This window comes from Anabrus simplex, chromosome 5 (assembly GCF_040414725.1).
Source record: "Anabrus simplex isolate iqAnaSimp1 chromosome 5, ASM4041472v1, whole genome shotgun sequence".
NCBI classification, from domain to species: Eukaryota; Metazoa; Arthropoda; class Insecta; order Orthoptera; family Tettigoniidae; genus Anabrus; species Anabrus simplex.
The window spans coordinates 404,027,733-404,099,821 of record NC_090269.1 but is presented as its reverse complement, the minus strand read 5'-3'; the positions used below and the strand labels follow the sequence as shown (position 1 = coordinate 404,099,821).

General features: G+C 38.5%; 1 protein-coding gene across 1 annotated transcript; it reads left to right on the top strand.

Annotated features, from left to right (window-relative positions):
• Window positions 1–37,257: 37,257 nt before the first annotated feature.
• LOC137501061 (zinc finger protein 883-like) lies at window positions 37,258–61,577 on the top strand. The gene is made up of 3 exons (XM_068227955.1): window positions 37,258–37,404; window positions 53,105–53,172; window positions 59,796–61,577. Exons 1-3 carry the CDS (start codon window positions 37,267–37,269, stop codon window positions 60,724–60,726), a joined length of 1,137 nt encoding a protein of 378 aa, XP_068084056.1. The 5' UTR covers window positions 37,258–37,266; the 3' UTR covers window positions 60,727–61,577.
• Window positions 61,578–72,089: the final 10,512 nt, after the last annotated feature.

Genomic DNA, 72,089 nt, shown 5'->3' with positions numbered 1-72,089 from the left:
TTAATCCATTATTCACAAATCTTGCAATAGTTGAGTGATTTGTATTGTCTCGCTCTTTACAGTAAATCAAACACGGTTTTGAGGCGCTGTCAGGTTGTAGTTCCCTACTACAAAATTTGTAATAGATCTACCCTTAGCATCTGTTGTTTCATCAACAGCAACCCATATGAAAGAATTTCCTATACGCTGTCTTATGTTGTGCATTACCTGTCGTAGCAGACTTGAAGATAATTCTTGCGTAGTGCTGATTGGTTAGGAACATTTTGCTTGCAGTATTTTCCAGAAAAGATGTCAATTCAGACACTTCGAGTTCATACCATGGAATATTGGTTGCAATCATTGCACTGCATAAGTCTTTATAAAAAGGGTTACTTGAAGGTGAAGGCTGCATCTGTGTTAAAAAGTATTTGTTTATTTTGTAGACCTAAATGTTGGTTTTCTTCTATGCAGAGCATTTCGTGCCTGTTGCTCAAGCTGGGATTTCATGGAACATGCGATATATTTGTTGCATGCTTGGCAAATCACTACTTTGCCATCAGTTGCAAAGGACACGTCAACTGCAATCCATGATTTTATCTTTGAAGCGAGGTCGCTACTGGTGCCATATTGGCTCTAGAGGAAACTGACGTTCATGAACTATGTTTTTCGGCTGTTCAAAAGAAACTAAAACCTAATTGAGACATTGGAAAGGAAGACAGCTCTAAGAATACATTTGGTAATTCCTAAGTACACAACAAAGAGGACACAGAAATGCGTTTAGAAAAATATTCCTGGAAACTCCAACATGAAAGTGGCTAGTTGTAAAGCAATTAACTCTATACAGGATTAAAGATTTAAGATTGGCACATGTAAAGTAACAGTTTTCCTGCAGCTATTTGGAACTGTTTAAAAAACCTATTTCGCACATATCATCCTCTCAAATACCTATCACTCATAATCACCTTAATCCCCCTGTTGAGAGGACAGACAACTTTCCCACATTAAGTGTGGAACGTCATTTCAACAATTTAGTTCATATGAAACAGGAAAACACTAAAATGTGTAATTTTATGTAGTATCACTAAGGATACGTAGAATACCCACAAATATAAAAAATATGTAAAATGAATTTCGGTAATAATAATCCTAACATAGCATTTTGTGAACATATGACTTTTCCCAGCACATACAAAATATGTAATTACATAGAAATCCCTATTCTAATAATTACTATAATAAATAATAATATATTTCATGTGTGAAAGAGATAGTTATGAGTTTAATTTATTTTGAATATTACCATAATTTACTACTACTACTACTACTACTACTACTACTACAACAACAATATTTTACCCATACAACCCGCGCCATTGCCCCATAGAACTATACGACAGAATCATTACCCCCAAGACCGGGCTACCATCATACAGCACCATACGCCGAGGCGTTGAATGGTATAGGACCTTTACAGTCTGGAGTCAAATGCCACCTCATCTAGAAAGCGAAGAAAAGTAAACTTCAAATTGATTGGCGAACAAAAGCTCTTTCGACCGTGCAAGGATTAACTGCAGTTCCTCTGTTACATATAATCAAACCTCCGGCCTCCCCGGCCCACGGTGTATTCACGGCATAATACCTAAATACAACAGTAAACTAACTTAAAGGCATAAATGAACGGAGGAAATCTAGGATGCATTTCTACGGCAAATGATAAACAAAGAAACGTTTAAAAACCTATTCAATATACCTTGATAAACCCAAATACAATTCAACGTAACCAGAAATAAGACTACAATAAAATATAATGTACAATGTCTGATGGACTAAATACAAATTCGGAGATATAACTCAGTTCATTGAGAATTTGAGAAATTCTTTATATTTAAAATTTTTTATCATGTTGATCGTTTCTAGTACTTAGGACATGATGACGTATAAACCTTGATCACTTAAACATTATTAATTTGAAATTTTTTTTAAGTACAGGAATATCTCTGTAAATACGACGGTTCTCGTCTAACACACAATCTATGCTAAAATCGGAGATAACTTTGCATGGTTGCCTAAATAATTAACTACACTCCTAATTAATAAACAAAGATAATAAGCTAACGTTATTAGACAATATCACAATCGACTATAAAATGAAATAGATGTTGGGTCCAGAATTGAACCCACATCGCAATGAACCCGATGACAAAATTACGGGACAAAACCCATTCTCGAATTCTATATCAAAGATGAAAAAAATGAAATGGGGTATGGCTTTTAGTGCCGGGAGTGTCTGAGGACATGTTTGGCTCTCCAGATGCAAGTCTTTCGATTTGACACCCTTAGGCGACCTGCACGTCATGATGACGATAAAATTATGATGAAGACGACACATACACCCAGTTTCTGTGCAAGAGAAATTAACCAATGGTGGTTAAAATTCCAAACCCTGCCGAGAATTGAACCCGCGGCCCCTGTGACCGAAGGCTATCACTCTAACCATTTAACCATGGAACCGGACATATCAAAAGAGAAATGACCCTCAAAGAACACATTGAACAACAAAAGTTATGTACACACACTACAAATAGAAGGGTAAACAATAAACCCCTGCGACTGGCTGTGTTTTATGAAACTAACAAAAAATATGTGTGTGACGGATAATCCAGGGTTTACCTTGGACTTCAAACCAGTGGTCTCTAGGATGCCACTGACAAATGGGTCTCTGTAATCTCTATCTGAATTATTTATGAAATCAACAAACAATATAATACTGACGTTTCAGTTATTCAATTCTTTTAGAGAAAAATCATTAAAGCGTTAAAAGGGAAATTTTCTAAATGCGATCGTATACTTGTGAACCCTCAGATTCTCATTCTTAATGCACAGTCTTGGAACAATACTCTTGGCGGAATCCCTTCTTACAAGGGAGCGCGCACCCTTTTAAAACAATAAATCACACTTCGCAGACCCACACCTTGTAATGGCTGACTGGAGATCCTGAATTTCAAACACACTAAAAGTAAGACAACAGTCTCCCTGAGAAAAACATCGTGGTAAATATATATCATTTTAACAATATTCTCATATCATATTCAAAAGCCTCATTGGATTAGTAATTCTCTGCCCACTTACAACTCTACAACACACATCAAGCCAATATTCATCTTTTTTGTATCATATCCATACACATGGAATATCTGGGTTCACATCTAGTCGAACTCACAGAAAAATAAGCCTATGGTTTTCCTACAAATGTAAACTCAGACAAAAAATCACAAATGGAACTAAACGTACCGGTATCCATTACATTATTCTAATTTTAAAGAAAAGCCTATACTTATAGCAGGGCCGGCTTTTCAGGTGAAGTAGGTGAAGTGCCAATTCGCCACTTACTTTTACCACAATGAATTACTAAAATTTATTTTTCTTATGACATTTGTGGGTTTTACGGAAAGAAGATATTTTGCATGTTTTATTGTACGGCGTTTGGAGCATCAAGAGCTCGCATCACTTGATGAGAACCAGGGGGACTCACGAAAGCGCAGGCTGTCGGCCACAGTACGGCGCGTGAGACTGAGTGAAGACGAGAGATTCCGCAGCTGCCTCTACCTCCCAAGTGCTCCCTCCTAGCGCTTGGCCTTGGCGGTTGCCATGACAACCGTGACGTCACCCGCGTACTTTCAACACAGCAGAATGTGCAAGTGAAGTTGTCGGAGGATCGGAATGTTTCGTCTTCCGTGCGTCATCCTGTGTGAAGTACGAGTACTTACGCATCGTGCATCATTCGTATTGTTGTGCTGTTTTATTTAAACATGTATTCTATTTATGACATAGTGTGTATTTTATTATAAACACCATTTTCACGTTGGAGAAACGAAGATCAGAATGAAGTTCTACGTTTTGATCGCCCTACTGAATCACTGCAGATTTGTGCTACAAAAGAAGTGAAACATTCCGGTAAATCTTACAATCTTAGTTTCAAACGATTTTGGTTTAAGGAATTTGCATAGTTGTGCTCCTCTCCAGCTCTACAGAAGTTGTTTTGTAGGGCCTGCTTGCCTTTTATCAATAAAAATAGCGTTTGGAATAAAGAAGGATTTTCAGCCCTTTTGAACATAACACGTTCTTCACATAAGCACTCAGACTCTGCAGAACATATAATATGGCAGCTAGATTCGAAGACATTGGAAACAAACCAAATACGATCTCTGATGTCCTGAAGGAAAATGCCAGACTGTATATTGTAACTGTACAGTTCAATAAAAATGTACATTTAAATAGGCTTTTCCTTCAGTTGGTAATTGATGCAGTGTTCTATTTAAGTAAGCAAGCACTAGCTTTTCGTGGTCATGACGAAACATTAAATTCAATAAATCGTGGTCACGTGCTGGACCCTCCGCCAGTCACAAGTACGAGGTACGAGTACAAAACAACCAAAAACAACACGTAATTCCTCTGTGGTGTAGTGGTTAGTGTGATTAGCTGCCACCCCGGAGGCCCGGGTTCGATTCCCGACTCTGCCACGAAATTTGAAAAGTGGTACGAGGTCAGCTGAGTAGAAGTGGGCTCGATTTCCACCTCAGCCATCCTGGAAGTGGTTTTCCGTGGTTTCCCACTTCTCCTCAAACAAATGCCGGGATGGTACCTAACTTAAGGGCACTGCCGCTTCCTTCCCTCGTCCTTGCCTATCAATTCCCATCCCTGTTCAGCATAGTAGGTGAGGCCGCCTGGGCGAGGTACTGATTATTCTCCCCAGTTGTATCCCCGACCCAATGTTTCACGCTCCAGGACACTTCCCTTGGGGCGGAAGAGGTGGGATCCCTCGCTGAGTCCGAGGGAAAAATCAACCCTGGAGGGTAAGCAAATAAAGAAGTTCCTAAATCTGTCGCGTGAAACCGAACGGGTTATAGCTCTTCATGGAGCTGGCGTGGATCACAGGTTCGAATCTTCATCTGGTCCTCTTGAGCACCTTCGTAATTCAAGGGTCTTCATTACTGGAACAAGTCTAATGATGTTGAATTAAGTTACGTCATTAACTAATACAATTTTCGAAACTTTAACACAGTTCCCGCGATTGAATTTTTGGCAAAATAGTTGTCAGATTAGTTAAATTTTCAAACACTTTCAGTGCTTTAACTTTCTCTGTAACTTGGAACTAGTTTTTTTATATACAGCCGTATAAAGATGAGGCCAGGGCACCAGCGGACTGTGTGGTCTGCCTTCAATACTTCCTCAACATGGCGGGCCCTTATATAATTTTACCCCTGCACGAACAATTGACGGCGAACAGTCCCTACCACATTTTGCATATCAGTGGTTCTACGAGTTATGTAATATCGGCAATGTGCTCACATGTGTGACTCAGACTTTTAAGTAATTTTGTTATATGCGGGAAACACATTGATGGGCGGTTTATCTGAAATTTAATATCAAAACGATGTCATTTTGGGGATCCCCCGTCCGAAGCCTGCGTTCTTAGTAGCACGGGTACGCTACTGGTGCTTATATAATCTTCAGGTGGCGTATTTTTCCACACGTTCAAATTTTATAAACGTAATAAGTGAATAAATACTACTACCACACCGTTATTATTTTCGTTACGAAAAAATGTACTCTGGTTGGCCATGCTGGTGGTTGAGGTAAATGTAGAAAATCTGATTTACAGGAAGAGTGAAAAAGCGAATATGGGATGTACCAGTGTGTCACGTACAAGTCGTTGTCAGAACATGTATGAACCAGAGAAATGGCACACTACTTCACGCCAATGTTCAGGAAGGCTCTTCTAGCCTACTTAGGTAAGCAGCACCGTTAGCTTACGCTGTACTCAACAGTACTGCCATCCATCGAAAAAGAGTGGCAACAGAAGAGACAAGCAACATTACAGCCAATAAGAGTCAATGTAATCTTAGTGTTGATCATTTTTATGTGTTATCGATACTGTACGCCTTCACAGTTAGTTTTCTTCCGACTCTTTGATGTCTGGGCGTACAATGTGAAGTAGGTCCTCCTCCCTCCTTTCATGAATCTCTCGTGTTTTATTCTTCAAATGATTGTTCCTTCACGTTTTTTCTCATTTTCATAATCATCTTCACAATTTTCCTTGTCGACATAGCGTGACGACCACGCAAACATTAACGGTCGAACCACCACCAATTATAGTTAATATAATGGAACAATATTTAAATGTTAGCGATGCTCTTGGGGTTGATGTGGACAAAGCTACAAATGCTTAAATTCTTTAATATTTTTTCTATCACAGCCAGTACAGTAAAGCTGTATGACATGAACTGTATTCCATACAACTTCTGTTATGGAGTATTTATCGATAGGACCACTAATATCATACATATCTTAGAATTATTATTATTATTATTTTACAAGGTGCTTTACGTCGTCCAATACATATAATTCTTATGGCGACAATGGGTTAGGAAAGGGTTGAGAGTGAAAACGATGCAATCATGGCCTTAATTAAAGGAGAGACGTATCGTTTACCTGATGTGAAAATGGGAAACCACGGAAAACCATCTTCAGGATTGCTGAGAGTGAAATTTTTCACTAGATTTGATCCAACCGTTGTCTTGTGTCTTGTCGTTGATATGGATTAAGCAACAGTATAAAATCATGAATAACTCTGCTTCATAGCTGGTATGGTAAAATACACCATTGCAGTCTAGCATTTTCGTGTACATTAATCAAAGGTAGGTGGAGAAGTGACGATGCACCTGTAACCCAGACCTTGGTCTACAGTCATTTCCCTTTTATCCCGTACCGTACTGGAATCCTACAAATTTTATTTTTTTTAACTATGGGTTTTCTCCTTGATGCGTGGGAGTTGGATGATCTGGGGTTATTGTTATTAAGGATGGTGGTGTGTGGGCATTGTTGAGTGGAAATGATAGGGAATATACTCATTGGAAAGAACGACCTTTCTTTTGATCTGTTGCGCCGTTTGAGATATGTAAATACTGGCGCCAGTTGAAAGGTATTGTACTTAATTGAGTAATCCCGCCGAATGTTTAAATATGGTTCTCTGTGAGCTGATGCTCACAGAATAAATCATACCAAAAACTCGGTCTGGAGTGATTGTGTGTGTATATGTTCTTTATCCATTTTTAATTTGAATTCATTTCCTTTCCCTCTACCTTTGTTTCATGATTTGAATAACCCTTATTTCCTGTATTTTGAATTTTATTCCTTATAGATTTAGTCTCTTACTATTATTGTCAAGAGGCTCATTTCCATTTCAAGGCTGTTTGCATTTAGGCCTTTCCTAGTCGCGATCTACGCCTCAACCTTCGTTTTGTATCTTATTGGTACTGGGTTTGCTTCCGCAATGCAAGCGAGTGTGGCTCAGAACCTAGGTGCATTTTCTACCTGTTTACCGGCACTCATTTTTCAGTGGGTTAGTTAAAGCCCATGGTTGATGTGCCATTACAGTTTTATATACACACCCTGGGAGAGAAGAGAAAATTGTATTCTATCAACATTTGAGGGATCCATTTTGGTGAACTTTTGAGCCAAAATTATGGACATTTAAGTTAATCCTTTAAGTAGGTATAGCATTAGTATTTAAATCAATTTAGTGCTTAACCATTCCTAAAATATTGGAGAAAATAGATACAATTTTCAGCAGCTCTAGAATTGTTTATATCCTACTAAGTGCCAGTATTACGAGTTTCGTTTTTGAACTCCATCATCTCCATCCAATGTTCTGCTTGAATGTGGTGGGTACACAGAGTGCAGACAATCTGATAAGCGTGTCGATGGATAGCTGCCTATGCTCCTGGAGCCTTGAAATGTTGTCCCAGCCACAAGACGTGCAGCAGCTGGAGCAGAAGCATAAGCAGGGAAAGACTGTGGCACCTTCTTGCTTTGCTTTTCCTGCTAACAGTTCCAACAACTTCATATTGGGTTGTCAGGATGGTTCTGTATATTCATGTCAGTGTTATAAATAATTCATTAAATAAATTTTGGTGATTGCCTTTTCAAACATATGTACAATGATTTATTTAAATATTGTATATTCTAGAGAATATAACACCAAGTATGGACGGGAAAACTTTGGAGGTTTAAGACTTAATAACATATAACTGAAGGCCAGTGGATCAAGTTAAATATTCTGCTCTAATTTCCGACTGAGCAGGGAACACCAATATTTTCGTAGAACTATTTTTACTCATACGTGCCTCCTCAATGCAGCTTTGAGAAATAATATTTAAGACCATTATTTTTTTACTTTCGCCTTTGGTTGTGGCCCCATACACAACCATTTACTCAGCTTATGGGAGATAGGGTCACCCTCTCTATTCTTCCACTTACGTAATTCCTGTCTGGCGAGTCCACGTCGCGGGGGTGGGCACCCTACACTTCAGTAGGCCGGAGTGATAGGATAGCTGAGTTCAGTCGGGGATCCAGTCCTGTGGGGTATAACACTGAACCCATATCCAGGGATACGGGTGAAGACCTCACCGGCAGTGAAGGCGAAAGTGAAAATCACTGGGTACGGCGGATCTGGCGGAAGAGGCAATATCTGATCCCTGAGATCTGATTCAGGACCTGCTGCCTTGCAGTTTGATAGGGGACTATTAAAGGCTAAGGGAGATAACCCTGGGAGAAAAATCTTCGGAAATGATAGGCCCAGCAAGTCAGCTTCTGAATAATTTGGAATTGCTTTCAAAACTAAACAAGGCCTCGGATGGAAATATTGTAACCAACAGAATAATGACTCTAGTTCCCTCATTGGGTCGGTTCAATACCTGATGCTCCATCACAACCAGAGAGGAGAACACACAAATCTCGATATGAGACTATAATCAAAATTGCCACATTCTGACACTAACTGGCAAAACAGAGGAATGTGTAGACTTAATGAAAACAAGGAACATAAACATACTGGGTCTCAGCAAAACCAAGTGAAAGGGAAAAGGATCAAAGGAACTCAGAGACGGATATCATCTATTTTGGTCAGGTGGAGATCAAGCAAAAAATGGAGTTGTTGTTGTTATGGATCATCAAATGAAAGATCATGTAGTAGAAGTAAAATATGTTTCTGATTGGATTCTTTACATAATGCTGAAATTGGATTCTTCCCAGAACATCAACATCAGTCAGTGCTATGCACCACAGACTGGTTGTGAAGATGAAGAAAAAGAACATTTTGAAGAAGACATAGAGGAAAGAATAAGAGAAGATGGAACGAATATCATAGGGGATATGAATGCTCAAGCAGGAACTGTGAGAGACGGATATGAAAGTATTCTAGGAGCACATGGATGGGGTCCGCGAAACCCAGAAGGAACTAGACTACTTGATCTCTCCCTGAGGAACAACCTTATAATAGGGAACTCATGGTATCAAAAACAAAAAAGCCATAAGGTCACTAGATATGGATGGGATGCAAAAAGTGAATCTCTTATAGAATACTTTTTGATCAAGAAAAAGTACAAAATAGACTGTTAGATGTAAAAGTGATTCCTAATGTCTCCCTGGAAAGTGATCATAGACTCCTCATTGGATACTTCAACAAGTTAAAAGAAGTAAGAACCACACAGGTAAAGAAACTCAAGACTTGGAAGCTGAAGAACAATGATAGAACAAGAGAGTTCCAAGAAAACATCAAAACAGTAATACCAAAGACAGATGAAAGAACTGTTGAGGAGGAGTGGAAGGATCTGAAAGAAAATCTAGTAATGGTAACTGAGAAGGTATGTTCGAACCAGTGGCACAAGAAGATGGAAGGATACTCCATGGCGGAAAGACAGAACATGAACTGCTGTCCTGAACAGGAACAACATGTGTTCAGAAAATATTTCAAGGACCGGATTGATCATAATAAGAAACTATACAGGGTTGCTAAAAAACAAGAAAAGAAAGTTGTTACAGAAGAACGAGAGAAGTGGTTGAACAAGTGGAGTGATGAATTGAAAGAGGATGTTAATGGTAATAAGAAAATGTTATATGGGATGATGAAAAACAGAAAAGAGATAAAGAACACTTCAAATACCTAGAGATGATAATGAAAATCTGATCACTGAAGATGAGAAGATCAAAGAGAATTGGAGGACTTACTTTGATGAACTGCTAAATGTGAATTGCATGTAGCCCACACATAAAGACAGTACCAGTACTACCTCCTGCAAGTCTCCCTCTGACAACGGGTTAGACTTAACATGGAGTGATGTGGAATGTGCCTGGAAATACATCAAAATTGGAAAATCAGCTGGTGCTGATGAACTTAATGGAGAAATGATCAAGGCTTTGGGCATTTCTGGAAAACATTGGATCTACAAACTCTCAGTTTACAATATTACCAAAATTAATTAGGATCAACCTATTCAATACAAATGAGTTTCCAAAGTTAGGATTTACATCTTATTTCCTTAAAATATGAAGTGCCATGTTTCGCCACTCCAGCCAGCAAATTCCTACACGGCAACATTCAGTTGTAAACTTTTTATCACTCCTTCAACAAAATTATGGAGATCGCGAACCCACTTCGTAAATAACGAGATTAATGGATTAATGGATCCAACAACTTTATCACCTACACAGCGCCATACTACAGTTCAATATCGCAAGTTTTCAACAAGAAAATTGCAATGTCATCTTAAGTAGCTACTAAGGTCCAGTTAACCTTCTCTTCAACATGTAAATCAAGTTGCTTTTAGCCGAATTTCACTCGAACTTTGATACGGCAACTTTAGCCATAGACTTTCTTATTATTATGTGGATAAGGACTAGTTTGTCTATTTTACAAAATATTTTAAATTACTAGTGTAATATTATACCAACAACAATCTTTTCTTCGTAAACAATTTAAATGAAGTTTCAATTGTAAATTATTATTTAAGAAATAACAATTTCTCACATTGTATAATACCCATTTCCAATCTTATATTCTCATTTCATATTTTTCACCATGACAATCAGGATCCTGATTTTTGTCTTTGAGGTATGAGTGTAAAAAGGCTGATGATGCCCTTATAAGGGGTGAAATATGTCCCTTCATATTTTAGTGTAATAAGAAGTAAATCCTAACTTTGGAAACTCATTTGTATTGAATAGGTTGATCCTAATAAATTTTGGTAATATCTTAAACAGATGTACATTTCAATACGGACCAAACATGAGATTTGTAACATGTAATCTACAGACTCTTACGTAAGATCTGGAAAGAAGGGGACATACCAGTCGATTGGAAAACAGGCATCATAATTCCAATTTTCAAGAAAGGAGATAAAAAGAAATGTTCCAACTATAGAGGCATCACTTTAACATCTCAAGTTGGAAAACTTTATGAAAGAATTATAGAGCGTAAAATCACCCCTTATTGAAGAGAACCTCTTCAAAGAACAGTATGGATTCAGGAAGGGGAGATCAACAACTGATTTAATCTTTACAGTCCGTCAGTTAATGGAAAAACACTACGAACACAACCAAGATTTGTGGTTAACCTTTCTGGATATCAAGAATGCATTTGATGCTGTGAACAGAGAGAAGGTGTGGGAAACACTGAAGAAAATTGGAATACTGGATGACATGATACACCGGATCAAGAATTTATATGAAGATAGCCGAAGTAAAGTCAAAATACCTGTAGGAATGACTGAAACCTTTGATATAAAATCTGGGTTAAGACAGGGTGGTGTTCTGTCTCCTCTTCTTTTCATCACTGTGATGAACGAGATTCAGAGAAAAGTTCACCAAACCATTGGAGGTAAGAAAATGGAAGTTATCTTGTTCGCAGATGATATATGCTTGTGGGGAGACTCTAAAGAAGACCTTCAAGGACAAATAAACTCCTGGACAGAAGCTGCTAAAGAATATGGACTTATCTTCAGCCAAGAAAAAAGTGAGGTTATGGTCATGAAGAGATACGGACAACCAATGGGACACACTGAAATGGAGGGGAAACAGCTACAGATGAACCATCAATTCAAATATCTTGGAAGTGTTATCTCTGATACTGGTTCTATAGACAAGGAAATTGCCCACAGAATTCAGGCAGGTAGCAACTTTTACAAAATAGTTAAAGACATAATATGGAACAAGAAAATACCACCGAGCTCGATAACTGCAGTCAATTAAATGCGGCCAGTATCCAGTATTCGGGAGAAAGTAGGTTCGAACCCCACTGTCGGCAGCCCTGTAAATGATTTTCCATGGTTTCCCATTTTCACACCAGGAAAATGCTGGGGCTGTACCTTAATTAAGGCCATGGCCGCTTCCTTCCCACTCCTAGCCCTTCACTGTCCCCCACCGTCGCCATAGGACCTATCTGTGTCGGAGCGACGTAAAGAAGGAAAGAAAAAAAACTCAATAAAATGTAAGAGAGTCATATATGAAACCTATTACGTACCAATCCTGACCTATGGTTGTGAAACATGGACCATGAGAAATAAGGATGTTAGTAGAATCCAGGCAGCAGAAATGAAATTTGTCCTAGCATGATCGGTAAAACATGGAGGGACAGAGTCCATAATGAGGAAATCCGCAAGCAGGCTCAAGTTGCAAGACTGCAAGACAAAATAACAGTAAAGCGACCGAGATGGTATGGACATATGCAACGCATGGGAGATAACAGATTACCAAAACAATATATGATCTAAAACTTGAAGACAAAAGACCAAGAGGGCGACCAAGACTCAGGTACAAGGTCATGATGAAGATTGACATTCAACAGCGAGGACATACTTTGGAAAACATCGAAGAAGGAGAGAAGTTCAGGGACCGCAACTGGTGGAGAACCCTCATTCGCCGACCCATCGCTTAAGATGGAACGACGTGGGATATATATGTATGTATATTTTACTTTCAGGAAAAACTGTTCTTAGTCACTTTTTATGTGTTAATCTTGAATATGATGCTTCAAATTGTCTTTCAGCATTCTGTTCATTTTAAAGAGCTAGATTCTCAGTGTAACAAATTAATTACTTTCTTTTATACACATTATGGTGCTAGTGGCAAGGACTTAATTACTTGAATTTAGTTAAATATACTATTGCTCTGACAGCTTTCACCTACTATTTTGCCTGCTCTCGTGCTTAAACCCAAAACCTACTGTACTGAGAGAGTCTGTTTGGACAACTACTCTATGCTCTGCTACCTGGAAGAGTTGTGATTCTTATAAGTTTAATCTGAGTGGAACATCACAAATTCAGTGGGAGCAGTACTTACGTGTAAGAAAGTGATGTGAAATGTGTAAGCTAGCTATGCCTTACAATTCCATGTTTTATATTAACTGAAGTAAAATCTAGTAATGAAAGCATTGTCTCCCTCAATAGACACCACCCAGCATCAGAGATTTCTTAACTTTTATAAATGAGCTACACATTTATTTATCTGCTGATAGTTATTATTTTGACTTTTTTAAATGGAGATTATCATGGACTAAATTATACCTGTTACAATTCAGCTAGAAGTTGTAGATTTTTCTTCTATCTACAATTGGTTTTACGTTGCACTGATACAGATAGGTCTTATGACGACTATGTGATAGGAAAGGGCTAGGAACTGGAAGGAAGGGGCTGTGGCCTTAATTAAGGCACAGCCCCAGACTTTGCCTGGTGTGAAAATCAGAAACCACAGAAAACCATCTTCAGGATTGCCAACAGTGGGGTTCGAATCTACTATCTCCTAAATGCAAGCTCACAGATGCGCACCCCGAAATGCACGGCAACCTCGCTCGGTAAAAGGTGATCGATTGATAAAGCAATCGACTCCTTCCGTTCAGTACTACATTTTGACATAGAATTTTATATCCAACTCCATAAGGAATTTTAAAACGCCCAAACTCCTGAATTAGTATAATCGTAAATTGAAATAATTGATTAATGAAACATATTTGCTCCAACCTGCAGAAATTCTTGCAGTATCTATATAAAAGTTTGGGTAATAATATTCCTTCATCGTTGCATTTCAATGAAGCTACATCAGATACTGATGAGAGCATTGTCTAACTTTTTGCTGCACACTTTTCATCTGTCTATTATGCGTAATTTTTTAAGTCAATTTTTCCGTTATAAACACCAGTAAGGCAGAAATTTACAAAAAAACTAATATTTCTTGAATTAAAGAAAGTTGTTGGACCTGATGGTGTTTCAGCTTGTCTACTCAAGAACTGATCATCTATTTTATATGAAGTACTCTTTCATCTGCTCAATTTATAATTAAACAATGATGATTTCCCAGAAGAATGGAAAGAGGAATTCATTAGCCCAGTATTCAAAAATGGTGATAAAACTGACATAATACAATATAGACCAATCAAAATTTCTTCCCAAATTTCCATAATGTTTGACTCGATAATTCTTGACAAGATCACACATTACATGTAATAAAATTCATTCTTGGGACCGTATTAAAAATATTTGCATTAAATAACACTTGTATATTTTAATATTCATCCACCTATTCAATACAATCTAATTTTAAGACATTAGGACATTATCCTTATTAAAATTGTTGACATGAAATTAGTATATTAAATGGTACATGTTTCGCTCATCAATAGTGGGCGTCATCAGCCATATTTTCCACCTTAGAATAGATCAGATACCTGATTGGAATAATCTATGAATGCTGTTAAAAACTGTGTTGTATATTTTATACGTCTGGCGTCTGGGTGTCGTGCAGAAAGGCTATGGCTACAGGTCGCGGGATGTCATTCACGTAGGTCAAACTGATCAGTATATTTTATGCAACATAGTTTTTAACAGAATTCAGAGATTATTCCAATTAGTTACCTGATCTATTCTAAGGTGGAAAATATGGCTGATGATGCCCACTATTGATGGGCAAAACATGTACCATTTAATATACTAATTTCATGTCAACTGTACTGTATTGAATAGGTGGTTGAATATTAAAATATACAAGTGTTATTTAATGTAAGATCACACATCTCGTTAGAAATACTCATGTTCATAAAAAAACAGAACATCTTGAACGACTAGAGATAAGAAGTTCATATTCACAGGACATGTTCATTAGTATGTTCTGCCGAAACAATTAGCATTTGCCACCTAGGTTCAGCATGCGTCTTGTTGCATAGTAGGTACTGGGTCCTCCATGGGCACTGATAACTAGTTCCATGTGTGATGGCATCGATGCGTATAAGGCGCGAATGGCGTCCTGTGGTATAGCCATTCATGCTGCATTCACCTGGTTCCACAGTTCATCTTTGGTGGTTGGCATTGAATCACGGCACTGCACCCATCGTTTCACAACATTCCGCACATTTTCGATTGGCAACAAGTCTGGTGATCGGGCGGGCCAGGGCAATAGTCTGACATCCTGTGACAACAAGAAGGCATGTGTTTTTGCAACAACATGTGGTCGCGCATTGTCCTGCTGAAATATGGCGTCTGGGGTGTCGTGCAGAAAGGCTATGGCTACAGGTCGCGGGATGTCATTCACGTAGGTCAAACTGGACAGTGCCCTGGATACGCACCAACTGTAATTTGTGGTTGTACCCAATAGCACTCCACACCATAAAGCCTTGAGTTGGCACTGTATGTCTTGTGCGAATGCAGTCAATGTGATGACTCTCCCCCCGTCTCCAGCGAACCAAAATGCGACCATCATTTTTAACAAACAGAACCTGGATTCATCGAAAAACACTATCTGCTGCTGTTCTTGTCCCCAGTGACGTCATTCCATACACCATTGCAGTCTAGCATGTTCGTGCACATTAGTCAAAGGAGGACTTCATACTTGTATGCTAATTCTCGAGCAGCCTTTTTACTTAAGCCATAGTTCATTTTGGCAGATGCCTGCAAATAGTCAACTGAAGGTCTCTCCTCCTCTTCAGAAAAAAACTTTCTTGGTATCATAGTGAACATTATATGAAAATGCCCGGTTGATCCAGAGTTCTGTACAGCTTTAAATGCTTGTGTAGAGCACCCAATTTCACACCATAAACTTTGCATGCTTCACGCAAGGAAATACGGTTGCTTGGTGATGCCGTAACAGCAGCCACTGCTGCATTCATTGAATCTGCATCAATGGGACCTCTCTTCCCATTTTACTCCTCAGCATTATTACTGGAATAGAAGGAATCTGTAACAATAATTAACCATTACTATACGTAAGCTACGATAATTCAATCTGTTATATCCACATAAAGCAGAATCATATTCATTATCTCGTGTACCTTTGAACAGTGTTTGTGTTCAAAGGTACAATATGCACTAGTGTTCACAGGTACAAGATGTGGTATTAGTGAGTAAAAGGCATGCTACTGACGTTTAGGTTAAGTTAATCTTGAAAAATATTGCTCCAGCATACTCACCAACAGAGATAATGAGACTGTGCTTGTATAATTTGAGTATCTCAGATACATTTAGACTTATAAAATGAAAACTTGGCTGACTACATATACGTTGACAAGACCAAAAAACTCACAAGATTAATTACAAAGAAAACAAGCCATGGAAACTCACTTAACAAGCATAGATGCTTTATCTACAGTATTATCAGCTTAATGAACTAATGCAACTGGTAGCCACTAGATGTCTCTGTAATTCTCACAAAGCATATGTGTTCAAAGGTATTTTATACATTGTTTCATAGGTACAACTAGCTCCTTTTGTCGATCTCACTTGTTCGGATTATTTATTTTGCACTTTTCGCTGATGTATAGATCTATCTTCGAAGTGAATTATATTAAGTGTATATAGCTATAGACAAGGAACATCGCACTGATTATTAATTTGCGACAAGCGCTGGGCTATTCACTGTTTCACGTTTGATTTCGAAGTGGTTGGTATGTTTTTAAATGATCATGTTCAGTTGTTAGGTAGCCTATTGTTTGTGTCGTGTATATCGCGTTATCTTGGGCAGTTGTATTTCATGAACTGTGCTATTTCCGGAAGATTTGCTTCAAGTAATTGTGGTTTATTTCATTTTACACTGTGACCAAGCCTTTAACACACCGGTACTGCTGATAAAGCTTGGCAGTCTTCTAGATCTCAAAAAAGGAATATTATCATTCAATATCCGATCAGGAATCAGGTAAACTGTATTGTTCAGAAATATACTTGATCCACAAGAAAAACTGCAAATAACTATAGTTTTTCAGCCTACTGTATACTATCTATATACACTAAATATTATCCAGGAGCCATTTTTAATACAGGACTCTGTGAGGGTGAACACTGTTTAACAGATACAGAGAAAGCAAATCTATTTAGTAGGGAATTCAGAGATTCAGTAGACCGGGCGACTTGGCCTTTCGTTTGGAGGCGCGCGGCTGTGAGCTTGCATCCGGGAGATAGTGGGTTTGAATCCCACTGTCGGCAGCCCTGAAGATGGTTTTCCGTGGTTTCCCATTTTCACACCTGGCAAATTCTGGGGCTGTACCCTAATTAAGGCCACGGCCGCTTCCTTCCAACTCCTAGGCCTTTCCTATCCCATCGTCGCCATGAGACCTATCTGCGTCGGTGCGAATACTATCTGCGCACTTTTTAGTGATAGATTTACACCCTAGTGCTGAAGTGGTCGACTTCGGTTAACTTCGAGATTCGTATTGGCAACCTTTGAAACACAAACTAAGAATTGCTTATCATCAATGTGCGACATCTGGCGTACACTTTAAGAACTCGTACTGTTGTTGTTTACACAGCAAAGCCAAACTATAGAATTCATGCTAGGAACACGTTTCGCAACGGGAAATGTTATATAGTATTATATATTGTGTGTGTGACACAGTTGTTTGCTTAAAATAATAAAGGTTTATAAAATTCATATCGATCGATCATATTATCGATTCAATTCAGATTTCATTTCCATTCAGTTGGCAGTGTTAACGGAACCCTTCTTACTTCTCCAACGAGTACAAAAATCTATCACTAAAAAGTGCACATACTATAAAGCCCTTAGCAAAAAACAAACAAAAACAAAAAAAAAAAAAAAAAAAGGAAAAGAAGAACGAGATTCAATAGAAGATTGTCAGGAGTTGATAACCGTAACAGAAGATAGAGAGGGAGAGACACATAGGGAAACAAGAAGCTTCTCATTCACAAATGAAGATATTTTCAGAGAAAACCAACTGCTTCAGCGAGGAAAAGCAGCAGGAAGTGATCAAATTACCGGAGACGTATTAAAGACAATGGGGTGGTACATAGTGCCTTATTTAAAATTTCTCTTTGACTATGTCATAAATAATAGTGTTATACCAAAGTAATGGAAGGAATCTGTAATAATACCAATTTATATACAAAAGGGTGATAATAGGAAACCAGAGAACTACAGACCAATCAGCCTGACCAGTATAGTTTGTAAAATATTGGAGAGTTTAATAGCAAAGTACATCAGAGGGATATATGATGATAATAATTGGTTCATGAGGAGCCAGTATGGATTTAGAAATAAATTTTCTTGTGAGGCACAACTTGTGGGATTTCAGCAGGACATGTCAGATCAGTTGGATTCAGAGGCCGGTTAGATTGCATAGCCATAGATCTTTACAAAGCCTTTGATAGAGTGGAACATGGAATATTATTAAAGAAATTGGAGGGAATAGGATTGGACATACGGGTTATATGTTGGATAAGAACATTTCTAAATTTCAGGGTTCAGAAAGTCAAAGTAGGAAATAATATACCACAGGAAGGGAAAGTTTGGAAGGGAATTGCACAGGGTAGTATAATTGGTCCGTTACTTTTCTTAATATATGCAAATGATTTAGGGAACAATATAACATCAAAAATAAGATTGTATGCAGATGACATAGTTGTTTATAGGGAAATAAATAACATTGAGCATTGTTCAGAATTACAAAGATACCTTGAGAGTACTGAACAACGGGTTGAAGAAAATAATATGAAGGTTAATGGAGGCAAATCAACTGTTACAACATTTACAAACAGGAGCTTTAAAACTGAAATTTAATATACTTTGGATGAGGTAGTTATCCCAAAAGATGGCAAGTGCAAATACTTAGGTGTGAGATTTGAAAGTAATTTGCACTGGAAGGGTCATGTTGATGACATTCTTGGGAAAGCATACAGATCATTACATGTCATAATGAGGCTACTTAAAGGATGCAACAAAGAATTAAAAGGAAAAAGTTACTTAAGTATGGTTTGTCCATTATTGCAATATGCAAACAGTGTTTGGGATCCTCACCAAGAATACCTAATAAAAGAAATAGATAGTGTGCAGAAGAAAGCACCAAGATTTGTAACAGGGGATTTTAGGAGAAAAAGTAGTTTATCAGAAATGTTAGAGGAACTTGGGTGGGAAACTTTATGCAAGAGAAGGGAGAAAATTAGACTTATAGGATTATATAGAGCCTGTACAGGAGAAGAAGCATGGGGAGAAATCCGTGAGAGGCTTCAGTTGGCAAATAATTATATCGGCAGAACTGACCACAAGTGTAAAATTAGAAGGAATTTCAGCAGAAGCGATTGGGGTAAATTTTCATTCATTGGGAAGGGCGTGAAGGAGCGGAACAGTTTACCAGGTGTAGTGTTTGATCCTTTTCCAAAATCTGTATAGATATTCAAGAAGAGAATGAACAGCAACAGAGAAAATAAATGAAATGTTAGAGGGCATTTGACCAGTACAGGTTATTGTAAATAAAAAATGTGTGAATAAATTAATTCCATCCCCTGGTCTATGGAGTTTGGACAGCCGAAGTAGGGGACTGCCTGTAGGGGTGAAGCACATTGGGGACTACGAGGGCCCTGGGACCGCTACGGTAGCTGTGAAGGCCCTTCAGGAACTCTGAAATTTGGTGGCAAAAGGGGCTCTGGTTAAGACGCAGCAGTTCATTATGGTACTTAAGTTCCAAAATGGGTAAAAAAATAAATAAGTAAATAAATGCAATGTCAATTTTAATCTTATACCAGTTGTACAGTATTATTTGAAGTAATTCCACTTACTGTATTTTGAGTTGACTATGTTTGTAAGTACAGGAGATATTATAAGTGGAATTTTGTAAACAATATAAATTTATTAACAATGAGCTGTGTGTTTAATAGAAAAAATTGTACCGGGCGAGTTGGCCGTGCGCGTAGAGGCGCACGGCTGTGAGCTTGCATCCGGGAGATAGTAGGTTCGAATCCCACTGTCGGCAGCCCTGAAAATGGTTTTCTGTGGTTTCCCATTTTCACACCAGGCTGTACCTTAATTAAGGCCACGGCCGCTTCCTTCCAACTCCTAGGCCTTTCCTATGCCATCGTCGCCATAAGACCTATCTGTGTCGGTGCGACGTAAAGCCCCTAGCAAAAATATTGTATTCTAGGAAAATTTTCTTCTTCTCTTGGTTATTTTAAAATTTAGTGCTTGACAATAAGGTATTTTAGTGTACAATTTGCCACTGAGGTAGACACCTCGTTTGCAAATAAACAGATTTTGTTTGATTTTTTGATTGATTTGAAGCAGTACGTGTCTCTGCGGGTAAAAGAGCTGAGGGAAGATGAGGAACAGGGAACTGTCGCTCAGAGTTGTGGAAGGAGGAGGAAAGGAAAAGAAGGAAAAGGAAATGTAGAATAGAGGATAGGAAAAGACAGGTGGAACATGGTCATGGGAGGAAGAATAGGGAGTACGAGGTAGCTTCTGCTGCTGTCAGGGAAGATAGGGCTGACCAGGAGGGGAGGGGATCTAATGAGGTGGGTAGGTTTGAGGCTCTGGTTATGGGGGATTCCACTGTTAGACATGTAGGGAAAGTGTGTGGAGGAAAAGGAACCATTGTAGAGTGTTATCCAGGAATTAGGTTAAGACAGATGTTGAGAAAAGTAGAAGAGAAGGAGGAGGGAAAGGAGAAGGTGGTAGTTTTTTCACATTGATACAAACAATGTAAGTCAAGGAGGTATAAGTACCAACATAGTTGGTGATGTGTAGTAACTGGTAAATGCAGCATGAGTAAAGTTTAAGGAAGCGGAGATTATTATCAGTGTAATACTGTGTAGGAGGGATACTGACTGAAATGTGATTGGGGATTTAAATAAGACTAGAGAGTGGGTATGTGGAAAACTGAGAGTGAGATTTCTAGATCTTAATTGGTGGGTAGGAGATAGGAATCTGTGCTCAGATGGCCTTCACTTAAACCACAGTGATACGTATAAGTTAGGAAATTTGTTTAGAAGGGTCGGTATATTCAGGGAAATGGGTACAGGGATCTGGAGTCAAGTACAGATGACATAATAATGTTAGTGTTGAACTGTAGAAGTATTGGAAGGAAAGGAATAGAATGAAATAATTTAATAGATATAGATATACCATATACTTAGCAGATATTGTATTAGGAGTAGAATCATGGCTTAGAAATTATATAATAAATGCAGGAATTTTCTCACGGAACTGGAGTGTGTATCATAGAGATAGGATGAGACTGGTAGGAAGGGGAGTATTTATTCCTGTGAAAGAAGAATTTGTAAATTACAAAAAAGTTAAAGATGACAAACATGAAATTTTAGGTTTAAGGCTCATCTCTAAAGATAATGGGCAACTTGATGTCTTTGGAGTGCACAGACTGGGAAAGGTTAGCACTGACGCTGATTCTGAATTATTTGATAAGATAATCTGTTATGTGGGAAACGATATGGAAAGGAACATGATTTTAGCAGGTGATCTCAATGTATGAAATGTCAATTGGGAAAGAAATGCGAACGACAGGAAGCTTGACCACCAAATGGCAAATAAGTTAACAAGGAAAGGACAGCTTATTCATAAAGTGATGGAACCAACTAGAGAGAAGGATATTCTGGATGAAGTGCTGCAAAAATCTATAGAGAAACTGAAGTAATAGATGTTATTAGTGATCACAAAGCTGGTTTTGACATAGTTAAAAATAAATGTGATAGAAAGGAAAGTCTTAAAAGTGGGACTATTAGGCAGTACCATATGGCTGATAAAACAGGCATGAAGGAGTTTCTAAAAAGTAACTATGATTGGTGGAAAATGGTAAATTAAAATGTGAAGATACTCTGGGATGGGTTTAAGCACTTGTTAAGAAATGTGAAAACAGGTTTGTTCTTTTAAAAAGGTGGTAAGAATTGACAAGGACCCACTATATTGTAACAGGGAAATAAGCAGACTAAGAAGGAGATGCAGGTTGGAAAGGAATAGAGATAGAAATAGCTGTGAAATTAAGGAGAAATAGAAGGAACTTACTAGGCAATTGAATCTAGCAAAGAGGTCAGCTAAGGATAACATGATGGAGAGCATAATTGGCAGTCATACAAATTTTAGTGAAAAATGGAAATGTATATATAGCTGCTTTAAGTCAGAAAGAGTTTCCATGAAGGGCATTCCAGGAATCATTAATAAACTAGGGGATTGTATATGCAAGTATCTTCAGAAGACAGAAGTATTCAGTCAGCAGTATGTAAATATTGTTGGTTACAGGGATAATGTCCAAATAGAGGAATTCACTAACACTAATGAAATATTAAAATTTACCTATTACAACAACATCATCATTTACAATAAGATACAAAAGTTGAAAACTAGAAAAGCAGCTGGAATTAATAATGTTATTTTGCTTTACGTCCCACTAACTACTTTTTAAGGTCTTCGGAGACGCCGAGGTGCCGGAATTTAGTCCCGCAGGAGTTCTTTTACGTGCCAGTAAATCTACCGACACGGGGCTGTCGTATTTGAGCACCTTCAAATACCACCGGACTGAGCCAGGATCGAACCTGCCAAGTTGGGGTTAGAAGGCCAGCGCCTTAACCGTCTGAGCCACTCAGCCCGGCTTCAGCTGGAATTAATAAGATTTCTGGGGATATACTGAAGACAATGGGTTGGGATATAGTACCATATCTGAAGTACTTAGGCCTATTCGATTATTGTTTGTATTAAGTAGCTGTACCAATTGAATGGAAAGTTGCTATAGTAGCCTCTGTATATAAAGGAAAGGGTGATGTATGTATGTATGTATGTATGTATGTATGTATGTATGTATGTATGTATGTATGTATGTATGTATGTATGTATGTGTGTATGTATGTATGTATGTATGTATGTATGTATGTATGTATGTTCAGTCCATCAGCGATGCTGCTGGTGGGATCCTCAACAGTTCTGCCATCAGCTGTCATAGATGGCCTGGGCATCACTGAAGAGGCGTACTAGGGAAATGAGGAGTGAGGTAGTTTCCCGTTGCTTTCCTCACCGAGCCAGAGTTGCTATTACATATCAGTCTGCCAAGCGCACTGAAATGCATAAACCAACCGACCCTATGAGCAACATTTTCACACTAGTCATAGCAGGGACTGGCTGCATAAGGATTGGCATTACTCGCATCGCTCATACCTCAGTCACTTTCATATTGTCAAAGCCAAGGATACAGTCAGCAGTATGTAAATATTGTTGATTACAGGGATAATGTCCAAATAGAGGAGTTCACTAACACCAATGAAATATTAAAATTTACCTATTACAACAACATCATGTACAATAAGATACAAAAGTTGAAAACTAGAAAAGCAGCTGGAATTAATAAGATTTCTGGGGATATACTTAAGACAATGAGTTGGGATATAGTACCATATCTGAAGTACTTAGGCCTATTCGATTATTGTTTGCATTAAGTAGCTATACCAATTGAATGGAGAGTTGCTATAGTAGCCTCTGTATATAAAGGAAAGGGTGATATATATAAAGCTGAAAATTAGATGCCAGGCACTTGGATATGCATTGTATGTAAGCTTTAGAAAAGCATCCTTTCTGATATAATAGACGATTTTGTGAAATAACAGGTTCATTAGAAGGCAGTTTGTGTTTAGGAAAGGTTATTCCATTGAAGCTCAACTTATGGGATTCCAGCAAGATAGAGGAGATATCTTGTATTCAGGAGGTCAAATAGACTGTATCACAATTGACCTCTCGAATGCATTAGATCGTGGGAGACTACTGGCAAAAATGAGTGCAATTATTCTAGACAAAAGAGTGATTGAATGGGAGTATATATTTCCAGAAAATGAAACTCAAAAAGTTAGAGTAGGTGAAGCTTTATCTGACCTCGTAATAATTAAGAGGGGTATTCCTCACTGCTATATTATATGAGTATTATATGAGCTAAATTAAATGAGTAAAGAAGTGGAATCACCAGGCGAGTTGGCCATGCAGTTAGGGGCGCGCGGCTGTGAGCCTGCATCTGGGAGATAGTGGGTTCCAATCCCACTTTCGGAAGCCCTGAAGATGGTTTTCCGTGGTTTCCCATTTTCACACTAGGCAAATGCTGGGGTTGTACCTTAATTAAATCCATGGCTGCTTCCAACTCCTATGGTGCAATGTAAAGCCACTAGCAAAAAGAAATGAAGTGGAATCAGTGAAAAGTTTTTTTTTTTTGTGGATGATGTTATTCTGTATAGAGTCATACATAAGTTACAAGATTGTGAGCATCTGGAAAATGACCTTGATAATGTAGTGCGTTGGACAGTAGGCAGTGTTATGATGATAATCCGGATTAAAAGTCAGGTTATGAGATTCACAAATAGGAAATGTCCCCTGAGTTTTAATTACTGTATTGATTGGGTGAGAGTTCATTTGGGGGATTATTGTAAGCACTGAGGTGTTAATACAAGGAAAGATCTTCATTGGGGTAATCACATAAATGGGATTGTAAATAAAGGGTACAGATCTCTGCACATGATTGTGAAGGTATTTAGGGGTTATGGTAAAGATGTAAAGGAGAAGGATGTAAGTCTCTGGTATGGGTTCTAGTGTATGGGACCCTCACCAGAATTACTTGGTTCAAGAACTGGAAAAAATCCAAAGAAGAGCAGTTTGATTTGTTCTGGGCGATTTCCACCAAGAGTAGCGTTACAAAAATGTAGCAAATTTTGGGCTGGGAAGACTTGAGAGAAAGGAGATGAGCTGTTTGACTAAATAGTATGTTCCAAGCTGTCAGTGGAGAGATGGCATGGAATGACATTAGTATCAAATAAGTTTGAGTGGAGTTTTTGAAAGTAGGAAAGATCACATTATGAACATAAAGCAGGAATTTAAGAGGACAAATTGGAGCAAATATTCAGTTATAGGGGAGTTAGGGATTGGAATAACTTACCGAACAAGATGTTTAATAAATTTCTAAATTTCTTTGGGATCATTTAAGAAAAAGCCAGGAAAACTACAGATAGGGAATCTTCCAGCTTAGTGACTGCCCTAAATGCAGATCAGTAGTGATTGATTGATTGATTGATTGATTGATTGATTGATTGATTGATTGATTGATTGATTGATTGATTGATTGATTGATTGATTGAGGTTGGTTTGTATTTCTGATGGGGTAATTCGGGTGGAAACTGTAGTTACGCTATTTGTTGCTGTGACTGGGTGGTCTGTTGCTGTTCCATTCTTGTTGAGGGTCCCAGAGAAATTATTCACCTATGTCTCTATCTGTATCTCTCTTGCCTTGGTAGCTTGTCTCTTTCTTCAAGCTAAGAAGAGTTCTGTTCTTGCTACTTGTGCTGTTTCCCTAGCTACGGCTTGAATGTGCTCAGCTCTTTTATTCTTAAGTAACAGTTTATTTTCTTTCCTCCTCTTTGCATATTCTTCCATGTCTGTTCTATCATTTGTGCACTTTTCTCAATACAAAGCATCCATTGTTACTTTTTGAGTAATGTAGCACTTGGTATCAAACCATTTTTGTGCATGTCTATTTCTTCTGGTGCTGAATACTTTCCTGATCAACTGCCTGGCACCCTGCACTGCATCATCTAATATATCCTGAGAGATGAAAGCTTGTGCTTCTTTGATACTTGTTATGTCCTTTAATTTTGTCAGGTCTGAATTTCTGGAAGGACATGACTCTGGAGATGGTTTCACTAATGCTGCCTGTGGTGCTATTTCTACCTCTATGTACACAGGGATGTGTTTTTGATTGGTGGATGCTCCTGAGGCCCACATGCCTTCTTGTTTTAATATGTGTATTTCTCTTCGCCTGTATGAAACACTTGATCGATTGTCCTTGCCTTGTATGAAATGGATTAGAAAAGTATTTTTGTTTAACTAGCGAGGACTGTTATTCCTCCAGAATTTCCAAAACATGTCAGTATTTGTACTTGTCAGTTCTGCTGTTGATGTCTCCAACTAATATTTTATTATTTTGATTTGCTGTGGGACTGTTTGTCCTTAGAAGAATGTTTATTACAACTTCCATTGCCGTATCTGGAGAGTTGTATATTCCTATTATTGGGAGCCTTGTTGTGGGAACTATTAAGGTGTTTAACTCTGCTCTGTACTCCAGTATGCTTCCTGCTGTTGGTTTGAGGAAGCAAGACACTCTGCCAGCTGGTCTGCCTCCTGTGGTATTTGCCTATGCATGTACTCCATAAAAACCTGGTAGGTCTGCAGGTCTTGCAGAAAAGACTTTGTCATGATTCTTACGTCATAGTTCATTGTCAGATCCGACGGTGTAAATTGTAATACATGTTTGAGTCCTTCCATGTTCCATAAGAAAAGTTTCAGAGTTTGGTTATTTTGAAGTCAGGTCCTTTGTTGTTTCTTTGGTCTTGAAAAAGAAATTGATGAGAAACAGTTTTGGCAAAAATTCCAATCTGTTTTGGTGAGATGATTTAAAGGAATGCCAACCTTAAATGCTTCCTTAGATCTCAATGCGTTGAGCTATTCGCAAACTACTCCCTCAGTTATGTTGTTACGTAAAAGAAAAGTTTGAAGTGCCTCTTTGGTTGTGCCATGCTTTACCCTGCCTACTTACAACCAAGCTGTCTTGCCTGCTGATTGTAAGTCAACATCGTTATCTTGTTTTGTACCAATAAATTAATCGGGTCTTGTCTTTGACTGTGTCATCTCCTTAGTGTGCAGTATGACAACACTCCTCCTTTTTGATCACCTACTTCCTGTGCCGCTGACTCTTCCTCCGTAATGTATGCCCCTCTTCTCAACATAACGTGCATCTCCATTTATCTCTGTTTGGAGCACATAATTATTATCTGGAATTCTTGGTGCTGCTCTTTTTTGTTGGATTCTAACATCACCTGAATGGCTATTTGTGAGTACATCATCTTCTTTTGTATTAGTACCTCCCTTCTTGCACTTTGAATCTCCAGATTTTCGGGTGTAGGCTTCTGCATAACCTGTGGTTTTGAATGACTTGATTCCCCCTTGTGATTCTCTGTATGACTTTTAACCACCTGTGAGAAAATCCAATTTGTTATTCATTTCAGCTTGTATAAGTTCTATTTCTCTTCGCAGAGTTTTGCCTGCTTTATTTATCAGAAAGTCTTGCTCATATTTATAGCATAGTCATAAAAGCTTCGACTTCCTTGTATGCAACACTTTCAGAGCATTCAGTAGTCTTTGTAATTCAGTGCAATTCAGTTGGTGTCATTTGTGGCATAAACTATCACATTTTGCAGCATTCTCATCTTACACTTGTTACTTATATATGGGGCAGTAATCCTTCTCGCCCTGAGAGGAGACATGAATGTCATATAATTTCTGTGACGGTATGGCAGCAGCGTATTTGCCAACATGCGTGAGAAGGTTTATGTCCTATTTGTCACTAATTAATGTTCTCTAGCACTCATGTAGTTCACATCAATACTCAACATCAGTTAGCTTACATTTATATTGCTCTACTACGGAAAGATCGCACGAATTTCACTACAATTATTCCAATCACTATATACGCTGTTACATTTTATTCATGGCCACCTATCTGAAATTCATGTCCACTTATTACAAATTGTGTTTGTAGAAGTAATCAACTGCATTTTGATTATGTGCACACACAATTAAAAATGAACTCATAACGTTATCACTCTTAACATGCACTATTCGATATATAATATAAACACTTATCAGCCATATACAGCAACAAATTTCTATTCACTTTATAGCAATCAGGATGCTTCTGTGTCCATTAACTTACACAAAACTATCTAAACCATTGTTATATAACTTAACCTCACTTTCGCTGCATGAATGTCGTAGCGATATGTTTATTTGACACGAAATACACTGTTCATCTTAGTTGTCTGGTAACAGGAAATTTTTATTTCAGATATTTTCATCGTCTTCTGAATTATAAAACATAAATAACCTGTGTTGATAAAAACCAATATGTATCATAAATGAAATGATAGTTGCATTGTGTAAGAAGGCATCTTCTGTGTATAGACCCGTACATTCTTATTTTGTAGACCGGATATAACCAGTAGATCCTTCTTGAGCTTGTGTAAGTATGATATATTAGAGGAGATTATTACATATTGTGTTTGTAGAAGTAATAAACTGCATTTTGATTATGTGCACACACAATATTTATAGTTCTGAGTATGCCACAGTTTTTACATACTTGCAACTATTCACTTTTTATGGATTCCAGAAATGTGTATATGTGAATATTGCTAACAGAATGAATATTCATTTTATGACATAATTAAGAGAGAGAATGTGTAATGCTGCAACCTTATTGATAAAACTGCTGATAAGGAAATGGCAGTTTTCAAAATGTTTCCTTCAATGTAATATGTTTGATCAACAAAGAATATCCTTAAACTGCTCCTGCATTCAACATACAATATTATGTGCTAGATCTAACAGAAGCTGTGAACACATAGGAGGACGAGGTGTCGGCAGAAGTATTTCTACTAAGTTTGAGTAAGAAACGGGGTTATTAAAATATATAGGATATGAGGTTCAGATGCAGTTGTCATTTACAGCCAGGATTATGCACATAAGTTGTACCTAAATGTATAGGTTCTCCACACTTACTATCAGAATTTTAGAAAATACATTTTCCTTGTGCCCTTTAGCTTGTATAATAGTAATATAGATGAGGACATGAAGGGGTAAGTTTTAAATCTCAAGTAAAAGAAATTAAAACTTTTTTCATTTGCATTTAGATTATTAAAGACCCAGTATTTCTTGACATTTTAAACCTGTCACTCAAGATAAGTTAAAATTTGTATCTTCTCTAAACTTTTTAACAGGCAAATGAACAACTCATCACCGAGGCAGTAAAGAGTGTATTGGTAATTTAGCACTTCAGAAGGTTAATAGAGTAATCAGTGATAGCCTTTACAAGGAAAACTTTCTGAAGAAAAGAAATTTGCTTATTCGAAAGACTTTTTAAAGACACTAAATGTGATTTTCTAAATTGGAAGCCTTGCTTTTTGTGTTGACTTAAGTATCCTTTGATGTATGTTCCATTGTTTTGTAAGTTGTATCCTGTGTTTGAGAGACAAAAACACTTCTGTTATTTTCCATTAAGTGTGGTACCAGGCACTTTATAGAGGTGAAATATGGGTGTAGGAGAAATGAAAATTAATTCCTTGGCATTTTTTTTCTGAAGATGTTGAATGTCAGGTGTGTAGGCTAGGAGAATGATTTGGAAGAGGTTGATCCTCAGAAGTAAAAGACACCCACAATTAGTTTAGCTAATATTGAGGTGAAGTACATGGATATAGAGGACAAAATGTAACAAAGAGAGTAGAGTATGTGTACAATGTTGCACAGAATATGCTGATACAGATGGGTGCAACAAATCAGTCTTTAGATGGAGTTGTTGTGGGCAATAAGGAAATGGCATAGTCGATGGCTTTTCCCAATAGTGCTGCAAATCACTTCCAGCCAGTTGATATGGCATGTGTACATCCCTGATTTTCAGTTTCCATGTAAATCTGTGGGTCCTGTGGTTAAGAGCACAATATCAACAGACATCTAAGACTACTTCTACTACTTCTTCACATACATGTGGCTAGTAGACCACAGTAAACACCATCTTACATCGCTACAATATTCTGTTGCATTAATGTCAAGTCATAGCAGAAACAGGAATATTGGACAGGAAATAATAATAATAATAATAATAATAACAACTAATATTGATCATTTAGGCATATTTCATTTTACTGTTAGAAAATATTGGTACAACAATTACGTTGCATACACATATACATCTTCATTATAGGCTGATTTGCCTTTCAGTGTTCAGTCTGCAAGCCATTGTGAATCCAATAAAATGTCATTGCCGGGACAAAACCTATGTGATAATATTTTTGGAGATATACAGACCCGCAGCATATACATTATGAAGAGCGAGAATGCCTTGACAATATTCACACAATATTCCACCTTAGATGACAGAACCTTACCGGCCAAAGTTCTAAACTGAAATATTTCACATAGGAGGTTTTGTCCCGGCAGCGACGAAATGCCTCCAAACCTGTAAATGTAACTACGTAGCTCTGTGGCCTATTTTAGTTTCATAGCTCTTATCCGTAAATCAGTAGAAGTTGAGTCTCACTATACTTGCCTTGGTCTCCCTCTACATGTCTTGTGCTCCATGACCTAGTCCATTGTTCTCCTAGGTAACCTGTCCTCCTGCATTTGCCTCACATGACCCCACAACTGAAGCCAGTTTATGCATACCAATTGATCCAACATATACATTCCTTACCTAGCCTTTATCTCATTCCATGTACCCTCCTACCATTTTACTTACCTCTTTGTGTCAGTGATCATTCTCGCTGCACTCATGTCTATTAGTTCTGAATTAAGAATATGATATCCTGAATCCATCCAGCTATCACTCTCGTAAAGCAAAGTTAGTCTGAAAACAGATCGGTGCAAAGATTTTTTCACCCGGAAGCTGACTTCTTTCTAACAGAATACTGTTGATCACAACTGCAAGCTTACTGCATTAGCCTTGCTGCACCTTGATTCAGTCTTACATTATTACCATCCTGGGAGAATTCACTCCCTTAATACTTGAAAAGATTTACTTGTTTCAGCTTTGTATTCCTAACCTGACATTCATTTTTCACACAGGTTTCTACCTGCTGACATCACTTTAGTCTTGGAAAGGTTGATTTTCTTATCATGCTCATTGCACCTATGAAGGCCTGTCAACCATTATGGATTTTCCATAATTTATGTGGATTTCATGATAATATTATGGTATTGTGGTTAAGGGCATATTTTTTTTTTACTTTCCTTATGGAAAATTATAAACATTTAATTGTAAATGAAGCGCTGGGTGACATTGTGACATTACGATGCACAAAGTGCTTATACGTATTCCCGTCATGCCTCGCTCTGGTCATCTTTGTTTTTACCTTTCGCGGCTTCGCATCATGGTGCCATATTCTTTCAGTCAGTTAGCACGCATGATTGTGGTCCCGGCTTTTTTATTCCAATCTCTGTTGCTCCATAAAGTCTCCGAACGATTTAATATTCATGGCAGTCTTCTGACCCTTCTTGCTGGCTTCTTACCGTTGGCAGAGAGTGGTAATATCAGGCACTTCATCCTCATGGTTATCAGTCACCTCGGGTGTCCCACAAGGCAGTACTCTTACCCCCTTGCTGTTTTCTTTGTTTATGGACGATCTGCCATCGAACTCAACGAAACAGTGGATACCCTACTCTTTGCTGACGACTGTAAGATATTTAGGGAGATCAGGAATCCAGCAGATGTAGCTCTGCTTCAGTCCTCACTTAATGCCCTCTCGAACTGGTGCCATACTTGGAAACTTATCCCCAATCCACAAAAATGCAGTCACATGACCATAACACTACGTAAACCTCCTCTACCGACATCATATTATCTACTCGACAAGCCCATCACCGTAGTTACGCAACAGCATGACCTAGGTGTAATATTCAATACAAAATTACAATTTAAGACCCACATAGAAACATATACAACCAAGGCTATGAAATTACTAGTCATTCTCTATCACTTCACAGAAATTTCTGACCCCATTGCTCTTCGTCACTTCTTTCTCACGATCATTCAACCTCTCTTAAACTACTGCTCTCTGGTTTGGACAACAGCCTCCCCCTCCAATACTAAGCAGTTAGACAGAGCAGTGTCCTTCTTTGCTGCAATTGCAAGGAACATAAACCCCAAGCTCAGAAATCTGTCGACGCAGCAGGTATTAATGGCAATTAATATGTCACTGCTGCACATCAGGCGACAGGTAGCTGACCTAAGTTTCCTCCATGGGATCTTATATGGGCATTACCACTCTGAACATCTTGTCTCGCTCTTCTCTCTCCGTGTCCCTTCCCGCTCCACCAGAACCAAAGACCTTCTCCACATTTCCCACACTCAGCACTCAATACTTCAACGATCTTTCCTAATCTGCCACCCAACACTCTTTAACAATATTAATAGGAGACAAGAGTTTGATATAGCATCAAATAAAAGCATATTCGAAAGGAGTGTAAATATTCTCTTAAGATAAGTTGATGTGAAGGGATCATACCGTCATCTTGACCCACGACGACTTGGCTATGAACATGGACATTCTCATGGTTTTCAATTTGGACAGTTGTTGTTAATAGGCTGTGTACCTGATGTTATATTTTGTTATGTTTGTTATATTTTATTATGAAAGTTTATGTTTGTTAAATAGTCTGTTGACAGTGCAAGGGAAATTTGCTCAGCGTAGCATCTTGTGCTTCGTGAATAAACAAATAAATAAAGATGCCAACATAACAGGGCATCAGAAGCAAGCCGGTGCAGTGGGCTGGACACGTGCCTAGGATGAAAGACCAGAGACTTTTAGTGGTGCATGGTCCGTTGGCCCTGATTGTGTAAAAAGAATGAATGAAAACCTACAATCTATTTTCCAGTCTTTGACTGGGTCAGGGATGTAATGAATGAACCATATATATGCTATTATTACAATGGGGTTGCCACTCCCAAAGTGATTTTTATGAATGACTGATAAATGCTATGAAATGATAATAGAGAGTGTTGCTGGAATGAAAGATTACAGGGAAAACTGGAATACCCAGAGAAAAACCTGTCCTGCCTCCACTTTGTCCAGCACAAATCTCACATTGAGTGACCGGGATTTGAACGACGATATCCAGTGGTTAGAGGCCGACGCGCTGCCGCCTGAGCCACGGAGGCTCTGTGTAAAATTAATAATAAACCAAAATACATGCTTTGAGTTTAGGTACATAACTGTAAAATCTTAGCTCTCTCTTGCTTACTAGGGGTTTCTATATATGACCACCGAACGACACCACCTTTAGTAAAAAATACCTTTCTTTCAGCTGAACCATTGTATACAAGTTTTATCCTATGACAGGCCTGTAATAAAATAACTTATGCATAATCCACTACAGGATGGGGAAAATAGGTTTGCATTTAATGTAAATTCTGTAAATTTTCATTGAAACATCATGCCGTGCTTATGTTGTTGCGAGCTTCATCAGATGTTACATTAACATGAATTTCCTGCAATTTCTGTCACTGTTCATTTCTGTGCCAATGTCAGTGTAGCCAGGAAATCTAGCACATATCATCAATGGAGAGATATTCAGCTGCTGCGGTACCCTTTTCTGTGTTCTTCCTTATCTTTAACATTGAAGCATTCCATACTGAAACTTGGCTCACGATTAACTCCCATGAACATATTGTTCTTAAACTTGGAAAAGCATTGTATAGGCAAATGCCTTTGGAGAAAATTAATTTTATGTAAGGGCAAATGATCTCAGTGACTGCTCGTATGAACCACTTCGAGAATTTTTCTTTCTTCTGTGTAACAAACAAAACATATCTGAAGAAAAGTTGTTTTTAAGCATTTCTGCAATGCTTTTGCAATAAGCAGTCAATAATTTCTTGATCAATCTTAATCTTCCTTTCATACCTCGAGTTTTTGCTGTGAAACATCTGTTTCCTTCTATGCACTACCAAGTTCCTCCATTGATTTATGAAATTCCTCCATTACTTTCCTATTGCATGTGCTAAATGTTCTGGCATTTTAGGCCTGACCCTAGTATCACTGTCACCTTTCTGACCACTGCTTGTTTTCTAAGAAGACGTTCCTAAGGATAGGTTGTTTTCAGTGTATCTTTGTATGGTCCTGCAAGTATTCAAGGTAAATGAATGTCATCTTCTCGTCTCACCTGTCAGATCCAGATTATTTGGGTGGAAATCCTGTGAGCAGATATCTGAAGCTGAAGTTTGATGCCAGTTCTGTCTTCCAGTTGCCATAGTCCACGATTCTTTTAAATTCTCTCGAGCCTGAAATGTATTGAAGCATTAAAAAAAAAAAGCAATTCAAATAAGCGTTCTTTATTCTGGCCTAATATCAAAGATCAAAGAACACCTATTTTGATGTTCGCAATCAATCTTACTAATCCTTCGTATCCAATTTTAACAGTAACTTTGACATCCCTAAAATGTTTTTTGTGCAACTTAGAACAGATGCAGAGATTACCATTTATCAATTACTAACATAACTTCCATGAAGATATTGTCCTTAAACTTGGAATAGCATTGTATAGGCTAATTTTGGAGAAAATTAATTTCATGCAAGGGCAAGTGTTGCAGTTGTATTATGATTATGATTATTATTATTATTATTATTATTATTATTATTATTATTATTATTATTATTATTATTATTATTATTATTGGTTGGTAACATGCATATCTTACAAGTATTCCTATTTTTTGACCAACATCTTCAGTTTACAGTAGATGTACTTGTCTTTAATAGTGTCTTTTTGTTGCTATAGCCTAGGTTTAAAGTTGCACTAACACATTGAAGTCTTTTGACGATGCAAGAATGGGAGAAGGCTTGGACTGGGAAGAAAATAGCCATGGAATTAATTAAGGTACTGTCTGAGCATTTGCCTGGTGAGAAAGTGGGAAACCATCTTCAGGTCTGCCGCCAGGGGAATTTGAAACCACCATCTCCCCAGTACAAGTTCACAGCTATGCAATTGTAACCTTAGTATTATCTGGAAATTGGACTCTAGGCCTTTCTTTGTTGCTTCTACCTTCCAGTTTTCCTTCAAGCAGAATGACGAAGCATGTGGCAAATTAAGCTATTTCTTGTCCAGGTTAAGGTTTCAACCAAGGTGCATGTCTCATTTACTCTTCTGAGAACATTGTCATTTGTGACTATCAGTCCTAGGTAATCTTAGGAGTAAATGCCAGCACCACATCTCAGATGCCTTGAATTTCAATTCTTCCTGTATGATTAGGCATCTTTAATTGTGAATTGAGAGCCTCCGTGGCCGAGACGGCAGCGCGTCGGCCTCTCACCACTGGATACCGTGGTTCAAATCCCGGTGATTCTATGTGAGATTTGTGCTGGACAAAGTGGAGGCGGGACAGGTTTTTCTCCGGGTACTCCGGTTTTCCCTGTCATCTTTCATTCCAGCAACACTCTCCATTATCATTTCATAGCATTTATCACTCATTAATACATCACCTTGGGAGTGGCGACCCCATTGTAATAACAGCCTATATAAGTTTCATTCATTACATCCCTGACCCGGTCAAAGACTGGAAAACAGGTTGTAGGTTTTCATTTTCAATTGTGAATTATTTGCATTGCTAATTAGACAACTACAGTCATGTTCATAAATTAAGGATAATTGCATATTGTGGTCCCACACAATGTGGCACTACACAAAACTGGCGCTAATAGCATAGGCACATAGTGAACACAAACAAAACATATCTGTAAGTCCACGGTATTGGTGATAAGTTGAGAAAACCGTCCCAAAACACATGTGCTACAAAACGCCACTGTTTCCTGCGCATGTACCCCGACATCAATATGGGATATGATCACCATGCACACGTACAGAGGCCGCACAACGAGATGGCATACTCTGGATCAGGTAGCCTTGCAGCTGCTGGGGTATAGCCTCCCATTCTTGCATCAGTGCCTGTCGGAGCTCCTGAAGTGTCCTAGGGATTTGAAGACGTGCAGCGATACGTCGACCGAGAGCATCCGAGACATGCTCGATGGGGTTTAGGTCTGGAGAACAGGCAGGCCACTCCATTCTGCGGATATATTCTGTTTCATAGTACTCCTCCACGATGGCAGCTCGATGGGGCCGTGGGTTATCACCAACCAGGAGGAAGGTGGGACCCACTGCACCCCTCAAAAGGCGGACATACTGTGTAAAATGACATCCCGATACACCTGACCTGTTACAGTTCCTCTGTCAAAGACATGGAGGGGTGTAAGTGGACCAATCATAATCCCACCCCACACCATCAAACCACTACCTCCATACAGGTCCCTTTCAAGGAGATTACGGGGTTGGTATCTGGTTCCTGGTTCATGTCAGATGAAAACCTGGCAAGAATCACTGTTTAGACTATACCTGGACTTGTCCGTGAACATAACCTGGGATCACTGTTCCAATGGCCATGTACTGTGTTCTTGACACCAGGCTTTACGGGCTCTCCTGTGAACAGGGGTCAGTGGAATGCACCTTGCAAGTCTCTGGGCGAATAAACCATGTCTGTTCATTCGTCTGTAGACTTTGTGTCTGGAGACAAGTATTCCAGTGGCTGTGGTAAGGTCCCGAGCAAGGCCACCTTCAGTACTCCGTGGCCATCTGCGGGCACTGATGGTGAGATATCGGTCTTCTTGTGGTGTTGTACACTGCGGACGTCCCATACTGTAGCACCTGGACACGTTTCCTTTCTGCCAGAATCGTTGCCATAATCTTGATATCACACTTTGTGGAATACGGAGGGCCCGTGCTACGACCTGCTGTGTTTGACCAGCCTCCAGTCGCCCTATTATTCTACCCCTCATAACGTCATCAATATGTGTTCGTTGAGCCATTTTCGCTACACAGTCACCATTAGCAAGTCTGAAAACATCTGCACACTTACTCGCTGCACCATACTCTGACATGCACCAACACAACTCTGCGTATTTGGACTGCTTCCAGTGCCACCGTGCGACGACCGCAGGTCAAATGCACCACATGGTCATGCCCCGAAGTGATTTAAAACCACAAACCGCCCACCATAGCGTTGATTCACCACGTATCACCATTATCCTTAATTTATGAGCATGAGTGTAGTTTATGTGAGCACATTTCATATTGCTTCCTTTTTTCTTAGCATATAGTAAAATTTACACCCATCACTATGCAGGTATTCGCCATTTGTCACTCTGTAGTTTGCAAGAAGATTAATTTGAATTGTGCATGGAAAACTCAAAAAACAATTCTTCACTTAATACAGTAACATACATAGTTACAGTGGGCCTCTAGTGACATATGATGGCCACAGCTTTAACTTTCCAGCTTCACAACTGCTATGTTAGGAGATTGGACTCTGCCAGTCTAATAGCTAAATCTGTGTGGCTTGGTTGGACAGTGGACTAATGACCCAAACAACAACAACAACAACAACAACAACAACAACAACAACAACAACAACAACAACAACAACAACAACAACAACAACAACAACAACAACAACAACAACAACAACAACAACAACAACAACAACAACAACAACAACAACAACAACAACAACAACAACAACAACAACAACAACAACAACAATAACAATGTGTCTGACTTATGTTTCAGGGCAAAGTCAAGGGAAGTGATTTACAAACCCAGCACCATCTGAAACTTCATATGCTTTGTGAAATGGACTTGCAAATGAGGATCAAAGAGGAACCAGTCTGTCTTGAAGAAACGGCAAGTACTTCGGTTGTAAGTATTATTCTAGATAACTTTATAATAATTAGAATTTAACCGTTAGTAGTTGGCGAAGTTTTACTGCTTACGTAACTCTACTAGTATGTGATGTTTAGGATATGTATGAGTGTATTCTAATCATAGAAGAATTGAAATTCAAGGCATTTGAGATGTGATGCTGCCATTTACTCCTAATATTACCTTTTTATTCTAATCTCATCCGGCTCCATGACTAAATGGTTAGCGTGCTGGTCTTTGGTCACAGGGGTCCCAGGTTCGATTCCTGGTAGGAGCAGGAATTTTAACCATAATCGGTTAATTCCCCTGGCATCAGGACTCGGTTATATGTCGTCTTCATCATCATTTCATCCTCATCACCACGCGCAGGTCGCCTGTGGGCGTCGAATCAAAAGACCTGCACTAGGCCTCTCCGGAGGCCACTCGCCATTAAATTAATTCTAATCCCATTTGGCAAAATATTATTTGTATGATTACATGAATAGTGGAAGTGCAGAATTGGTAGGTAAATGTCTGTTGTTGTACATCACATGTCTCAAAGCTGAATTCACAGGTCAGGTTTTGAAGAAGAGGTGGGATTCTTTTCATCTTTCTTTGTTCTGTTACTGCATTCAACACAGTTCATTGTAATCTACTGATTATGCAGCTGTTGGTTCCTTTGCTCCTCGTGTAGACAGTGAAATGTCGGTCTGAGTAGCACAGCTGGTAGATTTCGTGTTGGTATATTCCACCCCTCATCCGCCTGGTGATATTAAATTTGCTCCAATACACCAGCCTCCTATCGGCAGTTTTATTTGCATGTAAATGATGTCTTGTGGGATAAAATTCTGGTATCTTAGTGTTTTGAAAAACTATAAAACTAGTAAGTGTGATATAAAACCAGTACTAATAACAACTTGACAGGGAAAATCTATTCCAAAAGCTATATCCTGGTACTTTGTAGAAGTGATATCTCCCATCAGTTGCTAAGATATAATACGTTAAAATACGAGGGGCGTCCTATATTATTTTACTCCTTATTTTTTGTACGTCCGGGTATGGTTCACATTTCACTTTCGAACGTGGTGATGTGTAACTAGTGTTGTTCCACCGTATGGTGGCAGCAAATGCACAGGGGCCAACGAATGCACTTGTCAGCCATTTCATAACAACACTATCAGCGTAGGAGCAGACAACATGGAAAGCAACCGTCAGGGACAGCGCTATACGACCTGGTTCCTATGGAAATAAGGCGTGACCACTGCAGAAATTCATTGGCGCTTGGTGGCAGTCTGTGGAGAACATGCGCCGTCACGGAAAACAGTTTACAACTGGGTGGAAGGTTGGAAAACAGGGCGCACATCAGTGAACATGGGAACCAGTTCTGGTTGGAATGTGACAGTGTTAACACCAGCCAACAGCCAACATTGCCCGGGTCGAACAGGCCATCCAAGGAAACAAATCAATCACATTTACGGAAATGGAGGCAGTCACGGGAATTAGTCGTAACTCCCTCCAGCGATTGTGCACGGCCACTTACAGTTGAGGAAGGTGTCAACCACGTGGGTGCCTAGACTCTAGTCTGCAGACGAAAAGCAGAGGCGTGTGGACTTGTGCAGAGAACTTTTGCAGCACTATGATCAAGATCCAGCCGACTTCATGGCTTCATGCCCTGCCCCACACTACCTGAGAGACCACTGCTAACATTGATCAAATGGGATTCCTGGTGCTGCCACACCCACCATACTCTCCTGACTTGGCACCCAGTGATTATCACCTGTTCGGGAACATGAAGAAACCTCTGCGTGGTTGCCGTTTTGCAGATTTTGCAGAACTGGACACAGCTGTCAAGGCATGGGTACACAGCACTCCGAAGGAATGGTCTCAGGAAGGCCTGGAGAGACTGACGCATCAATGGCAAAAGTGCATACAGTTACAAGGAGATTATGTTGAGAAAGTGGACCTAACAACTGATGTGTGATGTACTTCATTTGGATAGAAAAAAATAAAGTGTAAAACAATATAGTATGCCCTTCATATAATGCAATAGTAAGTTTTGTCAGATGGAAAACTCACTCGCACCTTTCTTATTTTTTATTTAGCAGATAAAAGAGAAACTGTGAGTTTCACCTTTTGGTATAACCAAACGAAACACCATGGCGCAACAGCCCCAGAGGGCCATGGTCTACCAAGCGACCGCTGCTCAGCCTGAAGGCCTGCGTATTACGAGGTGTCACCTGGTCAGCACGGTGGATCCGCTCGGCCGTTATTCTTGGCCTTCTAGACCGGGGCCGCTATTTCACCGTCAGATAGCTCCTCAGTTGTAATCACGTAGGCTGAGTAGACCTCGAACCAGCCCTCAGATGCAGGTAAAAATCCCTGACCTGGCCGGGAATCGAACCCGAGTCCTCCGGGTAAGAGGCAGGCACGCTACCCCTACATCGCGGGGTGTACCATCAGATATTTATAAAGTTTGTGCTTTACTGTGCAGTCATGTTATTTTTGAAGCATATGGAAGATCAGTTTGATGAAGCTTGTGATGCTGCCTGCATTGATGTGATGTTTAAGCACTTGACATAGGGAAAGAGTTTGTAGTACTGTAGGACGTTCCCGTGCAAAGTGGGTGCATTCTGTCATGAGGTGGAGAGCTAATCGTCTTTATTTTTTTCATTGGTCACCACCTTTAAAGGTACAAACCTGTTTTAACATTCCTCAACAATTGTTTTAAACCCATCCGAGAGTCTATTTACATTTTCTTTACTGTTTTCCACTGATCATTTAAAAACTCCCACATGCCTGTCTTATCAGCCATATGGTACAGCCTAATAGTCTTACTTTTAAGACCTTCCATTCTATCACATTTACTTTTAACTATGACAAGAACAGCTTCATGATCACTAATACCATCTATAACTTCAGTTTTGTTATAGAGCTCTTCTGGTTTTACTGGCTCCACATCATGAATATTCTTTCCTCTAGTTGGTTACATCATTTTTTGATTCAGTTGTTCTTCCCAGATTAACCTATTTGCCATTTGTTGGTCCTGCTTCCTGTCATTCCCATTATCTTGCCAGTTGACATTTGGTAAATTGAGAACACCTGTTATAATCAAGTTCCTTCCCATACCTTTTCCCATATAGCTGATATTCTGACCAAATAATTCAGACTCAGCGTCTGTGTCACCCTTCCCACGTTTGTACACTTAAAAACATAAAGTTGCCTATTATCTTTAGAGATGACCCCTACACATAGAACTTCATGTTTGTCATCTTTACATTTTTCGTAACTTACAAATACTTCCTTCACCAGAATTAATACTCCCCCTTCTATTATTCTTATCCTGTCTCTGCTATAAACTCTCCAGTTTGTGAGAATCTTTCTGCATCCATTATATCATTTCTCAGCCGTGTTTCAACTCCCATTACAATATCTTCTAAGTACATATCTGTTGAATTACTTAATCAGTTACTACTGAGCTGCATTTAGGGCAGTTGTTCATGTGGCAGATTCCGTATCTGTTGTTTTCCTAGACTTTTCTTAAGTGATTGCAAAGAATTTGAAAATTTATTGAACATCACCCTTGGTAAGTTATTCCAATCCTTAACTCCCCTTCTTTTAAATGAATATTTGCCTCAATTTCTCCTTTTGAATTCCAACTTTATCTGCATATTATGATCTTTCTCACTTTTAAAGACACCACTTAAACTTATTTGTCTACTAATGGCATTCTTCACTATCTCTCCACTGACAGCTGAACAGACCACTTAAAGTCAAAGAAGTATTAATGTTTATTAAATTCCCCCTATTCAATACATAAAGAGTAATTTTAATTAAGAATTAAAACTTATGAGGTAAATTATAGGGACATGGTTTGCCCTTTTTAAGGGCATCTTCAGCCTTAATCTCAAACCTGAAAGATAATAAATCAGGATTCTGATTGCTGTTAATTGTAGTTTTTTTGAAAAATTACAAATTATAAATGTGAGGATGATGTTAAAGGTACATGCATCAAAAAATGAGCAAGAGGGATAACAGTAGTTAAAATATTCTTATAATAAAGCCTGTTTATAAAGGCTGTATTTAGGCTTTATGAAGGCTTTATTTTAAGAATATTTTAACAACTGTCATCCCTCTCGCTCATTTTTGATGCACGTACCTACAACACCATCCTCACATTTATAATTTGTAATTTTTCTTAAAAAAAACTACAATTGGAAGTAATCAGAATCATGATATTATTTTTTATGTTTGAGATAAAGGCTGAAGATGCCCTTAAAAAGGGCAAAAGATGTCCCTACAATTTACCTCATAAGTTTTAAATCTTAATTAAAATTACTCTTTATGTATCGAATAGGTGGAATTCAACAAATATTATCTTTGACTTTAATGTACAATTCAATACGGACCAAAATATGAGAATTATAACGTGTAACAGACCGCTTAGTCGAGCAGCAGGTCTTTCCAGCCTAAAGTTTGCAACTTTTTGTAACGCTACTCTTTTGTCAGAAACCTCCCAGAACTAATTGAACTGCTCTATGTACATTTTTTCGAGTTCTTGAATCAACTAATCCTGGTGAGGGTCCCATACACTGGAACTAGACTCTATTTTTGATCTTACCAGAGATGTATATGCCCTCTCCTTTATATCCTTACTACAACTTCTAAATACCCTGATAACTATATACAGAGATCTGTACCCTTTATGTACAATCATATTTATGTGATTATCCCAAAGAAGATCTTAACCTTATATTATCATCTAGGTACTTGCAATGATCCCCATTAGTAACTGTCACCCCATCAATGCAGTAATCAAAACTGAGAGGACTTTTCCTATTTGTGAAACTCACAACCTGACTTTTAGCCCGTTTATCATCATACTATTGCTTACTGTCCATCTCACAACATTATCAAGGTCATTTTGCAGTTTCTCACAATGTTGTAACTTATTTATTACTCTATACAGAATAACATCACCCGCTTAAAGCCTTGTGTCTGATTCCACTTGTTTAATCATATCATTTGTATATATAAGAAAACAGAAAAAGTCCAATAATACTGCCTTGAGGAATTCCCCTCTTAATTATTACAGGGTCAGATAAAAACTTCATCTACTTTAATTCCCTGAATTCTGTTTTTCTATGAATATAGACGCCCATTCGTTCACTCCTTTGTCCAGTCTATTTGAACTCATGTTGCCAACCGTCTCCCATGATCTAACCTATCAGATGCCTTAGATAGGTCAATCGCAATACAGTCCATTTGACCTGAATCCAAGATATCTGCTATATCTTGTTGGAATCCTACAAGTTGAGCTTCAGTGGAATAACTTTCCCTAACCCGAACTTCCTTCTATGGAACCAGTTATAAATTTTGCAAACATGTCTAATATAATCAGAAAGATTGCTTTCCGAAAGCGTACACACAATGCTGACTGGCCTGTAATTTTCAGCTTTATATCTATCACCCATTCCATTATACACAGGGGTTACCTTAGCAACTCTCCATTCATTTGGTATAGCTCATTCATGCAAACAATAATCAAAGTAGTACTACAGATATGGTACTATATCCCAACCCATTGTCTTTAATACATCACTCAAAATCTTATCAATTTCAGCTGCTTTTCTAGTCTTGAAATTTTGTATCTTATATTAAATGTTGTTATCATTGGTATATTTTATCACTTCCTTAGTATTGGTCACCTCCTCTATCAGCTGACTGAATACTTTTGCCTTTTGAAGATCCTTGCACACATACTCCCCTTGTTAATTAATGATTCCTGGAATGTCCTTCTTGGAACCTGTTTCTGCCTTAGAGTGCCTCTACATACCCTTTCATTTTTCACTAAAATTTGTGTGACTGCCAATTGTGCTTGCCATCATGTTACTCTTAGCTGACTTCTTTACTAGATTCAATTTCTTAGTAAGTTCCTTCAATTTGTCATTAGTTCCACAGCTATTTCTAACTCTATTTCTTTCCAGCCTACAACTACTTCTTAGTCTCTTTACTTCTCTGTTATAATATAGTAGATCATTGCCATTCCTTACCACCTTTAAAAGTACAAACCTGTTTTCACATTCCTCAACAGTTTCTTTAAACCCATCCCAAAGTTCGTTTACTGATTTATTTGCTGTTTTCCACTGATCCTAATTACTTTCAAAAACTCCCTCATGCCTGTTTTATCAGCCATACGATACTGCCTAATATTCCTACTTTTAAGACCTTCCTTTCTATCACATTTATTTTTGACAACGACAAAAACAGTTTCGTGATCACTAATACGATCTATTACTTCAGTTTCTGCACATAGAGCTCATCTGGTTTTTCCAGCACCAAATCCAGATTCTTCCCCCTAGTTCGTTCAATCGCTTTCCGAATCAGCTGTACTTCCCATATTATCTTATTTGCCATTTGTTGGTCTTGCTTCCTATAATTTCACTTACCTTCCCTATTGACATTTGGTATAGTGAGATCGTCTGCTACAATCACATTCCTTTCCATATCATTTCCCACATAGCTGATTATCATATCATATACAATAATACTGAATCAGCATCAACGTCACTTTTCCTTGTGTATACACTCCAAAGACATCAAGTTGCCTATTATCTTTAGAGATGAGTCTTACACTTATAATTTCATTTCTGTCTTCTTTATAATTTTCATAGTTTACCAATTCTTCTTTTACCAGAAAGAATACTCCCCCTCCAATCACTCCTATCCTATTTATACGATACACACTCCAGTTCCATGAGAAAATTTCTGCATCCATTATATCATTTCTCAGCCATGGCTCATCTCCTATTACAATATCTGGTAAGTATATATATATTAAGTTACTTTATTCTGTTTCTTTTTTTACAATACTTCTACAGTTCAACACTATCATTTTTATGTCATCACTACTTGGCTTCCAGATCCCTGTACCCTTATCACCACTCCCTGGACCACCCCATTTCCCTGAAGATACCTTTCTATAATCTTTCTAAACAATTTTCCTAACTTATACATATTGCTGCAGTTTAATTGAAGGCCATCAGAGCATAGATCCCTATCTCCTACCCACCCAATAGGAACTAGGAATCTCATTTCCATTTTCCCACTAACCCACTCCATAGTCCTATTTTAATCCCCAATCACTGTGGTACTTATACCTGCTTGCCATACTTTTTTGGTACTAGGGCACTATAACACTACATAGTTACACTATATTTTTATCCTACAACGCTCTAACAGGATGAAAACTGCTGTTAAATACTGAGTACCGAAAGGAATACATAAGAATTACAGAATTCTAAACTGCAGTTAAACCTATCCTAATTACAACAATATTGTTGTAAGAAAGTTTCTAGATATACTTCTACTACACGAATATTTCACAATAATAGAATAAGCATGCTAGTTTCTAATGAGATACTGCAATACACTACAATAATTTTTAAACTACGTTCATGCTGGGACCTTTCCCATCATCTGCCATAGCTCATGGGACCATGTGACAACGTTAATGTAACAATACCAGGTCATGAACACTTTGGGATTTTATATAACTAATCCACTCACATGTGGCGACAAATGCCCTTTACGGCATAGCGAGGTCTTCCGCTACTCTCCCGTTCAAAGCACACAAAAAAAAATATCGAGCACAAGCCTCTTGAGGGCGCATTGCGTTGGCGGCTACGAACTAGAACCATCTTACGACTACTTATAGGCCTAAAATGAACGAAAGAGGTCAGGATGCTAATTTTGACAAAAACAGGCACGAATAAAATTTTCCTAAACCTCTACTTACTCTCGTTGAACATATTTACAGTCTACGACCTTGTTGATCAAATTTAAATTACATACATTTAAATTAAATACCAGCAACGGGCAACCATGTCCGTGCTATCACCCAAGTGAACTTTAGATCCACATCTTTATGAGAGTCTTTATGTGGCCTATTGACATTACGCTGCTGAATTTAATAACAAAAAAATCACATATTCAAATTAAGCACTTGAGTGTTCACATTTACTTTCAAGCAACTCGGAGAAAATTGAGTTGCATTTCCTAAAACCTTCATTGTCTTAATTGGTTTCGATGTTAATTAACCTGATTATTTTAACTGTTGAGTACGATAAACAATATTATAACGAACCTTACTTATTTACAGTGAAAAGAAAACTATGACCTTACGGATATGAATATCCCGGGACTAATTCCCAAATTACATATTTAAAATACAAGTTACACTGGTTTACTCTGAGATTCGTCTTAGAGTGGCCGCCTACATTGAACGTGTCACGTGAAATAAATATTTACAGAATTTATACAATTATAAACAGATATGCAAATACTACTGACTTACAACCTATTCCCAAAACAATAAAATGACACAGTCACATGAACTATCAAAGGATTTTTCACGAAGTCTAAATAAAATACACCACTAATTATAAAAAAAAATCATGTTTACACTCTTATAACACCTGGAAAAGAAAAGCACATATCATCACATCTCAAACAAATAGTGGCTGCATTTTGTTTACCATCGTCCGCCGTTGGTGTGACTAACTCCTCTTATCGTGACCGAGATACGAACAGGAGACCATTAGTTCTCCCTCGTCGGGGATCCTGGAAAATCAAAACCCTATCTACTGCTTCATCAGGTATATCAATTAAATGCCCCTACATTAATTCGACCTAGCCTTTTGAGAATGTGGTAATCAAGTGAAATATAACGTTTTACTAGCATAAGAACAGAGGGTTTGAGTAGACTGCACTTCCTTGACGAAACGTCCTCGGCCTCCATTCAGCTGGCCTGCTTTTACACAAAACAAACAAGCTCCGACTTACTGGGGTCGCCTGCCATAAATACTGCCTGTCATTCGCCCTCCCAACGGGCTCTACTCTATTTAAAACCAACATTGATGCGTTTACAATGCTTATTCAATGGGTCATTTTATTCATGCAAATAAAACTGATGCATTTCTAATCATGCTCAAATCAGCTCAGGCATTATTTATCCAATAAATCTCTCATCATTTGGGCCATTATCTCACTTCATACTTTCTCAATTTTACGGAAGTCCGGAGTTCAAACATCGTGCCCCTCATCGTAGAATTACCACAATCCCGCAAGCTAGCAACCTAGAGTTTACTGCTACCTCAGATAAAAATAAAAAAATACTGATAACAGTGTACCTGACATGAATTCATACTACCTTCATTAAATCGGCATTTAATATCCAACCAGTTTAATTAATTTAAATAAAAATGAAATAACAAAATATTTAAACAATCATAAACAAAGTTTTCTTTTACAGGGTCCTAGCTAGTGTTGGTTGGGTGGCATTCGTATCTCGGCACGATGAATTAATTCTTCACTCACATCAGGATGCAGCCAAGCCTTAACCTATCATGCAGCAAATACTACTACTTTACATTAAAATCGAGTACTTTGTCTATCCCATATTTATCTTGTTCACAGGCTTTTGGCAAAGATCCTAGCGTCATCTTAACCTGACTCCTTTTGTATAGTCTTTCCAGATGAAAAGTTCCTTGCTTACCTCGACAAAATTCACTACCTTCTCCCCCCTTTTCCTCTGACGGTACTCGTAAGACAATGATAAAACCATGTACATGCCATAACTGGGAGAGAAATTCATCCTATATTCCTATTTTGCCTCCTTCCCAGATAGCCTCAAATGATTAAAATTAAAGGGAAACTACTGACAACTCTACTTTAATTATTAAGTAATAAAAACCATCCTAACCCTATTCCTACATTCTGATATACTTTCTCTACAGGGAATATTAATATCAAAAATCATAGCTTTGTACTCAACAGCCACGAACCTGCTACGCTGGTGTAGCAGGGGGAGAGGTGATACTCCCACGTGGCGCGTCCCAGGTGGCGGATAGGGGGGTCCTAACCGGCTTGCCGGCGGACTTGAGGGAAATAAAATACCTCTCGCGGACCGAACACACTACCCCCTGCGGGTGGGGGACGCACATGTAGAATACACCCGTGGTATCCCCTGCCTGTCGTAAGAGGCGACTGAAAGGGGCGACCAAGGGCTGACTGAATTAGAACCATGAAACTAATTTTGAATCGTACCATCACGCGGGGAACACCATAGGTTGCCTGTACTTGCGAGTAGTACCACTAAATTCGGTACGAAATAGGTTTGTGATTAGTAGCAGTTAAAGCCTGGCCTGGTGGATTCCAGTACCCGTGCGTCGTACCCATGTGTGCAACACCGCGGGTCTGGGCGTAGCCTGTGAGTTGTACCACTATATGAGCAGCACCGTGGGTCTGCGTTGCCTGTGATTAGTACCCACTATGTGAGGAACACCACGGGAATACCGGCGCCCGTGTTTAGTACACCTAGGTGGGGAACCTTCTCGGTTTGCGTTGACTCTGAGTTGCGCCATTGTGTGAGACACACCATAGGTCTGCGTTACTTGTACGTATTGCAATACTTGTGAGTAGTACCATCTTTTGTGGAACACCGTGAGTCTTCGCTACTTCTGATTAATACCCCAACATGACACATACCATGGTTCTATTTTCTCGCGACATGTACCATTCTGTGGGGCCTTAGACGTGGATTTTGCACCCCCTTTAGACACCAAGCATCATTGTGCTTTGTAAGTGGTTCCTTGATCGGTAATAATCTTATTTTCGATCTGTATTGAGTCGGATCCACTGGTTTTTGTTTGTTTGTTTTGTGTTTTGTTGAGTTCCTGTCCATCCATTCATTCTTCATGCCACATTTTATTTTTATTTTGGTCAGTGGATGCCTTTGCAATTTTTGTTCTTTCATTTCGTACCATTAGGGGCCGATGACCTTCGATGTTAGGCCCCTTAAAACAACAAGCATCATCATCATCATGTACTCAACAGTTCTGGTCCTTCGTCAATCGTCCGCCATTCGAGCCCATGGAGGGGCTCGCCTGAAGCTCTTACTCCATGATGCCGATGTGTGAGGTCAGTGGTTCAAGACATCCCACGATGATTCTGGAATAATCCATGGCGTTGGAGTTTGAACACTGCAATGACACTATTTACACTGTTTTCACAAATATTTCCTCCGCACGCATCACAGGCAAGTTTTCCTTTCCTCTAACCAGAATGACAGTTATGTATTAATTACCCTGGTACAGGACGCAGCTAGTCTATCTCAGTCTGACAAAGGCAATATCGAACTCGCAGTTCCGTTACTGGAATTGTCTGATACTCTGCATTACCCTGATAAGGGGTACTTGTATTTGTTATAAAGCTCTCTCTCATGCGCCTTTTCCTGCGCGCTTCAAAAATTACGCCGTTATTCAGCACGATAAATATTACTGAAATTTTGATTATGTGATTAGACACTAATTGTTCGTGCTACCTCTATTCACACGTCTGCCTTCACAAATTTTCAAGCATATATTACAATTAATAGGCTCTCTGTCTCCACTATGGGATACTAATCGAAAAGTAGCATTCTGCGTCCGATATACGGCACTTCATAGCTTCACATTTCTCGGTGCGAAATTACGTCGCTCACATACTTTCGTGTCGCGTCACGATCAAACTATAAACGCGCACATCATTCTCACACAGTTCAGGTTTTTACTAACGATTCAAACGGAAATTATATTTCTCACACTCCCGTTTACGTCAAGTTTATAGTACAAAGAGGGGGAAAATTAGACCACAAACCGACTGTGTGGTCAGGTCATAGACTCCTCGAAGACTAACCTTCAACCCTCGGATGTGCAAGCATACATGGGCTAACATAGAGTGGGGGTTGCTTGCAGGACCTCCTCCCTACCACAATTTTCAGATCTCCAGATCCACAAGACTTATGAATATCAGCGAGGCAGCAGATTGTGTGACCCTTTACTCAGAAATACAAGATGTGATGCGGAATGCAAAATGATCAGCGGTTTTATTGTAATTTATCCATCTAACGTAGGAGTGGGGCAGGGAATCCCCGTTGGCCATCTGGTTTCCCAGTTAGCGTTAGGACGCCACACAACTTACGTCATCTCATTTAGATGCAATTTCACAGATGACATAATTTTACTTTGGTTTATAATTTTGCCGGTACTCCAATATCCTTGCAATTACTCTGACATATGCTTCCTGGTTAAATTAAACTCTATTATACCGAAAAGACCTCTGAAATCACCTACTCACGTTGGCTCTACTGTGAGTTGGCATTTGTCTTCGAGGCGGAGTCAACATAAACTGTATTCTTTGTCGCCTTCTTCCTTCACACATGCTCAGTTCAGGGGTTTTCTAAGCCATCATCTGCATGCTTTAAGCGCCGGTCTGGCGAGAGATATTGTGCAACATGATGCAACCGCTAGCATCCTCACAAAGGAAGCTTCAAGTCTACTTCCTTCCCAAATATATAAATCAAAATAAATATTCACTGTGACGATACGGTCACAATACGTTTCCTAATTACAATTAATAATCACAAACAAAAATGGAAAATGCAATTAAAGTTTGAAATTCGCATGAACTACTCAAGGATTACCAACAAAGCTAAATCCATTAGTACTATTTTATCCTACTATGCTCTAAGAGAAATGAAAACTGACATTTGGTTAAATGCTGATGTATCGAAGGGGTTACCTTACTCAAAGGTACATACGAATATAGCAGGTGAGATACTATCCAATATACCATATCTACACTAAAATTCTCAACAGAAATGCGGTTATGTGATTTTCACAGCTGGTGCATTACTATTATTTTCCCTACTCCAAAGGGATGGAGATTAAAAGTGTCCTTAAGTGCCAAAACATAAGAGGTTGTATACAATAATTTCTAAAAAATCTTATGTCAAAACTATGCCAAGAACGTCAATGGCAATTATGGGGATATAGGAATTTGATTATTAACTTTTACTCGATGAATAATCGAAGGAGCAATGTACAGAGTATGCCGGGGACTTGGAACTACAAATTATCGGAATACAGTAGTCAGCTGATTCTTTTGTTTTCTGAACTACCGTATACTCTTTGTTTTCGTCGGAATGCAGTAACACTCGTCAACAATCCAAAACCTGTTGAGTAATTCTGCAGTGAAATACCGTATATTCTCTTTAACTTCTTTTTAAAATCAAATTTTACAGGTGTATCATGTTATTTAATTGAATACATTATTAACTTTGTGGTAGTTTGAACGGTTATCTATACTAAAAACCGGGTCTGTGTCTGCATGAATGTAAAAGCTGTGGGGGATACAACTTCTTATGATAATCTGTCTTTGTAAGTATTATACCAACAAACCTACAGATATTTAAATTTAAAAACATTAATATTATTACCTAAATTATTTCCTAAACCTAAATTTGAAACTGGCTTAATGTTGAAAACCTAATCTACTGAACACCATCTGAACTACTTGATATAAAATTCAAATAAATATCACTACTCCCAATTTCTACCAACAAGCACTAAACATCAGTATACACACACAACATTAACCTATTTCAGTAGTTTTTATCTACTTTATCTCTATGATAATGCAAGAGCATTCTCAGCAGGTGACCTTACACAAGTGCGTCCAACAGTGAATTTTATTAATTCTAAACCTTTCTTTACAGTACTTCTAGAGTTCAACACTAACAATTTTATGTCCACCGTACTTGACATCCAGATCTCTGTACCCTTATAACTGCTGCCTAGTTACCCCATTTCCCTGAATTTACCTCCCTGTAACACTTCTAAATGAATTTACTAACTTATATGTACCACTGCAGTTCAAGTAAAGGCCATATGAGTGTAGAGCCCTATCTCCTACCCACCCATTAGAATCTACAAATCTCACTCCCAGTTTTCCACATACTCATTCCATAGTCTTATTTAACTCCCCAATTACCCTCTGGACATTGTCATTCCTACACAGTATCCCACTGATAACGATCTCTGCTTCCTTAATCTTCTTCTGTGCTGCTGTAACCAGATTTCATACATCCCCAAATATGTTAGTACTTATTCCTGCTTGCCTTACGTTATTGGTACCAATGTTGAAGATAACCACCTTACCCTTAATCTCATTCCTCCCTTCTGTTTTTCTAAACATCTGCCCTAACCTGTTTCCTGGATAACTCTCTACTCTGGTTCCCTTTCCTCCGTACACTTTTCCCACATGACTAACATTTGGGTCACTCATAACCAGAGCCTCAACCCCACCCTCCTCATTTGATCACCACTTTTCCTGGCCTCCCTGAACTTCCCCGATGCCTGCAGAACCCACTCCCTGCTCCCCTTTCTTCCTCTCACTACCCTGTTCCAGCTCCCTTTTCTAATCCTCTACTCTACATTTCCCTTTTCTCTTGCCCCGCTCCCTCTCTGTAACACTTCCCTGAACTCGATCTTCCCTCTGCTGATCTTTCTGAAGTGACTTATACCGATTCCTCACTGATACCTCTCTTGGGCCCACTGCCTCAGGAAAACTCTTAGCCCTCATTTTGCTTTACGTTAAATCATTAGCCCACCTGTCTTCCACAACTTTATCCCTTCTTCCCCCTCTCTCTTGCCTACATACTGTGTTCTGTACATTGATTGAGAGGGACCTGTCTTCATTTCTGTCCTTCATTACAAGTCTTTTTATCGCCCTCAAACTTGCTATCCCCTCATCTTCCTCAGTTCCTACTCACACCCACAGTCCTTACATCTGCCTGTCTCAGCCATTCTTTTATCTCTTCAAAGAAATTTGCAATAATAAATGTGAAGTATATAATAGATTACTTCAGCTAGAAGGCTGATAATCCGATGTCTTATCAGTAACATATGCAGATGAATTACTCATCATCCTTTTTAATGAAAGATGGCACACCAACATAATGATCCATGCCATTTTTAATAATGGACTTGTTCCCATTGTGCTCTAAAAAAACATTGCTCTCATCCATGCTGAACAGTATTGCTAATCTTGTAAGAGTTATTTACAGTTTCTGGACATGTGCCTTTTATATACTGAAAGTAGCTTCAGGTATTGTACATAGAGGTGGAATATCTTGAAAATGACAAAAAATGGACTTGAATCCCTCGTGCTCTGAACGCCCCATTTATCAAGCACCTCCCTTGGTAAATTTTTCCATTCCCAAATTCCTCTGTTTATAAAGAAGTATTTACCCCACATTCCTCTTGAATTCCAGCTTTATGTTCATATGTTTGAAAACTCCACTCAGACTTATTCATACCAAGCCATCTCTCCATATGTTCATATCAGTACTCCTTCATCCAAAATCACAGAGAAAAAAATTGTGCTTCTTTCAAAATGTTTATACAAGCTAGTTTATAGTAGTTTAAAACTACATCACCTGAATGAAGTCTTTTAGAACTTGAATATAAATGTTGTGAATTTCACATTAACACAGTGCTCGGTCTGCTTAGGAAGAAGGAACAGTAGAAAGAGAAGACAAGGAATTGTATTGTGTGAAGGTCTGGATTTTGTCATTGTCCTTTCAAGTTGTTCTTTTTTCTGTTGCTCTCTCTTCCTGTGCTGTCCTCTCATTATGTTTATCCTATTATGTGTTCTTTTTATTCTTTGAAGATTTGATGTGAGAGTTGTTTGTTTCTTTTCATTCTTGTATTTTTACACATTGGAAGATGATGATATTTCTAGTGTGGAATAATAAAATTTATTTTATTGCCTGTTTCATGTTTGTTTATACTTTATTCTTTCCTCTTTATTTTCATTATGTTACTTTCCTTATTTATAGCATGTTGCAGATATTAAGGATGAAATAAAAATAGAAGAACTGGTCCCATATTTCAAAGAAGAAAACAAGTAAGTAGCTTAATTAGATTGTATACCCCTAATCCTACACAACATGTTCCCTAGCTCCCTCCTTGGACCAGTAGTGAGTGTCAGTGTCCGAGTTCCAAGATCACATGTTCGAGCGCAGCTGAGGTAGTTTGATTTTTATAGGGTGGATTAACACTTCCTGTTGTACGATGTTGGTATGTCAAAAAATCGTTGAAACTCAGCAGTGGATGCCTATGAGAGATTCAGGTCACTCTGGCATCTAGTGGGCCTGAAGTAAAATTTAACATTGGAATTAACAAACTGCCAGCAGATAGCATCAAATTAAGATGCCTGCACGAGTTATCTGAGGCCATTTATTATTATTATTATTATTATTATTATTATTATTATTATTATTATTACGTAATCACTACTGTGCTCATGATCGCTTGATCTCTGTAAATAGCAATTTTTGTCAATGTAATATTATTTTTTTACAAGGTCATATTTAACCTCTTAATATTTTAAAAGGCTGGATATTAGAATTGATTGAAATGTTGAGTAACTTATGAAGGGGTCATATCTATTTCTGGATATTATTTTACTGAAGATGTATGTGGAAATATGTTTCCAAAATTAGTTTATTTATAATATTTGTCAGCAATCATAGGAATGTTTGATTGTAGAATGTATAAACTTCACAGACTATTGTACTAAGCTCATAAATCAGTAAATCAAAACTTCATTGATCAGTACAGCATTTGTATGTTATTAACAAGAAACATAAGCAGCAGTATGAACCAATGCTCTAAAACATCTGTTAACACACATGGTTCTTCGAAGATGGTGATATATCTATTGTGGCATTATGAAATTGATTTTATCAGCTGTTTGTTGTTTATTTATACTTTTTTTTAACTTTTCTTATATTACTTTCCTTATTTATAGCCTGCTGCAGATATTAAGGATGAAATAGAAATAGATTAACTGGTCCCATATTTCAAAGAAGAATTGAAGTACATTAGAATCCTGGTAATCCCAACTACTCTAATCCCAAATTTTTGGTAATCTGAACTGAATCTCTGATAGAATGGGAAAAATATTAAAATCCCTTTTACAATGTATTTAATCACAGCACTGTACTGAAAATGATATCAGTATTTTACAGTATGAACTTGTATTTTATAATAAAATTTTTAATAATATTTTCCTCTTAATTATAATTTCATTTTTGTATTAGTTTCCAGTTTTCAACTTTTGTATCTTATTGTAAATGTCTTTTTTTCTCATAGGCAAATTTCAATAATTTGTTAGTGCTAATCAGCTCTTCTATCTGGGCTCCACCCTTGTAACCAACAATCTTGAATTACTGAACGTAGGTTTTTGTGGCTCATTGTATGAAAATAAATAAATAAAATTATCTGGATTAAAGCCACTTATTTATTACTTAAAACAAAGCCCATTTATTATTAAATCAAAGCCAAGCTTTCTGCAGAATACATTGGCCTTCATCAGGGCATGTGAAGTTCGGCTGCTGACAGTGATCATAGACATTCTTGAAATAACATGGATGTCATGACCATACTATCCACAGCCTCCCCACTAACTGGACTCAGGTATCATTGCACTGTGCTGTGGTGGCTGGGATTATAGTTACTGATTCACAGTCCTCTGTCGACAGTTCATGGAGTGTTTCAAGCTGTGCCAGGGAACAGGGGAGACGGCTTCAGATTCCAAATGGATGGAGACCTGTTCTCCATAAATACATGCATAACACCACCTTGGCACAGCGCAACGCACTCCAGGAACTGTTGACAGAGGGCACCAAATCAGTAACTTCACTCCCAACCACCAGAGCAGAGTACGATGATACCTGAGTGCAGTTAGTGGGGAGGCCATGGATAGTATGGTCATGACTTCCACATTATTTCAAGAATGTCTATAATCACTGTCAGAAGCAGAACTTCACATCCCCTGATGAAGGCTAATGTAATTTGGCAGAAAGCTCGGCTTTGTTTTATTGATAAATAGGCTTTGATTTTAGTAATAAATTAGTGGCTTTAAACCAGATAACTTTATTTATTTGTTTTAATCTTAAACTACTGCTGACTGAATATTTCTTCCTTCTGTAGATCCTTGCATACACATTCCCATTGTTCATTAATGATTCCTGGAATGTCCTTCTTGGAACCTGTTTCTGTCTTAAGGTACCAATACATACCTTTCCATTTTTTACTAAAATTTGAATGACTGCCAGTTATGCTTGCCATCATGTTATCATTAGCTGACTTCTTTGCTAGATTAATTTACCTAGTAAGTTCCATCAATTTCTCCTTACTTCCTCAGCCATTTCAAACTCTATTTCTTTCCAACCTGCACCTCCTTCTTAGATTCTTTAATTCTCTGTTATAATATTTGCCGCCTGTGGGTGGGGGCGGTAGGATAACACCCACGCTATCTCCTGCCTGTCGTAAGAGGCAACTAAAAGGGGCCTCAGGGGCTCTGAACTTTGGAGCGTGGGTTGGCGACCACGGGGCTCTTTGCTGAGTCCTGGCATTGCTTCCACTTACTTGTGCCAGGCTCCTCACTTTCATCTATCCTCTCTGACCTCTCTTGTGTAATATTAAAAACTTCATAATTGGTCCGTATTGAAAAGAGATTAACACACATTAAAGGAAAATATAAAAGATCTACCTTGTATCAATACAAAATATGTTGTCAATATAAAATTACAACATTTTTATTGGGTACCAGTTTCGATGTCCCCGGACACCATCTTCAGCCGCAACAGGTAGAGAGAACAAAGATATATACCCTACTATACAAAATACAAACGGTTAATAATGAGATGGCATAAAATGAAAGAAATTATACAATGTGGTGCACAAGAAATATTTTACACGAAATATACAAGTTAAAACTTGATGGTCAGACAATGCAATGAAAATTTTATGCACTAGTTTAAAAAGTCTTGGTGCTATGCGATGTCTGAAAGTTTTTAAGTGCAGCATAAAAATAAAAATATTTTGACAGGTAAAAGTTGACATAAAATGTTCCTCTGTGAATAAACTGTTGTAGTCATTGTCTTCTGTAGAAAAATTGTGACTTGGTAGTGGCCGTTGTCTTAGTTTTATAAGATAAACATTGAATCATAAGGTGGTATAGCAAGTGGATCAAGTTACAGTGTTGACAGAAGTAAGACCAGAAACTTCTCGATCCAATGCGGACCTGAAGTGTAAGAAATTTTGAATTAAAATATGTTAATGGAAAAGAGGGCATTATGTTGAAAAAATTTTACAGTACAAGACTCACTCTGATCGGAGTGTTATTACGGAGAGCGGAGAGGAACTGAAGGCTAAGGTTTACAGGGAGCATGACACAGTATTAAGGGAGGGGGAGGGGCGGGTGAGAGGGGCAATGGAAGGGGCGGAGTCAGGCGGACGTGGTAGGGAAGGATAGCGTGATAATTTGTTACGTAAAATCTGATAAAACCAACTGTTTTCAGGGAGTTTGACACTGTTAAATACTGATATGAGGACATCAAATAAATTCTGGGCTTTTCGGAAATGTCATTGAGATTCAGATTCGGATTAAAATATTGGTCCAAATGTATGTAGCAGATCTCCGTAGTGTCTAGCAAAGGGCCTTTACTCAACGTGTCCAAAATTGTTCAGTCGTTATCTATTCCATTAAATTTATATGTTGACCTACTGTGGAAAACCTGTTGTATTTGACAGCATTAAGGTGTTCCACGTATCTAATCTAAAAGTTCCTACCTGTTTGTCAAATATAGGTACTGCGGCAGTCGTTACATTTAAACCTGTAGACACCTGATTTCATGAAAGGGTTGGATTTATTAATTAAATATGAATTGTGCAAAATATGCATGTTGCTGTTGTCAGTACGGAAGGCGATGTTAACGTTATGCTTCTTGAAAATATTGGTAACACCGTAAATGTTGCGGTTGAAGGTAAATGTCGAAAACAGTTTAGGTTTGGGTTTGTCTTTTATTAAATTAGAGTTTGAGCGGTATCTGAATTTGTTAATAATACGCTCGATAAAATTCTTGCTGTAACCGTTAAACTTAGCTATCGCACGTATGATGTTAAGTTCCTTATTCAAATCTGCTTTCGACATTGGGACCTTGAACGCACGATCAACTAGACTATTATAAGTAGCACACTTATGAGAGTGGGGGTGTATTGAGTCCTGTTTTATTGTTGATGCGGTGTGGGTGGGTTTCCTGTAAATTTTGTATTTGAATGAAGAAGGGAGCCTCGTGATGGTTAAATCTAAAAAGTTTATGGAACCATTTGGTTTCAGATTCTGTTGTGAATTTAATATGAGGATGTATGTTGTTCAGGTTTGTAAGGGTGTTTAGTGCATCAGTACAACGTTCTTGAGCATAATGCCATTGACAATAACGAAAAGTTCAATAATATCAAGTTCTGGACTAGATTTGTAGATGATACTTTTGTTATCATTGATGAACGTTTCCTATCTGTTGTTTTCCTAGTCTTTTCTTAAATAATTGTAAAGAATTTGTAAATTTATTGAACATCACTGGTGGTAAATTATTTAAATCCCTAACCCCCCTTCCTATAAACAAATATTTGCCCCAATTTATCCTCTTGAATTCCTACTTTATTTTCATATTGTGATATATCCTACCTTTAAAAACACCACTCAAACTTTTTCATCTACCGTCATTCCACGCCATCTTTCCTGTGACAATTTGGAGCATACCACTTACTCAAGCAACTCGTCTCCTTTCTCCCAAGTCTTCCCAGCTCAATCTTTGCAACATTTTTGCTGCTCATATTTTCTTTCGATTTTTTCTTGCGTTTTACCAATACACTTCCAAATACCTTTGCAAGGATCCCAGTTTTCATTGGTAATTATTTTACAATTTTTCCCTTTTACTTCTTTCAAAACATTCAAGTTTTCCACATTGTGAACTGCTTCTTTAAAAATTTGTTTTCTTTCCGTAGTTAGTCGTAATGAATACAGTGAGCACAACCCTCATCCACTTCGTGTGTGGAGTTATCCATGGATGTTTGCTCTATATCTGTGCACAGCTTCTTTGGGCTTATATTTTTAAGGCAGCTGAACAATTTTTCTTGCTTTAAGTCGGAAAGGCGAATTCCAAATACTTGTATTTTGTTGTTTTACATGATCCATTTGTTTCAGAGATGGGATAGCACTTGACGTCAGTATTTAACTTAGAAGTAATTGTAACAGATTATTTTGCAGTCATCTTCACAATCAGAGTTAGAAGTTTTTTTTTTTGAATTCATATGAATTTTTACAATTAACCGGGTCCAATCATTTACATTTAGTCAACCAGTTTTGCAAGTCACACAATCCTTCTGAAACCTGGAGTAAATCATGTCTAGTCCCAGATTTTTGCCCTTCAAGAATAATTTTTACACATGACTACCACACAACTCATCCTACCTTTTGGAACAAATCAATGACAGCAATACTTGTACGCAAAACTCACTCACAGTTAATACTACATAAATATCTTAAAACACAATATTACTCAACACTTCATGCAGAACTGGTGATGAACAGAAGAGAACAGAGGAATATAGTGTAAAACAAAGGCTAAAGGTTCAATACGGTTTGTTGTAACGTTAAAAAAGCTTCATTCATATTCTTCAAGGTGCGCCTGCACTACCGCCCTGTAGTAAGTTAGCACAGTCAGCAGAAGAGGAGCAGCGTTAGTGACTTGCTGCTTAATCGGTTGATCAGATGGTATGTAGATCTCTGATGGATCTTCATTGTGTTGCTTTTTATGTGGCTTTTTACAGTTGGGGAATAATTTCTTGTTTTCAAGCTCCTGTCAGAAGATTTCCATTTTCTTCGGATTTTGTTATCAGTATTGATAGTATATCCGTGCACTGGTGAGTCTCCTTTTTTCCACATCTGACGAAGATCATTTAGAGAAATTCACTATTGGCATTCAAAGGAAGCTTGATAACATTTGTTAAATATTATATATTTTCATAACGTTGTGGCTTAAAAGGCACATTGTCAGTAAAGCTTGTATCTTGAAATGTTGTAAATGAAATTTTGTGATTAAACATGACGTCAGTAAATTGCTTGAGATTACCAGTTTTACAGATGGTTTGAGTATTTGTTCAATATTTGTGTTGTTGAGAGTTTAAATGTTATTTTGTTGGTATTGGGGAACTCAACTTTCTCTGTAAAGTGAACCGATGTGTCAGAATTTGAAGGCCTGAGTACGTCACCATGGGTAACAGGAGATTGAAATCTCCCTGGGGTCGAGACATCTGCGTCGACATTCATCATCGTAATTGAACTAGTAAAGTTATTTTCTAGAGGTGAGGGCGACAATCTTTGCAGTTTGCACAAAATATTATTTGAGAGGGTTTGTTATTTTTCCAGAACAGCCAAATATAAAATATCATGTTTTTATTTAGGCTATATCTTTATCAATACCTCTTACTTACTGTGGAGAAGAACCATAGTCATGTGTATTGTCTGATTGTATACTTGGCCGACTAGCTGCTTTTAACGTCTGTTACTATGGAGTAAGGCTGTTTTGATTATTTTTCTCGCGAAGTTACATTATAATTGGATGAGAAACATTTCAGTCCTTATATCCTATTTTTGAATGTATTTGTTCTGTATTTTAGTGTGGAGGATGTTGCAGTATTGACCAGATGTCGAACGGATGCATGTGATCATTCCTGCAAAATATTGAGGACAGCATGTGACCAGACATGCCATTTGCGAGCTGGTAATGTATTCAACTCACACCGGCCGAGTCACTCTGCGAAGAGGAAGAGCCTTGCAAATGACAACAACGATGTACGAGAACGTGTTAGTGATAAATGTGGTGAAACTTTCTTTCGCGGGTACAATCTTAAGTCTCATACGATCGTTCATTCCAGAGAACGGTTACGCTGTTGTAGTCAATGCAGCTGTAAATTCCTTCGATTGCCTGATCTCAATAAGCACATGCTCACCCACCATAGAGTACACATGACAACTAGTGCGGGCCCATACTGTTGTAACGAATGTGGTAAAACGTATGCCCGGAAGGACAGTATCAGAAAGCACATGTTTACTCATGGTTTTGACCTCCCATTTTTTCGTCGTGTATGTGATAAATTGGGGGAACGGAAGCATAAGTGTGGCGTATGTCTGAAGGGTTTTAATCGACCTTCTGACCTGAATAGGCACATGCTTACTCATTCTGGTGAACGCCCAAATCTCTGTACTGTGTGCGGTAAGAGATTTCGCCTTATATCTCACCTAAATGAACATATAACAGTCCACTCAATTGAGCGCCCGTATTTTTGTGCAGAGTGTAACAAAAGGTTTAAGGTTAGGGCCTGCCTCGTTAGACACATGGTAACGCACTCTGGAGTACGTCTACATACTTGTATTGAATGCGGTAAAAGCTTTACACTAAAGTATTCTTTAACTAGGCATTTGCTCACGCACTCTATTCCTTCTACTCTTCCTCCCGACCGGCGTTACTGTTGTAATGCATGTAGTAAACGGTTTACTACAAAGCCTCACTTGAAGAGGCACGTGCTCACCCACACTGAGTTACGCTGATAATTTTGCAACGAATGAGGTATACGCTTTTTCAGGTGGAATCTTCACAATCATTGGTCACTCACTGAATTTTGTATCGAGTGGCGTAGTACGTTTTCTTTGTAGTATGACCTGAGGAAATTCATACTAATCTACATTGCAGAAGGGTAGCGCCTTGTTAGTAATTTCAAAACGTGTATTCGTACACTTCCCATCTTCGGAGGACTATGGTATCATCACAATCTAGCGAACAGCGACAATATTGTTAATGTGTTAATGATCCTTGCTTTTTGTTGGAAATATACTCCTGAAGTCATCTTTAATCATATTTTATAGACCGCTTAGATTTTTCCCTTCAGCTTGCAAGTATGTTGCTGTTCTAAGTTCAAACTTGTTTCACGACTGTAAACTCGCTCTACATAAAGGTCGACACATGGCGGTGTATGCTGTATCACTTCAGTTAGCGTTATTGTAGTCCGTCACACCTGTACGTTATCTCGTTAGCGGCCGCGGATTTATGGTTAATACAATGCCATATTTGGTAACAACCTATTTTTTAATGACACCACTTATGTCTGTGGTAAACTATTGTAGAGTTTTGCTGTATTTGACGGTGTGTTACCCCAACAAGCTTCATCATAATGTGCTTCTATCTGCTGACTATGGAGTTCGGCTGTTCGGAAGTTCCATTTGTTAAAATATAGCCAAGTGCAATTGAGTAAACATAACTCTGGAAGTAGACGTGTCCTTTTTTCTGTTTGAATGGAATAATTTTGTTGCTGGTGGATAACCTACAGTTCTAACTGACGAGTTCAGTTATACGTTAATATTATTGCAAATCCTTTGTACATGTGTTTACTGTATGCCAGTGCTGAAGCCATGGACAATAAATTTCGAAATTGTCTTCAAACTATTAAATATTTTCCCCTGATATGTACCACATCGGTAATGCTCAAATTACACAATGGATCCCAAGGCGTGCTCTTTCTTTGGCAAAAAAACCCTCCTGAATTAATTTACTCCTTTGCAATTATAATGGGAAGCGTCCGCCTCCGTAGCGAAACGGTTAGTGTTGTTAGCTGCCGTCCTCGGGGGCCCGGGTTCGATTCCCGGTACTGTCAGAAATTTAAGAATGACAGGAGTGCTGGTGTGTGGTTGAAATGGTACATGCAGCTCAACTCGAATGGGGGTGTGCCTAAAAATAGCTGCACCACCTCAGGATGAGGACACGGGTTTACTTTTTTATAATGGGAAGCATATAGTCTTAAATATATGGACAACGCAATGACACTAAAACTAATAATGATGATAGGCAGACCGCGTCGTAGGATTAATGAAAATGTTTATTGATGTGAGACATGTAAAGGAAAATTAATCAGTTCAACAAATTAACAGAGGAAGCAGGTCATTCAAAATATATATCTTTGGAAAGTTCATCTTCATGTAAGAAGTATGCGCCAACATACGCATGTAATCTCTAGTCAATTGGGCTGGTATTCTGACGCGTCACTTACCGGCTGCCAATTATGTACTTTAAGCATTTTGAATGAGTATTCGTGTTCCATGTCCGTGCATAACATCGCAGTGGGATGATCACCGTAAACCTACATTTAGTGCTTCGGAAAGTTCCTAGTAATAACTTTACACAACAACTTAATTGGACGAGTGAATACACTGATACCACCTCGCGATTGAGTAAGTAAATATAAATCATTGGTGGACATAAACCACATACAACAAAATACACTTAATGAAAGATGAGAAAAAATTGCAGTCAAGCTGTCAAATTTTCCAGATTTGCGAAACACGCAACTTTCAGACCAACAATGATCTCAACTATGCATGTAAGTAAATAGGCTAAAATTCAATCACTGTATACGTTTATTGAAGTAATTGACTTGACACTCAAAATACAATAAACAACTTCGACTTAAATTCCTTCCTTATTTCAACGTTGTTAGTAGGGTAAATTGGGGAATCCGCCGGCCGCCACCTCTCACGGAGCTTTGATGCCACAATGCGGGCGATGTGAAGTGCGGGCTCCTGGCTAAATGTGCATGCTCAACCTCACATGACGTTATAACCTGATGCTAAATAAGAGTCCAGGCTTATCATTACTTAACGTTAGGCTGACCACATGTGTAGGCTTAAACTTGCACGACGACCCCCTGTGGATTGGGGACGCAGATGAAATACACCCACAGTATACCCTGCTTGTCGTAAAAGGGGACTCAAGGGTATCTCCACTTCGTAGCGTGCGTTGGCGACAACGGGGCCCTTAGCTGAGTCCTGGAATTGCTTCCAATTGTGCCAGGCTCCTCACTTTCATCTATCCTGTCTGACCTCCCTTGGTCAACTCTTGATCTTCTCCGACCCTGACTGCATTAGAGCATTTGAATTCTAGGGAGTCTTTTATTATCACGCCCTTCATGGTCCTTGCCTTTTTCATCCGTTACTTCTTTTTTCGAAGTGACGGATACCTTCATTTCCTTCTTTTTTCTCCCTCTCTACCCCCTGTGGGTGGGAAACGCAGACGAAGTATATATCCACGTTATTCCCTGCCTTATCGCCTGAAGCACGCTAGGTGGGAAGTTGTCTTCTCAGCAAATGAATTGATTCTACAAGCAGGCTCATTAACCTTGAATGAGTTTGCTAAGGCAGAAATACAATGTTGTTTGTTTTGTATTTAGCCCATAGCTCTTATTTACGATATCTATATAAATGGATGTGTGTGTGTGTGTGTGTGTGTGTGTAAATGACACATCTCCTAAACCACTGGAGCAATTTCAACCAAACTTGGTACACTTATGACTTACTATCTGGAGACGAGCACTGGGGGGGTAAGCCATCCGTAGCTCCCTTAGAGGTGGGTGGTCGGGGATCAATGTATAAAAATAATTGAAAAATGTGTCGAATCCACAGTTTTCGGGGTCGCTGAGATGAATAATGACACTCCCGATTTTTTAAAAGTCAAAGTTCAGCTCCCTTTTGGGTGGGGGGCGAGAGGGGAAGTGATATATAAAATTAAACGAAAATAGTGTCGAATACATAGTTTTTGGGGTCGCCGAGGTGAATTGTACACTCCGGATTTTTAGTATCAGGAGACAAACCACGTGGGGGTAGGACAGCCTAGGAATCCTTAGGGGCGGCGGGGGGCGAGGGGGGCCAGATATACAAATTAACGAAAATAGTGTCGAATCCATACTTTTCCGAGTCGCTGAGATGGATAATGACACTCCGGATTTTTTAAAGTCCATGTTCAGCCCCTAACCCCTTTGGGGTGGGGGCAAGGGGGGAGTGATATATAAAATTAAAGGAAAATAGTGTCGAATACATAGTTTTCGGGGTCGCCGATGTGAATTGTGCACTCCGGATTTTTAGTATCAGGAGACAAACAATGTGGGGTAAGACAGCCCAGGAACCCCTAGGGGTGGGGGCAAGGGGTCAGATATACAAATTAACGAAAATAGTGTCGAATCCATAGTTTTCGGGGTCGCTGAGATGAATAGTGAGACTCCGGATATTTCATAAGTCCAAGTTCACCCTACTTTTGGGGTGGGGGGGACGGGGGAGTGATATATAAAATTAAACGTAAATAGTGTCGAATACATAGTTTCCGGGGTCGCCGAGGTGAATTGTACACTCTGGATTTTTAGTATCAGGAGACAAACCATGTGGGGGTAAGGCAGCCCAAGAACGCTCAAGGGAGGGATGGGGCGAGGGGGTGAGATAAAAATATCATCGAAAGCAGTATCGAATCCGTACTTTTCGGGCTCGCTGAAATGAATAGCAACACTCCAGAATTTATTAATGCCCAAGTGCAACCCTCTTCATGATGGGGGTGGGGAATGGAGGAGTGATATATAAAATTAATCGAAAATAGTGTCGAATACATAGCTTTCGGGGTCGCCGAGGTGAATTGTACACTGCGAATTTTTTGTATCAGGAGACAAACCACGTGGGGGTAGGACACCCCAGGAACCCATAGGGGCTGGGGGCGAGGGGGCTGGTATATAAAAATCATCGCAAGTAGTGTCGAATCCATTCTTTTCGGGGTCGCTGAGATGAATAGTGACATTCCGCATTTTTTAAATTTCAGCCCCCTTCGTGGTGGGGGACAATGGGAGAATGATATATAAAAATAATCGAAAATAGTGTTGAATTCATAGTTTTCGGGACCGCTGAGATGAATAGTAACACTCACGATTTTTTAAAACTCGAATTTTAGCCCCCTGTAGGGAGGGGGAGTGATATATAATAATAATAATAATAATAATAATAATAATAATAATAATAATAATAATAATAATAATAATAATAATCTAATATACCGCCGAATCCATAGTTTTCCGGGTCGCTGAGATGAATAGTAACATTCCGGATTTTTAAAGTCCAACTTCATCCCCCTTTGGCATAGGGGGTGAGAAGGGGTGAGAAAATAAATTGTCAGAAATGACCGAGATAATGGACGTGTGTATGTTCCAGTACGACTTTCAAGTATGACTTTCTACCTGGAAAGCATTCTGTGGTAGCAAAATGCCTCCAGAACCACTAGGGAGGCGGGTGAAACACTATCCATATTAATGAATTGTAGTCAGTTTGGCGCGATCTATATATTCTGTACTATATATATAAATTAAGGCATAAAAATGAAAAGAGACGTGAGTTAATGAGACCATTCTAGGCATCTTAGAATCTTAAAACTTGGTACCGGACAAGCTGATGACTTCAGGATCCCTAGAAAAATCTAAAATTCTCAAAATTCACTGAGGGTGACACGCTGGGAGTTTCAAATCTGCATAAGAACACAGTCGGTGATATTTACCCAAAACGATAACCAGTAGGTTTCATGGGCTTAAAAGTTTCCTGAAAGTCCTAATTTTTAACCCCCTCCCCCATATCAAGATGGCAGCACAATCTCCCAGACGAGTCAGGAAATAGAAATTTGGCAAAATTATAGCCTTTTGCCTGTAACCGACAGAAAATTTACGAGATGTTTAAAAATTTTATTTTTACCCCCGAAAAATATCGAAATATGGAGGCAATTTTAATGACAGTGCAGACCTTCCTTTCGAGGTATTTGGTGGCAAAACGGTAAGTCGTATCACAAAACGGATGGCACAATCTCCGTTTAATTTGGAGTGATCTACAACTTTGGTCCTATGACTTTTTGTCGTATCTCTATCCCTCATACGTTAAATTTGGCTCTATTTCTGGATTTACGTCAATTTTGCACTTTGTACACGTATTGATGGTTTGATTCACTTATATGAAAGATGGGATCATCAAAATTCTACAGGAATATTGGCCCACCCAGTAGCCATACGTGAGACAAATTCTATGTTTGAAGCTGTCGCATAAGTATCTGAAAAATAATTCACTGTGTGAAAACCTTACACAAATTTCACCCTATTCAAAGTTTTTAAAACCATTTTACCTTTAAATAGATGAGATATAAGGAAATATCATAGGGCCAGCCACTTAGATCACTAAATGAGGCCAGAGGCGTCTTTTCGTACAACCTGTTTTTCGATATGATGCAGTTATTCCATAAATGAAGGTGAACATGCATATACTTCCGTATGTCGATCTACATTTATTTATTTAAGTTGATTTGTAGCGATCTAGAAGGCGTTTGTCTGACATTGTAATTAATACTTTACAAATCAATAGTGACTGTCAGCAGGAGGGCGTCTGCTGTTGTAATCAGTACTCCCCACACCGACTTGAACTGGCAGGAGGAATGGGGTCCTCCTCCAACGCCTGTGTACCATTGTAAAGAATAATTTCCTTCTCGATTTGAATAGCAGAAAGCAAGGGAGCGTGCATTTTCAAAACTCTTTTACCTGATTCTCATTATCATTAGGTATAGGTGCCCCCTTGCAAGGGTGCCCCCGATTATAAACAAATGTATCCATCAAAATGTGACTGACGTTACGCATAGTGAATTGCGGTAGACAAGTGGACCTTTCGTTATCATCACAACTCCGCAATTCGCACTTTACAATGGAAAGAACGTCTGCGGACCTCCCTATCTTTTTCTCGGATTAACGCCAAGAGACGTGCAATTTAAAAATTCTTCTTCTCTTCATGTACAGTAATTTACTTCGATATCCGTATACAATGTAGAATACCGTAGCGAAGCTCGGGTACAGTTGCTAGTCTAATTCTAAATACGGTACAAACATTTATCGATCTTCGGTGTTCGAAAACGGTCCAACTTAGGTGTAAACCTTTCGAGAACTTCACGGTTATCAGCAGTGTTTGGAATACTCAGTCTTTTAACTTTTCAAGCTTATGCATTTGGACCATTTCTAATTCGTTTACTGCAATATTTACATCACTGAAATGTTAGAACTTTGTGTTCGGACGGGAAACAGTTCGCGCTACACCCGACCGGAAATCGAACGCGCGCCTCCTTCCTTTGGAGTGGAGAGTATAACGCTAACTAAATGATTGTGAATTAAAAGACTAAATGATTGTGAATTAAAAGCTTCAGTGTAATTCAAACACCTAATCCCGAGCCAAGAGGAAATAAATCTAAAATCTCCGACCCAACCGGAAATCGAAACCGGGGCTATTTCCGCTCACTAGCTTGCTAACTAAATGACTTTGCTTTAAGATTTCGCATTAATTCAAACACTCGACCTTCTAGCTACAACGCGGTTGGCTGCTCAGTAAAAAAAAATGAGTCTACGAACAGGCTGGTGCAAAGACAGGAAGTACAAAGTTGAATGCTTTACATTTAGCGTGGAGCTCAAGCTCCAGTTCGATTCTCAGTAGCGACGTCGAGACACAATAATTTATTGTGAATAATGTTCAAGGGCTATGATAGGTGGAATGATAAGGTGCCTGCTCAAGGCATAATACCATATCAACAGCGTTATTCTTTATATAAACATTTGAATTGAATCCCGGCAGCAGAAATCAATCATCGACTCCCCACCTTAAAATTATTTCTCAGAGCTCGAACAGACTAACTACAGTGTTAAACTAAGACAATTTGATAAGCTTGAAAGACCCGTGGGTCGAATCTCTTGTCCGTTATCTTCGAAGTAATCTGTCACTGCAAAACATTCATACTTACCTATGTTTATACTTACAGCATTCTTGTATCTTGTAACTGGAGTATAACCTTTACTCACAAAATAATACTTACTTGTGATGCGATATAAAAATATTCTTCAGATTATCATCATCGTTTGATAGAGGTAGAATGAAAATATTCTGTTTTAAGTTATTACAACGTTTGAATAGATACTAGAGGTAAAGGGATGTGTTATTACAGTAAAGAAATAAGCAGTATACTTTTGCTTTCCCTACCTATTATTCCAATCATTCACGGTGTAGCATACATAATATAACTGACAATATCAAATATATATTGTTACAGCTTACTTGTCATAGCAATTGTAGTTACAATTTGTTGACGTAGCTACAACGTTATCTTATGATTTAACGTATAACCCGGCCAAGGCGAGTGGATCCGCGGAAAGAATGTGAACTAGTTCCGTGACGTTGGCGCAGCGCACGGAAATACCTTATAGTCAGGTTCAAGGAGCTGGAATAACATAGAAACGCGGAAGCGTTGCCTGGCTGAAGTTAATTGAACGAACGTCCGCTATGTTTCTAGTGGTCACATATGCAATAGGGCGTGCCTGTCGAATGACTAAAAATGTTGAAGAAACGCATTATAGAATCACTGGTGCAAAATTAAAGACCGTTAGCTCGTTGGTCCGGTTAGGTGATATGCTGCCTCAGCACATACATTGTGACGTTCTTTGACATGCTGCGTTTGTTCGGAGAACTTGAGAACTTTGAAACTGATTTAGCTAAAACCCTGTGTATCTGTTTAATTGAAAGAGAAAAACATATGTAGTGTTTGAATAAATAACGAATAAGAATAAAACGGGTAGTTTTGTTTCTCTCCTGACAGTCCGGTTAAGTTCAGTTATCGGCTAGTGACGGAGCGTAAACCGCATAAAGTAATGAACAGGCTCGGCGTGTTATTCACAATGTCGTTTTGTGATCGAGGGAAGAAGGATGGTATGAAAATACCGGTTACAAATGCTACTGAACATGCTATTGCTTCTACCGACTGTAGTACGAAAACAGTATGTAAAATACGAAAAGAGGACCAACTTGAAGAAATTGGAACGAGCAAAATTAGGTCACCTCGTAAAAGGGGCAACCGCCTGTAAATAAAATAATACTGGACGACATTGATAAGTGTATTATTAGCAGGAAATTTCAGGAATATTTTGAGATCATAAAAAGAAGTTCCAACTTTACGAAAACTACTTAAACAATTTCACAGGATGCAAAGAAACTCTTAGAAATATAGTGGAGTAAATTTGATTTAGGTTTAAAAATTGTAAGGGCATTTTTCTTCTTCACACCAACGTTTAAAATCTCTGTGGCAATCGCTCTTCACGCTCCTTAGGGCACTTTCTTCCTTGAAGTAAATTAATCTTGTTATACAAAAGCTGATTTCTAATACGGTTGAATAAGTTCCAGGTGATAATTTAAGACATTTACTAAGAGTGGGAATTGGTTCATTATTCTCAACGGGTAAAATATATTTGCGGACAATTAACTTAAGAGTCAAATATTTGATGCACACGACAGTTTTATTATCTACAGTAAAATTCTTGCGATGAATGAACCGAATCTATTTCTCTCGAAAACCTTATCCTTCCACTAGGGCAGAAATACCCGAAGAATCGCCCATTTCTTACTTACAGAGAGATACACAACACGATCGATCCATGGTAACTACATTCTACAACAACACCTCTAAAACTCAATGATAAACAAACACTTCATCTTTACGGCACTACGAGCAAACACGAAATAATTCACCTCCAGGTATTTTGAGCTTCCGCGTAAATGCACTTAGCGACTCAAATACGTCTTTATCAGTATTGCAAATCACGCAGTACGATCACAAGCAGACTCGAAATAATTATTGCACAATTATTACTTTAAACTCGTAACTGCGATCACATACAACCTCTGCATGGCCCGCGTTCGCGGCCATATTTTCGTGAAACCTGCATTAAGGTCTGAGCAGGTCTGCTCCTATTGTCTCCTTGGCTGACTGTACTGCGATGACGTCATGTTCGTTACTAGTGGCGCTGTGCTGTGCGTGACGCGTCTTGGTCGGGTAATACATAAAAACAGTTTAAATATAAAAAATTTCTACTGAATATTTTGATATATTTTTATTGAATAGCACGCTACTGAGAATGTAGCTTTTATCAAACACACTAGTAGTATCAGAAAACAACATTCTTTTAAAATTTAACATCTATACCAAATGCTATGAATGAATTAGTAGAAGCTGTAGTTCCTTAAAACTGACGAGACACGTCTTGTTTTGCATACATTCATATGTCAAACATATGTTACGCTTGTTCACGTGTTGTGGTACATGATGTAAAATTACATTGAATCTAGTTGGTAGGAACACTTTAAAATTTTGGCAAGTGCATAGTATGCGACTTAAAACTCTTGCAGATATATTTTGCAGTGAAATAATACGAAATCCTTCGTTGACAGGTAACTCACTAAGACGTAGTCTCAACTGCTATAGAGCGACCAACATTGTTTATTGCAGCAATGCTATAAAAAGAAATAATGTCCATGTATAATCATAGACAAAGTATTAGAATTACTTTACTTGATGAATAATTATTTAAAACTGTCTTGCGATAGCAGTGGCTTTGACGTCTTTGACAATCGATCAGCTCTTCGCTATGCAAGAAAATCGACTTGCCTTAGATTTCTCGGGGATCACACTGTCTGCTGAAAGAAATACCAAATATAGTAAGAATAATATATACTAAATAGTTAAGCTACTATAACATTCTGCAATTCTTTTGCGGACCTTAACTACGATTCGAGTTCCTGCTTATGCTTGTAACGATCACTCACCTATTACGGCTGCCGTCAACATGAACTCCACTTGTCTTCCTCTACTCGCCGCTATTAACACTCATCTAACCGGGCTTGTACTTTCGCTGCCGTCTCGCCTTGCGTCCGTCCTGCTGAACAGCTCACTGCATACTGGCTCACCACTGGATGACGTCACCCGCTGCGTCACTGTCTGATGCTTCTCGATGTTTTGTGTGCTTCTTTCTCGAACTATCTATGGTGGTATAAATACCTGGCCCATTCACTCGGTCCTCAGTCCAGCAATGTTACATCACTCTAGATCAATCCTACAATCCCAATTACAATCTAAATGATATTTCGGAAAAACCTACAATTTTATTTGACATGCTCATTTCATTGATTAATAGTTTAAAAATTCCTAAAAGTCAATGAATACATAAAATATTAAGTAGCGCGCTAGCTTACTATCTTCGACAAAGCCCACGCCCACCTGACACACAGAATCACGCGACCGCAACCTTTCCTACTCCGCCTTCCCCCACATAATACGCCCCGCCTCACAGCTGAGCCAGCCGGCTGCTGCTTGACATTCAGCATTTGTTCCTCACTCTCTCTACACGCTGTTACATTCAACCTGAGGTGAGTTTCATATCCCCAATTCTTTTCTACAGTACCGCGTTTCATTCTCAATAACTCATATTCAATTTACAATTTCCTTTTTAGGTCCGTGCTGGTTCGAGATTAATACTAATTACTGCCCATTTCCACCTGGCATATAAAATAATAATCAAGTTCTCAACCATAGTTTCGGTCTCAGCCACACAGTTATTTACCTTGAAAAAATACTACGAAGCAAGATTCAAAATACTAAAATCAGTTCAAACATATCAGAAATCTGCTACTCCTTATATTAGTCAAACATAGACTGTTTTGTCAATAATTTTTAAGGAAGACGAACCTGTATATACCATCAAACAGTATAAGTCGCATATCATGAGGAACCAAAAACCGTGCTTTAAAATGGCAGATGTTTTGTAGAATCATCTATCAATTTTATATGAATTTCCTGTACATCAACTACACAAAAATTATAGACTTTTTCAATCCCCTAAAAAATAATTTTAGACGCATTAAACAATACTGTATTTTTAAAAAGACATGTACTTGTATAATACAATGGGTCAATGTTATCTAGCCATTCTTAATGTTTTTCATGTAGAATAGGACTTGCTGTTAAAAAACTGAAGTTTAAAATGGCAAATGTTTTGTAAAATCATTTATCAATTTCATATGAAAAATGTAACAAAGGCTTTTCAGTCTGTCAAACACACAGCAAATACAATGTAAATTAAAACACTATAAACATATCTGTAAAACACACACTAACATACAAAGAATGACATGTTTCGTTCTGCAAGAACATTCTCAGATTCTATCAAATCACTTAAAGTAAGCTTATATATGTATAGTATTGTTTACGTAGCGTA

What these genes read in the sequence shown, in the direction of transcription:
- LOC137501061 (XM_068227955.1), top strand. Translation starts at nt 37,267, where the DNA reads ATGTTTCAGGGCAAAGTCAAGGGAAGTGATTTACAAACCCAGCACCAT. An exon ending in AAACGGCAAGTACTTCGGTT is followed by an intron (nt 37,405 to 53,104) that starts GTAAGTATTATT and finishes CCTTATTTATAG; the next exon opens with CATGTTGCAGATATTAAGGA. An exon ending in TATTTCAAAGAAGAAAACAA is followed by an intron (nt 53,173 to 59,795) that starts GTAAGTAGCTTA and finishes TCTGTATTTTAG; the next exon opens with TGTGGAGGATGTTGCAGTAT.